At 40.9% G+C, this 68787-nt stretch overlaps 2 protein-coding genes across 2 annotated transcripts; both read right to left on the reverse strand.

Moving 5' to 3' along the window:
- Positions 1-36980: 36980 nt before the first annotated feature.
- Positions 36981-40151, reverse strand: LOC142164108 (uncharacterized). Its single transcript, XM_075221287.1, has 9 exons — positions 40019-40151; positions 39716-39934; positions 39155-39367; positions 38883-39018; positions 38714-38792; positions 38538-38640; positions 38252-38443; positions 37655-37955; positions 36981-37524 (listed from the first exon to the last, which is right to left on the reverse strand). The coding sequence occupies exons 1-9, from the start codon at positions 40149-40151 to the stop codon at positions 36981-36983; spliced, it is 1920 nt and encodes a 639-aa protein (XP_075077388.1).
- A 6-nt stretch (positions 40152-40157) lies between these two features.
- On the reverse strand, positions 40158-41252 carry LOC107769581 (uncharacterized). Its single transcript, XM_016588804.2, has 2 exons — positions 40878-41252; positions 40158-40832 (listed from the first exon to the last, which is right to left on the reverse strand). The coding sequence occupies exons 1-2, from the start codon at positions 41250-41252 to the stop codon at positions 40158-40160; spliced, it is 1050 nt and encodes a 349-aa protein (XP_016444290.2).
- Between the last annotated feature and the right edge of the window lie 27535 nt (positions 41253-68787).

Consider the following 68787-nt stretch of genomic DNA (forward strand, 5'->3'; position numbering starts at 1 on the left):
TTTAGCAAGTTAGTGATCACGCTCAACTATGCCTTCTAAAAGACAAAGCGGTTGTTGCAAATATAATTCGGTTTTAAGTCCGGAGTCGAATCCTCAGGGAACTAACCTATCTATTACAACTCTTTGGCAATACTATTATCAACTTAACCAATTCCTAGATGCAAGATTTTTATCAATCAATCTTGGGTTTTGTTTAACTACCTCAAATAATATTGGAAATAACAATAAGCTAGATTAAAGATAATTCAATGGTAAAAAGGTCTAGGGCAGTGATTTCCGCAATTGCTGGTTTAGGTCTTGACTCTTTCGCAATAATCTCGCCGTAGTGCTCTATGAGGATTAAGAGCTATGGGCTATCATAATTATCTCTCGATCAACTACAATAATTTACTAGAGCATTCTCTCGAACTACTCTAGCTGACAATATGTACAGTTCTAAATTATCCCACCGAAGCTTCATTATCTCTAAATCAACTTTTAAGTTCAAGTAATGAATCTCTTCAATTACCCAAATGTGGTGCTGTTCAACAGCTGTCTAACCTAATATTCTTTCTCAAGCAATATGAGGTAATTAGACACGATTAATCAAGGGCCCATTCAATTAATCATCGTACAAAACGTAGTTGAACAATCATTTAATAAATCCTGCTCGATTATAACAAGTTGAGTCAAAACTTCAACCAACAATTGGTTCCATCAACCCTAGATAATTGTTTAGCTACTCATAACAAAATAGAATAAAACTACAAAGTTGTTCATAATGAATAATTGCAAGAATTAAAAGGAGATAGAAAAACTCTAATGTTTGGTTGATCTTATCGCACTTGTTCATGCATCCAAAGTAATCTAAAAATAATGTTTTTTTTTGTCTTGGGCGAGCTTCTAAAGTTTATAAGGGTTTGGAACAAGTTTTTCCCGAATTACACTTTAGTCCCCAATTTTCTGGCACTTGAACAGTTCACCGCGGTCGCGGAAAGACCGCGGCTCGACCGCGGTGAACGCTGAACATTCTGCCTCGCATAATTGATCTGCCGCAGTTCAACCGCGGTTCCACCGCGGTCGCGGTGGATTTGACTCAGTCCATTTTTGCTTCTTTATGCTCGGGTACTTCTTAATTATGCGTTTTCTTCACATTATTGACTCCAAAACACTCCGTAGTGCTTCCTCACTTAGATTATTCCCTACGAAGCAAAAGAACACCATTTAGAGCATTTTGTTATCAATTCGCCTATAAAACAGCAATAAAGCATGGTAATATTAAGGTGTAAATATCATCTATATAGCCTAATATCAACACTTCACACTTAAATCATTGCCAGTCCTCTAGCAATCCACTACACTCTATCAAAGTTCCTTCCCTAAGCTTTTCCCTTTACAACTCACACCTTGAACAATTTACCAAAGTTGCACCTAGTAGTGAACAACCTTTGCCTCAAAAGTCGAATCTCTCATACCATGCAACATTCACACTTACTCAAACTACTCTATACAGAAGTCAAGACTTACCTTTCCTTTGTGAATCACATGGCCTCACATCACATAAGAGAGTAGTTCCACAATTAATATGATTAAAAACAATTAGGAACTCAGATGGACAAAATTCGCTCACTCTCCAAAAGAACATTCACATGCCACAAAGATGCACCATAGGCTTGCCCGTAGTGTAATACTATACTTATCAAGCCTATCCAATCTAAGATTAATTAGGACTTCATTTGGTTGTAATGTAGGCTAAGGGATGGGTAGGATATTTTGGATATAGTGACTAGCCTCCCTAAGCACTTTCAATACAAAACACAATAACATTCTATATCATTCTTATGTCAACCAGACATTCCCCACAATTTATTTATAACATCCCATTCCTTTAGGTGCATTTGCATCAAGCTACCACTTATCAACTACTATATTTATTTTTTTATTTATTTCGTGGCATTTCTTCTTTTATTCTTCAAAATTGCACCTTTCCACTATTTCATTGGCTCCACTGAAAACCAAACCAATACCCCATACTTTAACTTTTTCATATGTCAAGGCCATTCAAGTGCTCATGGGAGGTAAAAGGGTTCAAACAGAAGGCTATTCAAACAATTGGGTAAGGTTCACAATGTGATTGCCAAAGAAACAGGCTTATAGGCCCAACATGATTAACTATGATGTATTACATTTATGTGAGTTTACGTTATATATCTGGATTGACAAAGAAATGCCTATATCACTTCTAAGACTGAATGAAGCTACTATTTCGCTTTGCAAACACACAGGACAAGTTCTAGGCATCAAATGTAAAGCATGGAATACAGTATAGCTCACACACACATGACATATGATTCACTGTGGATTGATTTATCAAGACATTCTCTTTTGAGTGTTCAAATCAGTTACAAACATATAACTATAAGGCACTTTCGCAAGAGTCAACCATTGAGACTAGGCGTTACACTCTAGTGTCGATTGTGTTCAGGTGCATTAATTCCAAAGGATTCTCTTTCTATTTCAGCTCGTAGCCCATCAATGCTAGCTAAAACTAAAAAAAATAAAATAAACAAAAACTACCTACATCCGGTTCAAGCTAAACTCTTGGAAATGAACCGTGGCCCAAAGAAAAACCAAGGGGGAGTTACTACACTACCTAAAAATAAAATAAAAAATCTTTTTGATATTTTCCCTAGACTAACTTCCCTCAAGAAACTGTCTCAAATATCCATCATCAGGAAGAGTCCTTATATTCTCTCTCTTTTTTGTTTGACTCATGTCCCACAAGAGACATGTCGAAAGGTGTCCGTCATAGGGCCAAGTCGAATTTAATTACATGATCCTACCATACCAATCAATCAAAAATAAAGCAACATCATACAAAGTTACACAATCTATTTACAACAACATCATACAACAATAGCCATCCCCCACCCCACACTTAAAAATATGGCATGTTCCCATGTCAACAAATAAAAAGTAGAGTAAGGAAGGGGGACTTCCCTGAAGATCAATCCTGATCAAAGACGGTGCCAGGATCGAGGTGACATGCTCGTCCTAGCACTCGAAGCCATCCCATAATCTTCTTCTCCGGCTTTGCTTGTTGAGTGGTCAGAGTGTCAATTCTGGTGCCCAAGTCTGTGACAGAAGTGCATAGACCAGCCATGTCCTGCTCCAGGGCTGTCAGGCGGGTACTTCAGCGGGGCTGTGATGGGCCCGCCTCTTCAACTCTCGTCGGTGGTGGGACCATAGCTGCCTCATCATCATCATCAGATTCATCATCTGAGTCATCAACATTCACCACCGGCTTCATCCCAATTCTGATTTTTCTTGCCAGGAACGGGGTTTTCAGTGGCAATTTCCCATCAACTCTAAGGTCTTCAGGGACTCTATCAATACGGCACAGCCTGGTGACTAGAGAAGGGAAGTAAAATCCTTTGAGTAATTCAGGTGATCTAATGAACATTTCGTCATGGAGGAGCTGGGCCACACCAAAATACCTATGGGTCATAAAACAATAGATTACAACCGCTCGTGGTAGATTGACATCGGTCGTATTGCTGGATGGCAACAGCCGAGTGTTGATAATGGTGAGCCAATACTTAGCCTATTAATTGAGAGACTGGGATTTAAGTGTGATCTGGTGCTTAATCCATATGTATTCTATGTCTGGCATACAAATAGTCTCAAGAATAGTTGCCAACAAGGCACTTGTTCGGCTATAAGTACGATAAACATCAACTTCCCCCCTGATAAACTGGCAACCGGTACACCCTGCAGATGGCCTCGATGGACACATTTACCTGGGTATTGCGTATAGTAACAACGCCATTATCATGTTCCGGCCAGTTAGCATAGAACTTCCATACCATCTGAACATTGGCCTCCTCCAGTTCCTCAAAGAAGATGTCCAGCTGACACCTTCTTAACTCATTGAAGATATTCGAATATTCCACCTCTAAGGCTTCTCGGTCAATATGCACCTCATGTAACAATTTCTTAGCCACCTTTGCATTGTACCTGTCCTCTGCCAGTTTGGAGACAGACCTAGTGTTGTCAAACTGTGGCGCATTGGCTTGACTCCTAGCTCTCGAGGAGCTTCCCGGTCCACTAGCAGAGGACCCGATGTTGCATCTCTTCCTAGATGGAGTCATTGTACATGTCAAATGGAGAAACGCCTATTAGGGAGGGTGTGAGATGTGTGAACTATGGGTGGTTACTCAGACTTTACTACAACCATGTCACATTAGCCCTTATAACTCCATTGGGGCAAATTACAAACACCTTGTGGGCAAGACAACTTCCACACACATATAGCCCTATGGATACAACCATGCTACCCCCAAATAACAAGTGGTACTACACCATTACACCCTACAACAATTAGTTCAACACCCAAAACATACATCTCTCCACCACATTATACACATAATTCCATAACAAGCACCCACCAAGACAAAATTCAAAAGAAAAAGAACAAAGAGAAATCTACTAAAAATACTACACCATTACAATATTAAGCTACATAAAAACTAAAATAAAATACAAAAGATGAGGTAAGGGAGAAGAAACATACCTTGATGGAAGAGAGAAAGAGAGGAATGGGGATGGGGGAAGTGAGATGAGTGAAGAAGAAGAAGAAGAAGAGAGGAGGGAGTTGGGAGTTAGGGTTTAGAGAGAGAGAGAAGATGGGGGAATTGAGGGGGCTGGGCAGGTGAGGTTGTTTATATTAGGGGTTAGAAATATAAAATAAAAGAAGAAGAAAAAGAAAGAAAAAATAAAAAAAACTTACCTGGTACCCACAACGGTCGTGGTGGGTTGGACAACTTTGAGGCAGATTACTCGCCTCTAACCGCGGTCCTGCCTAGTTTTTTTTTGTTTTTTAATAATAATCATGATTACATACACGAATGAAACACAACAATCGTGGGTTTCCTCCCACACAATGCCTGATTTAACGTTGCGGCACGACGCAGGCTCGGAGCATCACTCCTCCTTCACGTACTGGGGCTTCAATCTCAACAGCTCCACTTGGGAACATTTGCACCACTCTGAAGGGTCCTGACCATCGGGACTTCAACTTACCCGGAAACAATCTCAATCTGGAGTTGTATAACAACACTAGCTCTCCAGATTTGAAGTTTCGGTCCACGATGTGCTTGTCATGCATCAGCTTCATCTGTTCTTTGTATAATCTAGCACTCTCGAATGCCTGGAACCTGAATTCCTCTAGCTCATGTAACCTAGTGACTCTATTAGTTCCTGCTGTCTCCATGTCCTAGTTCAACTGTCGCAATGCCCAAAGTGCTTGGTGCTCAAGCTTTACTGGCAGGTGACATGCCTTTCCAAACACCAACTTGTACGGTGACATAACAATTGGAGTTTTGAAGGCTATGCGGTACGCCCACAATGCATCATCCAACTTCCTTGATCAATAAGTCCTTGTTGCATTCACTGTTTTTGTAAGGATACTTTTAATCTCCCTGTTAGACACTTCAACTTGCCCGCTTGAATGTGAATGATATGGGGGTGGTCACTTTATGGCGAACTCCATACTTTTCCAGCAGCCGTGTGAGCTGCAGGTGTGAGCATGTGATTTTTGCCCTATATGAAATACTCCTATAAAAAATAAAAGAAAATAGATTTTTTCCAATTATTTGTCATTTATAGGATTTTTCTAGGATTTTGTTAATTGTTTGCATTTTTGTGCACGTTTAATTTTGTTAAAAATCATAAAAAATGCCAAAAATACCATGAATTTCATTTAGATTTTTTGTTTTTATATTTTTATGATCAATTGGTTAATTAATTGTTTTAATAAAAATGAAAATCACAAAATGGCTCATTTTTACATTTTTTACCTTTTAATTTTTAGATTAGTGATTTTTCTTATTTAATTTAGGATAAAATAATTTTTATGATTATTATAATTAGATAATGAGTTTAATTTTAGAATTTAAATTAGTTTAGGATTTTAATTCGGGGTTTTTAAGTAAAGAAAAGAAAAAAGAAAAAAACAAAGAAAAAGGAAATAAAAGGGTTAATTGAAGAAAGGGGTTTTAATCCGAATTTGGGCTAATTTTATACCAAATCGGCCCAAATTTTCCCCCAAATCGATCCAGACCCAAGCCCAATCCCTTCAAACCCGGTCCATTTTTCCTTCATCAAAACGACGTAGTTGCATTTCAAAACTACGCCGTTTCAACTCGTTTAGCCCATTAAATGACCAAACACACCCTCTGGGCTTCATAATTCATTTGATTAGGCCTTAAACCTAATCCCCTTTCTCTCAGAGACCTCCGTCCACCTCCACCGTTCCTCTGCCGCCCAAAAATTGTCTCGTGGCAGTGGACCATCCCCAAAGGCCCTCAAATTTCAACCACACAATCTCCGTTACCCCCTCATTCATATTCCGCCATTAATTTCTCCAAAAGGCCACTCATTTATCCAAATTTGAGATCTAAGAAATAAAACTTCAAACTTTTTACTCTTTGTTCGATTTTGCTTGACCTGGTCCTCAATTCAGGATAAAGCCCGTATGAATTCCCAGTTCTTCAACAAAAGGAATCATTTTAATGTTGAGAATGCCCCATCCCACAGATTGGCCAGATTTCGGGCAACGGGCAAAATAGCTGTGGATGATTCAAATCCTCGGAGCCTTTGCCTCATCTTGTCTTTAGCGTGTGGTAAGGATTCTTGCATGAAGCACTGGCCATAGACGAGAGTTCGACCAATGTTCATGTTATAATTCTCACCATTGGCTGAGATTTTTTGTTCGTCAGAGTTCAAATCAAGCTTCTGCTTGTTCTTTTCAGAGGTATTGAAGTTTTGGCGATTCCATCAGTATAATTCTCCTCCCATTCTTCATAACCTCTACTGTGATGCCTTTTTCTGTCTAAAAATTATTTTTCTAAGGCATGATTGATTAATCAGTGATTAATAGATCAATAACTAGGCTTAATTACTTTTATAATATATAGTTTCTTAAAATAATGTATCATTAGTCTTTGATTAATCAAATATTGGTTTAATTCTGCATAAAGTTGTTTTGTTTTAGGTTGGGTTTTATTTGGTTTCTGTTAGTACAAAAGCCCAAGTAAATATTGGGCTTAAGGTTTAAGTGGTCCAGGTTCAGTACCACCCAGTTTAACCTTAAAAGAGTAAAAATAAGAGGGGTAAATATAGGGGTACTGGGGTTTGAATTGGGTAGGATTTGAGGGAAGCTTGTAGGAAGCTTCTAGAAAAGCTAACAAGGAACATTTTAGCTACTCATAACAAAATAGAATAAAACTACAAAGTTGTTCATAATGAATAATTGCAAGAATTAAAAGGAGATAGAAAAACTCTAATGTTTGGTTGATCTTATCGCACTTGTTCTTGCCTCCAAAGTAGTCTAAAAATAAGTTTTTTTTTGTCTTGGGCGAGCTTCTAAAGTTTATAAGGGTTTGGAACAAGTTTTTCCCGAATTCCACTTTAGTCCCCAATTTTCTGGCACTTGAACAGTTCACCGCGGTCGCGAAAATACTGCGGCTCGACCGCGGTGAACGCTGAACATTCTGCCTCGCATAATTGATCTATCGCGGTTAACCGCGGTTCCACCGCGGTCGCAGTGGATTTCACTCAGTCCATTTTTGCTTCTTTATGCTCGGGTACTTCTTAATTATGCGTTTTCTTCACATTATTGACTCCAAAATACTCCGTAGTGCTTCCTCACTTAGATTATTCCCTGCGAAGCAAAAGAACACCATTTAGAGCGTTTTGTTATCAATTCGCCTATAAAACAACAATAAAGCATGGTAATATTAAGGTGTAAAAATCATCTATATAGCCTAATATCAACACCTCACTCTTAAATCATTGCCAGTCCTCTAGCAATCCACCACACTCTATCAAAGTTCTTTCCCTAAGCTTTTCCCTTAACAACTCACACCTTGAACAATTTACCAAAGTTGCACCTAGTGGTGCATGCTATTTGCTGATGACATTATTCTAATTGACGAGACACGAGGCGGCGTCAACGAGAGGCTAGATATTTGGAGACATGCTCTTGAGTCTAAAGGTTTCAAGTTGAGCAGGACGAAGACGGAATACCTCGAGGTCAAATTTGGAGTTGAGCCGACGGAAGCGGGAGTTGAAGTGAGGCTTGACTCTCAAGTCATTCCCAAGAGGGGTAGTTTCAAGTACCTTGGATCAGTTATTCAGGGCATCGGGGAGATTGACGAGGATGTCACACACCATATAGGGGTGGGGTGGATGAAGTGGAGGTTAGCGTCGGGAGTCTTGTGTGACAAGAAAGTGCCACCGTTACTAAAAGGTAAGTTTTGTAGAGCAGTGGTTCGGCCTGCCATGTTATATGGAACTGAATGTTGGCCGGTAAAGAACTCACACATCCAGAAGATAAAAGTAGCAGAGATGAGGATGTTGAGGTGAATGTGCGGGCATACAAGGATGGATAAGATTAGGAATGAAGATATTCGAGAGAAGGTGGGCATGGCCCCCATGGAGGACAAGATGCGGGAAGTAAGACTCAGATGGTTCGGGCACATTCAGAGGAGGAGCACTGATGCACCGGTGAGGAGGTGTGAGCGACTGGCTATAGTGGTCACGCGGAGAGGTAGAGGGCTGTGAGCACGTGATTTTTGTTTCGCGAGACAATCGCTCCAAAAGAAATAAAAAATAACAACAATTGATCCCGTTGTACAATTTTGAGATTTTTACATGGCACTTCATTAATTGTTTATGACTTTGGCCCATTTTTACTTTATTAAAACAAAATACAAAAAAATGTACGTGTCATGCATGATCTGAAACATGATTGTTAAATAGAAAAGCATGAACGGGCATCTTTGCCTTTGATTTTGTTCTGTTTGATTTTACCTGTTTTGAAATATTTTAGTGTGTGTGCAAATAATTGTATTGAGTGTGTATTTAATTTTTAATTTGATTTTTGGCTTAGTTTTGTTTTAAAATAAATAAGGAAAAGGAAATAAATAAATAAAAAAAAATAATAAAAAAAAAATAAAGAAAACCCCTTCCCTTCCGGACTTGGGCCAATTTTAACAAAATTGGCCCAAACAAACAGCCCAAGACCCAGGCCTGCCCGGTCCAGGCCACCTGATGCCCAGGACGTCCAAACGACGTCGTTTGAGTCGTGCCTGATCTGGGCCGTTGATCTCAGAGTGATCAACGGCCAAGATCAATTCCCCATAACCCATCAATAAACCCGACCCATCTTACCCGGACCGACCCCAACCCTTTACCCTTGAAACGACACCGTTCCACTTAAGCTATCAGATCCAGACCGTAGATCTAGATTGATCTAACGGTCGAGATCAATCCACCCACTAACTATATAAGCCCATAATCCTACCCTGCCCCCCTATCCGAACCCCAGCCTTCGTCTCCCCAAACAAACAGCCCTAAACCCTAGCCGCCCCTGTATCCCCCACCATGAAAACCGGCGGCATGAACGCCGGTGACCTTCCCCTTAACACCCTAGAATCCCCTTGCCTTCCTGAACATGGATCTATCAACCATGTAGTTCGAATCCCTCACCACCTTCTCGAATCTTCATTTAAAGATTCGAGTCAAAACTCGATCTACTCAGTTTAACCCCAGTTTCACACCAGACACCCCCCAGACCCCCCTCGTGACCAAACCATACTTGGTTTGGTCCGAATCTGATCAGGGAAGCTTGAATCCCAGATCTATGTTTGAAAGTTTTGTGTCCTTCATCACTGGCCCATGCCAGTCCGAGCCAAAGAGATTAAGGTCTAATGGACCTTAATCGAAGTGTTTCTCATCTGAGAAACACTTCGATTAAAGTCCGTTCAGCCTTAAGAGAGGTCTGTCCAAATCCGAGTTCAAATTTTTAACTTTGCAAGCTTTAAGGTGAGTTTGTTTTCTTTCCTTTATTTGTTTTAGTCCGTGTGATTTGTTTTAAATATCTGGTCATGTTTTGTTTCAATTTGTGTCTTTAAATTTTACCACCTTCTGATTGACCACTTTGCCTGAACCACTGTGTTTTGTTTAACCCCTCCTATTCTGATAAGACATGTGTATTGGTTGTATCCCAAATTTGTACTGACTTACTGATTCCTCAAAGTATAATCCTGCTTAATCAGTATAAGTCGAGTCATGTGTCCCATGCTTTTGAATGTCTGATTTGGCTACGTTTGTGTATGTTAATGCTAATATAGTCGAGTCGACATGTGTCGTCAATTAGTTTCAACTGTCTGAACAAAGTTAAATCGATTTGCTTCTATTGAACATTTGCCTGAATCAATTAAGAGCCAGTTTAGTTCACTTATAGCTGTTGGATTGTTTGTGCTTAGATTCTGAATTGGAAGGCATGTACACTCGTGCATAGCACGTGCATTGGTGCATCTCATGTGCTTTGTGCACAGCCTGTGGCCTGCATAAAGGTCCTTTGTTTAATTTTAAAAATGGTTTGACAGCATATGCTGTCAACATATTCTACTGCCCATACCCTGCTTTAAGTTTAAAAAGTATTAAACCCTTTAAAAGTAAGTCTGCCAGGGAATGTTGATGGGAGTTATATACTTAAATAACTAATTGGGATCTGAAAAGGAAAAGACACAGGGGAGAGGGAGAGATATACAGAGGATTGGAGAGATAGGCAGATTTGAGAGAAAGAAAGAGAGATAGAGACTGAACCTTGAAAGCTGAAAAAGAAAAACACACACACAGAGAGAGAACACTGAGAAAGAATTCTTTGATAGCTCAAATAGATTTCAGGACTGAACATTTGAGAGTTCAAATTCTGGAAACAGAAAATTGGAAAAGAATTTTTGTCTGATAACTCAGACAGACAAAAACTAGAAATTGCTTCCTTTCCTTTTGTTTTGATTTCACTAAATCTGGACCTGTTTTTGTGCAACACTAATTTCTCCCAACTGAGTCTGCTTGGTTGTTTGCTTTGTTCTATTCTGAGACTTGGTCTAGCTGGGATCTAGATTCTGCCCCAATTGTTTCGTTTGTTGCTGCTGCTGTTACTCTGATTCCTGTTGCTGCTGACCTTTCTGCTTCACTTCTTCTTTGCATTTCAATATTCAGTGTTCTCCAGGTACACATTCGAGTCCCCATATTGGTGTAACCTAAACAGTTTGAAAGCATGAAATGAAAAAGAGTTGAAGAAGTTCAAAGTTATTTGTCGTAATATTTGTGGTATATTAATGGGCCTGTGTAGTTGTTAGTTTACAATTCAACAGTACGAAAATGTATGTTAACTAACACTCATCTGAGTTTAGTCCTTCATGTTTTAGCTTGTAGTTGTTTTGTTAATACGGGGTATAGATACTCCAAACTTATACTATGCTGCTTTGTTTTATTTTATGTCCTTTTGCTGTGTCTCGTTAGGTAGTGCACAAGATCACATTCAAATCACCTTAGTAACAATGTCTAGTAGTTAATCCCTTTAATCTAGGCCAAATAAGTTCAGTTAAGTTCAACTCAAAAAATGTTCGGATTAGGTATTGCATTTCATCAATCTCATATGTAGTCTTTTTGTTCGACTGAAACATCCTCGCAAGGCATGACGTTTTTACTTTATAAGTAGTTAATCAGAAACTGACAAAAATCCGGATTAGGCCAAAGCCTATAATTGAATTAGCATGTACCTTTTCTTCTAGTTTTAGAGACAAATGCATTAGAAATGTAGCCATTTTAGGATATCCTTTTCTAAAATAGAGATGAGCCTCGCCAAACAAAGATGCAAAATTGCGGGGCCCTCAATAAATAACCATGGTAATTATTTAGAATTCAAGATAGGCCATTTAATAAATTTCATGGCCTTCTACAAAGACAATAACGCGTTTAGATTCTTTAGGCGCGACTTTAGTAAATTATATTCTTAAAAATCGGGTGCACATTGATGTGACCCAAGTCCAAGTCCCAACGGAGTCAAAATATGTTAACAACTACGGGTGCATTGATTGTGACGTGGTTCGATATGCATTTTCACGACGTTGCAATTCTGTAAAATAAATGATAATAATAAAAGCGGTTAAAACTTAATAAAAGCACATAAGTCACAACATGTATTTAAATCAGATATTTAGCCATTATAACAATTTAAGCGACCGTGCTAGAACCACGGGATTCGAGGGTGCCTAACACCTTCCCTCGGGTCAACAGAATTCCTTACTTAGAATTTCTGGTTCGCAGACTTCATTTGGAAAAGTCGAAAATCTCCTCGATTTGGAATTCAAGATAAACCGGTGACTTGGGACACCAAAAGCCAAACTTTTCCCAAGTGGCGACTCTGAATTAAATAAATAATCCCATTTCGAATATTGTCACTTAAATTGGAAAAACTCCCCTCGCGCATTAACCCTTCGGGGCTGGGCGCGCAAAAAGGAGGTGTGACAGCTCTGGCGACTCTGCTGGGGATTTAACCCAGAACCACTGGTTCAGGGTTCAAGAATTCGAGCTTAGAATAATTGTTATATTTTGCTTTATTATCTGATCTTTATTACATGTTTTTGCGTAACGTGCTAAATGTTGTCTTTTACCACTTTGATATTATCTGAACTGTATATAAACTGTGCCGAAACCCCTCTCTCCTTACCTCCGGGGAGAAGCTCGCTGGTCGAGACTCCCTATTCTGTTAGTGTCAATGCCCGAAATAAGAAAGAGGACGGATAAGTTACGAAGCCGGACGGCCTTTTGGTTCCCGGTAAGTTGCCCCTCCTCGACTCGAGTTGTCCGCTCGGGTACACAGTCTAGAACAAATACCAAGGTTTGAACCTAGTATAACTCGACTTCATGCCGGATCCCTAGTAGGAACGCTTATTTGCATCATGTTGCATTTGACTTAGGGGGCTCAACACAGGGGTTGGGTCCGTCTAGGACAAGCAACCTGAAATGAAAAGACCAACTTGCTGCATCCTATTTGTTTTGCGCATTTATTTGCTTCGGTTCCGCATGCTGACCGGTTTCTAAAAAAAAAAGAAAAATAGCAGCGTAGGGAGATAATTACTTATTTTGGAAAAATAAAACCAATATCCCAGTAGTGTCGAAACCTCGTCGGAATTTTTCTAAAAAAATATATAAAACCAAAAGTTGTCTTTTAGTTTGATTCATTAAAAAAAAATATAAAAATTGTTCTTTTCTTTTTAAGAAAAAAAAGGGGATATTTATTTTAAAAAAAAAAATGGAAAACTCATAATTCGAAAAAAAAGTGTTATTTCTTTTGTAATACCCTTTTATAAATTCGGACTAATAGTCCAAATATTGCAAAAAAAAAAAACAAAAAAAAAATATTTTTTAGTATTTATCTTTCTCCAAAAATAATACTTATTCTTGATTGCTAGGTTTATTTGATTTTCTCTATTCACGATATGACCGAACTACGCGGGTCTGATTCTCACCGGATGTGAGATACGTAGGCAAACCCCATCGGTTCCGGCCCCAATTTTTAAAATCCCAAAAAAATATATTTTCCTTAGAAAAAAAAAGAAATAAAAGATATAGAAGTTTTCTCCTTTCTGAAGTCTTTCATATGAAAAAATGAAATAAGCAGCAACAAAAATCAAAAAAATAATACTCTTTGCTTTCAAATCTTTTTTTGTAAAATGTCCAAAAAATATATATTTGAAAAATTGAATTTCAAAATATTAGGATTTTTCTTTAGAAGTGCTTTTATAAATAAATAAAACTCATAATTCCGCATCATTTTCTTAAAAAGTCCCTCTTTCAAAATTCAAGAGGCAACATCATATACATTCTTTCTTCCGTAGAAAAGGTAAAACAAAACAAAAAAAAATCAACCAAACATATTTTTCTTTTTTTTTAAATTTTCCAGAATTCCAGTCAAAAGCAAATAAACTTTTAGAAGTCTTTCTTTAAAAATAAAACAAGAATCAGAATAAACAAAATTTTCTTTCTTTTTTTTAAAAAGAAGTTCTTTCAAAAAATCCAAAAAAAAAAATCAAATCTTTTGAGCCCTATGCTAAATGAGCACTTGCTTCTTCATTTTTATATATTTGTTAGTTTCGAACTACGTAATGGTCTGATTCACGTAGGCATCGTGATACGTAGGCAATCCTCATCGGATCCGGTCGCATTTCTTTTACTGCAAAATAAAAAATAATGATAAAAGAAAAACAAAAAAAAATAAAAAAAATAAAAAAGAAAAGAAAGGGGAAAAACTAATAAAAATGACGGAATGACGCATGCTCTCGTAGCAAACATATAGTAATCCACTTAACTGTATAGGTGCATCATGCCCAACGTGAGATTAACTATCTGTTATTTGCTGCAAATTAACCGTGCGTTTGTCGATGAGTATATCCAGGGTTTTTGAAAGACGGTTGGTTTGGTGAAAGTCTGGCCTCGCACCCATACTTCACAAGGTCAAGGGGAAGTGTTCAGCTGCCTAGGGCCAGAAGCGGTACTCACACTTACTTCACCAGGTCAAAAGGAAGTGTGGGAATGTCTTCAGAAATTCCATTGCAAACAATCCCTGTTTCTGAGGAGAGTTCGATCTCAGCCGTCCTCACGCCTGAATCCGCAACTTCGGAGGAAAATAGAATCCTACGGCTCCGCATGCTGGAAATGCTGGACGACTGGAATAGTGGGAAAGAGCCGCCAAGTGTCATCCCCGGATTCCCTGAATTATTCTCCAGGTCAAGTGGGACTTCAAATGTTCCCATAAATTATCCTGCTACCCCATTCGGGTACCCAGCCACCTCAGCCTTCTCTGCTGGATCGCCTTCTGACCCTCATCCCCGAATGTCAGCCACCGATGCAAGCATAAACATCTTTACTGCATCGCCTTGCCCGATTATGGCACAGCCTGCCACGTACAAGCCAAGCTTTGACTCATCCTCTTTTACATTCCAAGCACCATCGTTCTCAATGGAACCAACTAGATTCGCTACCAGCACTAATCCTCTACCACCTCAGTGCGAGCTTGTGCCCAGGCAGGATCATAGCCCCAGGATTGCAGAACAAAATGAGATTGCCAAAAGAATGAGAAGCCTTGAACAAAGTTTGAAGAATATGCAAGGACTGAGCGGACAAAAGAGCGTCTCTTACGCCGACTTGTGCATGTTCCCTCATGTGCACCTGCCAACGGGTTTCAAGACCCCAAAATTCGAGAAATACGATGGGCACGGTGACCCCATTGCACATCTTAAAAAATACTGCAATCAATTGCGGGGAGCCATCGGAAAAGAAGAACTGCTAATGGCATATTTTGGAGAAAGTTTGGTGGGAGTCGCTTCGGAATGGTATATGGACCAGGACATATCTCGCTGGCATATATGGGATGATCTTGCCAGAGACTTCGTAGGGCAGTTTCAATATAATATTGACATCGCACCAGACAGAAATGCTTTGTCAAACTTAAAGAAGAAACCCGCGGAAAGTTTTAGAGAATACGCCATCAAATGGCGTGAGCAAGCGTCAAGGGTAAAACCTTCCATGGACGAGATAGAGATGGTCACTACTTTTCTCCAGGCTCAAGAGTCTGACTATTTCCAAAACATGATGTCGGCCATGGGAAAGCCTTTCGCAGAAGCGATTAAGATTGGAGAGATGGTGGAGAACGGTTTGAAAACGGGAAGAATTTTGAGTCAGGCAGCCATAAGGGCAACCTCCCAAGCCGTCTAAAGCGGGTCTGGAGGAATAGCAAGAGGGAAGAAGAAAGAGGAAACCTCCATGGTAGTGTCAGAGGTGGGAGAATATCATAATCCCGGGCTTTGTTCTCCGGAAAGAACCCCGCAACATCATTTCCCCCACCAAAATGCGACCTACGCTCCTCAGCCTTACATGGTTATGAGCACCCAGCCTTATATCCAACGGTCACAACCAGTCAATCGGGGGCAGGCCCCACATCCTAGGAATCAGCCTCCTCACCGAAACCACTACAATCCTCGACCTCCTCCAAATAATTTCCGTCCTCGGGAACCACCCAGGAGACCCAACTACACACCAATCGGTGAATCCTATTCCACCCTATTCCCTAAGCTTGTCCAAATGAATTTGTTGCAGCCCATACCACCGAACGGGCAGAACCCGGGGTCACCATCATATCAGCGGGGTGTTAGATGTGCGTACCATTCAGGGGTAGAAGGGCACGACACCAACGACTGTTGGACATTGAAACAAGCTGTAGAGAATCTGTTAGACCAGGGGAAGATTGTGTTGAGAGACGAGGATATCCCAAATGTGACCAATAATCCGTTGCCCGCCCACGACAACGGGCCGATAGTTGGGATGATTTGTGAAGACGAGGAAGTCGATCTGGCACTGAAAGCCATAATTGCTATTGCTGATACAGAAAAGGGACCCAGGGTAACTCCGGAACAAGAAAAGGGAATAAGTGATGTATTCAAGCAGGCCTCCATGGTATGGGGGACGGTCAAAACACCTCGGCCGAACGAGCCAGTGTTTGTCGGACGCATACCACAGGAGCCAAAATACAACAAAGAGGAAGATGATAAGGTGTCCCCGCTCGACGAAAGTGAGGAAATATGTGAGGCAACAAGGGAAAAGCTATGCGAAATGCACATGGTCCAGCCAGGAGGGGGCACTAGCACCGTTGAAGTATCGTACATGGGGCCAAGCATCAAGCTTCAAAACTAGAAGGCTACACCATTCTTGATCAAACGGAAGTCCTAATGAACCTGTCTTGCCACTTTCTCTGCATCACGAGTAACCCCCGAGGGTGACTCAGATGTTTTTCTTCAGTTTCATGTTTTTAATTTCCTGAATGTCGACCTTTTTCCTTATCTTGCCCAAAATGCCAAGAAATGAAATCATGCTTGATTACTCACTTTCTTCTTCTATGTTTTCTTTTGTGTTCTCTTCAATTCTGATAAATGCAGCTTTAAATAACATGACATGTTTGCGGACTTCATGCCCGGATCACGAGAACTCCGATCAGACTTCAAATAATGAGTCAAAATTTGAGATATAAAGAATTTGAAAGTAGGAACAACTAAAGAAAATTGGTTCATGGTTTGGAAAATGTCCGTCACTAAAGCAGAATTTGAGAGCAGTAAATGGGTTTAGACCCGTACAGAATGATAACCTTAATAACTGCGGTTTGTCACGGGCAATTATACCCAGAAAGAATGGTCCATACGTCATTGAAGAACGTTACCAAATGGAGCATTTGTATCTAGGCGACGTCGAAAGAAACGACGTCAGCCTTGCTTGGAAAGCAGGTGCGGTGATATGTCTAAATCACTCTGGCGGTATCTTTGCACAGTTTGAGATGACGAAGGCTTTCATTCTCGCTACCCAAACACTATCAACCCTTTGCAAAACCCATTTGAGCTGGTTACTCTTCTTTGATTACCCTCTTTGGAACCTGAAAATATTGTTGAAAATAAAGTGGAAAAAAAAAACAAAACAAAAACAAAACAAAAACAAAACAAAAAAAACAGAAACAAAACAAAAACAGAAACAAAAACAAAAAAAAACAAAAACAAAAACAAAAATCCAAAAAAAAACAAAAGTGTGCCTCAACTACGTTTGACTTGATTCCGAAAGGATACGTAGGCAACCTCTCCGTGGGGTTCAGTCACACCAACAATAAAATCCAGGAATTCCCCCCGAAAATAAAACTGGGGCAGAAGTTATAACGATTCAACAATGATCCCACCCAAGAGTTCCAAAGTTGTAGTTCAATCCAAATTCTTTTCACCCCAAACCTTTTCAAGTCCTTCTGATCAATCAGCAAAGCATTTCAAAATAGGAAGATGGAATTATTTGGGTCCGATACAACAAAATGAGGAGAATAAAAAATGAGAGAGTCTTGTCGGTGAAAACCTATTGGGCACCGTGAGGCGACGAGAGAAGAGAAATTGAAATGAGAGAGCTTGTTTAGTAAAAACTCGCAAGGAGTACTAGCAGGAGACAGTAAGAAGAGAAATGAGAGAGGTCGACTAGCGAAAACCCGCAAAGGGCGTTGTCGGCCAAAAAGATGATTCCACCTCAGAAAGTCCTGGCAAGGTTCCCGGGTTTTTGAAAAAAAAATATAGATCTGTTTTGATTCATGAGGAAATGCAAGTTCTCGGAGGTCGGGCATCCAGTCCAAAAGGCATGTCATGTCAGTTTGAAACTGGCATACACTCCAGATAAGTCCTTCTTTTCTCCCCGAAAGGGGCGTTTCTCTTTAAACTCATATGTTCTCCTTTACATAGTTTTCTTTGAGTTCTTTTTGATCTAACTCTTAATTCCGTAGTAATCGCAAAGAAAGGTGGCAGGACCGGTTTTACAGGGCTCCGTTTGGCGAGAGTCGAATAAAATGTACAACCTCGGTGGCGCGTCAGTCCCATCCCACTGGCCATGATAGTTGATTTGCTTCCAAAACCGACAAATCCCTACAAGCTATCCCTTGTACAATTCCCCAAAGAAATCCACCCCAGCACATCCCCAGCAAGTTTGCTACAAAAAAAAAAAATCCCCACAGAGTCTCCCTGATAAAATCCCCACCAAAATCCCCAAGCAGAAAGGGACAGAAAAGCCAAAGCCTTATAAGGCAAATCATCACAAAATCTGGAAACGCAAGTCTGAGTAGTCCAAGAGTTTTCGCATGTGAAATCCAATCAATAGCAGAGTTTCTCAACAAGAATTGGGCCAAGACAAAGCAATTGGAACAGTCAAGGCCCCCAAATCAACCGCTGTTTTCAAACTAATAATCTTTCTTTGTTTAGTAAGATTGAGACATGTGCGACACAAAGCAGCTGGGCAAGAAGCAGGTGTAGCCCAAAAGAGATAAAGCACGCAAGCATTAAAACAACCCCGCAGCAGAAAACGACCAAAGGTAAGTTTCCCATAATATTTTCATGCATTTTGATGGATCTCCCTGGCATAACCCAAGGAACTTTTCCTACCCAAAACCCCCGGTACAACCCGATGAATCTTCCCGGTACAACCCGATGAATCTTCCCGGCATAACCCGATGAATCTTCCCGGCATAACCCGATGAATCTTCCCGGCATAACCCGATGAATCTTCCCGGCATAACCCGATGAATCTTCCCGGCATAACCCGATGAATCTTCCCGGCATAACCCGATGAATCTTCCCGGCATAACCCGATGAATCTTCCCGGCATAACCCGATGAATCTTCCCGGCATAACCCGATGAATCTTTCCGGTACAACCCGATGAATCTTCCCGGCATAACCCGATGAATCTTCCCGGCATAACCCGATGAATCTTCCCGGTACAACCCGATGAATCTTCCCGGCATAACCCGATGAATCTTCCCGGCATAACCCGATGAATCTTTCCGGTACAACCCGATGAATCCTCCCGGCATAACCCGATGAATCCTCCCGGCATAACCCGATGAAGCTTCTTCGGCCAATCAGCATTAGGGTTTTAAACCCTAAACTGAATTTTCCTTTCAGCCAGCATTAGAGTTTTAAACTCTAAACTGAGCTTTTCCATGCAATCAGCATTAGGGTTTTAAACCCTAAACTGAATTTTCCTTTCAGCCAGCATTAGAGTTTTAAACTCTAAACTGAGCTTTTCCATGCAATCAGCATTAGGGTTTTAAACCCTAAACTGAATTTTCCTTTCAGCCAGCATTAGAGTTTTAAACTCTAAACTGAGCTTTTCCATGCAATCAGCATTAGGGTTTTAAACCCTAAACTGAATTTTCCTTTTAGTCAGCATTAGGGTTTTAAACCCTAAACTGAACTTTTTTCTTTCAGCCAGCATTAGAGTTTTAAACTCTAAACTGAGCTTTTCCATGAAATCAGCATTAGGGTTTTAAACCCTAAACTGAATTTTCCTTCTAGTCAGCATTAGGGTTTTAAACCCTAAACTGAACTTTTTCCTTTCAGCCAGCATTAGAGTTTTAAACTCTAAACTGAGCTTTTCCATGCAATCAGCATTAGGGTTTTAAACCTTAAACTACATTTTCCTTTTAGTCATCATTAGGGTTTTAAACCCTAAACTGAATTTTCCTTTTAGTCAGCATTAGGGTTTTAAACCCTAAACTGAATTTTCCTTTTAGTCAGCGTTAGGGTTTTAAACCCTAAACTGAATTTTCCTTTTAGTCAGCATTAGGGTTTTAAACCCTAAACTGAACTTTTTCTTCCAGCCAGCACTAGGGTTTTGAACCCTAAACTGGATTCTTCCTTTGTTCGGCATTAAGGTTTTAAAACCCCAAACCGAACCTCTCCCCAGCTAGCCGGTGTTAGGGCTCCAACCCTGAACTGAGCATGCGTATCCTCTTTCATCAATTTTATGAATTTCCTGGTGAATAATTAACGAAATTTTCCTAGTGAAACTGGGGCAGAAAATTTCGTTCGTTTGTTTGTTTTTTCCCGCAGGTCTAACCTCGAGCCACACGGATCGAAATGACCTACGAGATGAGTCTCAACTCAGAATCAAAGAAGAAAAAGACAAAAAGAAGACATTCCGAGATATCAGAGTGAATGGAGGGCGGATTGACTCCAACGTTTAATTAAGGGCCTGAACCTTGCCAATCGCGTCTCACTCAGTATCCCAGAGGTTACACAAGTCGCCGCAACTCGCAAGCATCAAGATTCAGATCAGAGTCTACAAGCAGAATCAGCTAAGACCCAAGATCAAGTCGTAAAAGAATCATAGATAGGAATCTTGTAACTAGCAGTTGACATACATATAAGTAGTTAGTTCAGTTTCTAATTTTCGTTTGGTTGTAATAAGGCGGTCAGTGACGTAGCAGTGACAACAGCAGCAGCAGTAGCAGCAAGCATTGCAATCCCATGGTAGTCCCAGCTACCAAAACTTCCCGAACTACATTGACCTGATTCCTGTTTAGCCCAGGATATGTAGGAAATCTTTGAAGCAAGATTCGGTCAGATCTTTCAAAAAAAAAAAACGCTTCATACGGAGTAGTCCATAGGCAAAAATCGCTCACGCACGCTCATTTTATCTTTGCACGAAAACTCTTCGTGTTTCCGAACAAAGAGGGGCAGCTGTGAGCACGTGATTTTTGTTTCGCGAGACAATCGCTCCAAAAGAAATAAAAAATAACAACAATTGATCCCGCTGTACAATTTTGAGATTTTTACATGGCACTTCATTAATTGTTTATGACTTTGGCCCATTTTTACTTTATTAAAACAAAATACAAAAAAATGTACGTGTCATGCATGATCTGAAACATGATTGTTAAATAGAAAAGCATGAACGAGCATCTTTGCCTTTGATTTTGTTCTGTTTGATTTTACCTGTTTTGAAATATTTTAGTGTGTGTGCAAATAATTGTATTGAGTGTGTATTTAATTTTTAATTTGATTTTTGGCTTAGTTTTGTTTTAAAATAAATAAGGAAAAGGAAATAAATAAAAAAAAATAATAATAAAAAAAAAGAAAAGACCCCTTCCCTTCCGGACTTGGGCCAATTTTGTTAAAATTGGCCCAAACAAACAGCCCAAGACCCAGGCCTGCCCGGTCCAGGCCACCTGATGCCCAGGACGTCCAAACGACGTCGTTTGAGTCGTGCCTGATCTGGGCTGTTGATCTCAGAGTGATCAACGGCCAAGATCAATTCCGCATAACCCATCAATAAACCCGACCCATCTTACCTGGACCGACCCCAACCCTTTACCCGTGAAACGACACCGTTCCACTTAAGCTATCAGATCCAGACCGTAAATCTAGATTGATCTAACGGTTGAGATCAATCCACCCACTAACTATATAAGCCCATAATCCTACCCTGCCCCCCCTATCCGAACCCCAGCCTTCGTCTCCCCAAACAAACAGCCCTAAACCCTAGCCGCCCCTGTATCCCCCACCATAAAAACCGGCGGCATGAACACCGGTGACCTTCCCCTTAACACCCTAGAATCCCCTTGCCTTCCTGAACATGGATCTATCAACCATGTAGTTCGAATCCCTCCCCACCTTCTCGAATCTTCATTTGAAGATTCGAGTCAAAACCCGATCTACTCAGTTTAACCCCAGTTTCACACCAGACACCCCCCAGACCCCCCTCGTGACCAAACCATACTTGGTTTGGTCCGAATCTGATCAGGGAAGCCTGAATCCCAGATCTAAGTTTGAAAGTTTTGTGTCCTTCATCACTGGCCCATGCCAGTCCGAGCCAAAGAGATTAAGGTCTAATGGACCTTAATCGAAGTGTTTCTCATCTGAGAAACACTTCGATTAAAGTCCGTTCAGCCTTAAGAGAGGTCTGTCCAAATCCGAGTTCAAATTTTTAACTTTGCAAGCTTTAAGGTGAGTTTGTTTTCTTTCCTTTATTTGTTTTAGTCCGTGTGATTTGTTTTAAATATCTGGTCATGTTTTGTTTCAATTTGTGTCTTTAAATTTTACCACCTTCTGATTGACCACTTTGCCTGAACCACTGTGTTTTGTTTAACCCCTCCTATTCTGATAAGACGTGTATTGGTTGTATCCCAAATTTGTACTGACTTACTGATTCCTCAAAGTATAATCCTGCTTAATCAGTATAAGTCGAGTCATGTGTCCCATGCTTTTGAATGTCTGATTTGGCTACGTTTGTGTATGTTAATGCTAATATAGTCGAGTCGACATGTGTCGTCAATTAGTTTCAACTGTCTGAACAAAGTTAAATCGATTTGCTTCTATTGAACATTTGCCTGAATCAATTAAGAGCCAGTTTAGTTCACTTATAGCTGTTGGATTGTTTGTGCTTAGATTCTGAATTGGAAGGCATGTGCACTCGTGCACAGCATGTGCATTGGTGCATCTCATGTGCTTTGTGCACAGCCTGTGGCCTGCATAAAGGTCTTTTGTTTAATTTTAAAAATGGTTTAACAGCATATGCTGTCAACATATTCTACTGCCCATACCCTGCTTTAAGTTTAAAAAGTATTAAACCCTTTAAAAGTAAGTCTGCCTGGGAATGTTGATGGGAGTTTTATACTTAATTAGCTAAAGTGGAACTGAAAAGGAAAAGACACATGGGAGAGGGAGAGATATACAGAGGATTGGAGAGATAGGCAGATTTGAGAGAAAGAAAGAGAGATAGAGACTGAACCTTGAAAGCTGAAAAAGAAAAACACACACACAGAGAGAGAACACTGAGAAAGAATTCTTTGATAGCTCAAATAGATTTCAGGACTGAACATTTGTGAGTTCAAATTCTGGAAACAGAAAATTGGAAAAGAATTTTTGTCTGATAACTCAGACAGACAAAAACTAGAAATTGCTTCCTTTCCTTTTGTTTTGATTTCACTAAATCTGGACCTGTTTTTGTGCAACACTAATTTCTCCCAACTGAGTCTGCTTGGTTGTTTGCTTTGTTCTATTCTGAGACTTGGTCTAGCTGGGATCTAGATTCTGCCCCAATTGTTTCGTTTGTTGCTGCTGCTGTTACTCTGATTCCTGTTGCTGCTGACCTTTCTGCTTCACTTCTTCTTTGCATTTCAATATTCAGTGTTCTCCAGGTACACATTCGAGTCCCCATATTGGTGTAACCTAAACAGTTTGAAAGCATGAAATGAAAAAGAGTTGAAGAAGTTCAAAGTTATTTGTCGTAATATTTGTGGTATATTAATGGGCTTGTGTAGTTGTTAGTTTACAATTCAACAGTACGAAAATGTATGTTAACTAACACTCATCTAAGTTTAGTCCTTCATGTTTTAGCTTGTAGTTGTTTTGTTAATACGGGGTATAGATACTCCAAACTTATACTATGCTGCTTTGTTTTATTTTATGTCCTTTTGCTGTGTCTCGTTAGGTAGTGCACAAGATCACATTCAAATCACCTTAGTAACAATGTCTAGTAGTTAATCCCTTTAATCTAGGCCAAATAAGTTCAGTTAAGTTCAACTCAAAAAATGTTCGGATTAGGTATTGCATTTCATCAATCTCATATGTAGTCTTTTTGTTCGACTGAAACATCCTCGCAAGGCATGACGTTTTTACTTTATAAGTAGTTAATCAGAAACTGACAAAAATCCGGATTAGGCCAAAGCCTATAATTGAATTAGCATGTACCTTTTCTTCTAGTTTTAGAGACAAATGCATTAGAAATGTAGCCATTTTAGGATATCCTTTTCTAAAATAGAGATGAGCCTCGCCAAACAAAGATGCAAAATTGCGGGGCCCTCAATAAATAACCATGGTAATTATTTAGAATTCAAGATAGGCCATTTAATAAATTTCATGGCCTTCTACAAAGACAATAACGCGTTTAGATTCTTTAGGCGTGACTTTAGTAAATTATATTCTTAAAAATTGGGTGCACATTGATGTGACCCACGTCCAAGTCCCAACGAAGTCAAAATATGTTAACAACTACGGGTGCATTGATTGTGACGTGGTTCGATATGCATTTTCACGACGTTGCAATTCTGTAAAATAAATGATAATAATAAAAGCGGTTAAAACTTAATAAAAGCACATAAGTCACAACATGTATTTAAATCAGATATTTAGCCATTATAACAATTTAAGCGACCGTGCTAGAACCACGGGATTCGAGGGTGCCTAACACCTTCCCTCGGGTCAACAGAATTCCTTACTTAGAATTTCTAGTTCGCAGACTTCATTTGGAAAAGTCGAAAATCTCCTCGATTTGGGATTCAAGATAAACCGGTGACTTGGGACACCAAAAGCCAAACTTTTCCCAAGTGGCGACTCTGAATTAAATAAATAATCCCATTTCGAATATTGTCACTTAAATTGGAAAAACTCCCCTCGCGCATTAACCCTTCGGGGCTGGGCGCGCAAAAAGGAGGTGTGACAAGGGCGACCTAAGAAGTATTGGGGAGAAGTGATCAGACATGACATGGCGCGACTTAGGATTACTGAGGACATGGCCCTTGACAGGGAATTATGGAGGTCGAGCATTAAGGTTGTAGGTTAGGGGAAACTTGTGAATATTTCTACAACACAATAGAGTGAGACTAGCCAGTTAGGAGTTAGACTAAGAATGTCATTGGTCGTCTATTGATGCAGGGCTTTACCTGCTAGTTGTACTATACCAACCATCTATTTCGTATTTCGTATTATGTATTTCATATCTCTTATGATGCTGGTATTTTATTATGCATTTTTATGGTACTAATATATCGGCTCCTGTTGCTTTTTTGAGCCGAGGGTCTCCTGGAAACAGCCTCTCTACCCTTCGGGGTAGGGGTAAGGTCTGCGTACATATTACCCTCCCCAGACCCCACTTGTGGGATTATACTGGGTCGTTGTTGTTGTTGTTGTTGTTGTTGCACCTAGTATTGAGCAACCTTTGCCTCAAAAGTCGAATCTCTCGTACCATGCAACATTCACACTTACTCAAACTACTCTATACAGAAGTCAAGACTTACCTTTCCTTTGTGAATCACATGCCCTCACATCACATAAGAGAGTAGTTCCACAATTAATATGATTAAAAACAATTAGGAACTCAGATGGACAAAATTCACTCACTCTCCAAAAGAACATTCACATGCCACAAAGATGCACCATAGGCTTGCCCGTAGTGTAATACTCTACTAATCAAGCCTATCCAGTCTAAGATTAATTAGGACTTCATTTGGTTGTAATGTAGGCTAAGGGATGTGAAGGATATTTTGGATATAGTGACTAGCCTCCCTAAGCACTTTCAATATAAAACACAATAACATTCCATATCATTCTTATGTCAACCAGACATTCCCCACAATTTATTTATAACATCCCATTCCTTTAGGTGCATTTGCATCAAGCTACCACTTATCAACTACTATATTTTTTTTTTGTGGCATTTCTTCATTTATTCTTCAAAATTGCACCTTTACACTATTTCATTGGCTCCACTGAAAACCAAACCAACACCCCATACTTTAACTTTTGCATATGTCAAGGCCATTCAAGTGCTCATGGGAGGTAAAAGGGTTCAAACAGAAGGCTATTCAAACAATTGGGTAAGGTTCGCAATGTGATTGCCAAAGAAACAGGCTTATAGGCCCAACATGATTAACTACGATGTATTACATTTATGTGGGTTTACGTTATATATTTGGCTTAACAAAGAAATTCCTATATCACTTCTAAGACTGAATGAAGCTGCTATTTCGCTTTGCAAACACACAGGGCAAGTTCTAGGCATCAAATGTAAAGCATGGAATAAAGTATAGCTCACACACACATGACATATGACTCACTCCGGATTGATTTATCAAGACATTCCTTTTGAGTGTTCAAATCAGTTACAAACATATAACTATAAGGCACTTTAGGAAGAGTCAACCATTGAGACTAGGCGTTAAACTCTAGTGTCGATTGTGTTCAGGTGCATTAACGCCAAGGGATTCTCTTTCTATTTCAGCTCGTAGCCCATCAATGCTAGCTAAAACTAAAAAAAAATAAAATAAACAAAAACTACCTACATCCGGTTCAAGCTAAAATCTTGGAAAAGAACCGTGGCCCAAAGAAAAACAAAGGGGGAGTTACTACATTACCTAAAAATAAAATGAAAAATCTTTTTGATATTTTCTCTAGACTAACTTCCCTCAAATATCCATCATCAGGAAGAGTCCTTATATTCTCTCTCTTTTTTTGTTTGACTCATGTCCCTCAAGAGACATGTCGAAAGGTGTCCGTCGTAGGGCCAAGTCGAATTTAATTACATGATCCTACCATACCAATCAATCAAAAATAAAGCAACATCATACAAAGTTACACTATCTATTTACAACAACATCTTACAACAATAGCCATCCCCTAACCCACACTTAAAAATATGGCATGTTCCCATGTCAGCAAATAAAGAGCAGAGTAAGGAAGAGGGACTTCCCTGAAGATCAATCCTGATCAGAGACGGTGCCAGGATCGAGGTGACATGCTCGTCCTAGCGCTCGAAGCCATCCCATAATCTTCTTCTCCGGCTTTGCCTGTTAAGTGGTCAGAGTGTCAATTCTGGTGCCCAAGTCTGTGACAGAAGTGTGGAGACCAGCCATGTCCTGCTCTAGGGCTGTCAGGCGGGTACTTCAGCGGGGCTGTGATGGGCCCGCCTCTTCAACTCTCGTAGGTAGTGGGACCATAGCTGCCTCATCATCATCATCATCATCAAATTCATCATCTAAGTCATCAACATTCACCACCGGCTCTATCCCAATTCTGATTTTTCTTGCCAGGAATGGGGTTTTCAAGGGCAATTTCCCATCAACTCTAAGGTTTTCAGGGACTCTATCAATACGGCACAGCCTGGTGACTAGAGAAGGGAAGTAAAAGCCTTTGAATAATTCAGGTGATCTAATGAACATTTCGTCATGGAGGAGCTGGGCCACACCAAAATACCTATGGGTCATGAAACAGTAGATTGCAGCCGCTCGTGGTAGATTAATATCGGTCGTATTGCTGGATGGCAATAGCCGAGTGTTGATAATGGTGAGCCAATACTTAGCCAATTAATTGAGAGACTGGGATTTAAGTGTGATCCGGTGCTTAATCCATATGTATTCTCTGTCTAGCATACAAATAGTCTCAAGAATAGTTGCCAACAAGGCACTTGTTCGGCTATAAGTACGATAAACATAAACTTCCCCCCTGAAAACTGGCAACCGGTACACCTTACAGATGGCCTCGATGGACACATTTACCTAGGTATTGCGTATAGTAACAACGCCATTCTCATGTTCCGGCCAGTTAGCAGAGAACTTCCTTACCATCTGAACATTGGCCTCCTCCAGTTCCTCAAAGAAGATGTCCAGCTGACACCTTCTTAACTCATTGAAGATATTCGAACATTCAACCTCTAAGGCTTCTCAGTCAATATGCACCTCATGTAACAATTTCTTAGCCGCCTTTGCATTGTACTTGTCTTCTGCCAGTTTGGAGACAGACCTAGTGTTGTGAAACTGTGGCGCATTGGCTTGACTCCTAGCTCTCGAGGAGCTTTCCAGTCCACTAGCAGAGGACCCGGTGTTGCGTCTCTTCCTAGATGAAGTCATTGTACATGTCAAACAGAGAAACACCTATTAGGGAGGGTGTGAGATGTGTGAACTATGAGTGGTTACTCAGACTTGACTACAACCATGTCACATTAGCCCTTATAACTCCATTGGGGCAGATTCACAAACACCTTGTAGGCAAGACAACTTCCACACACATATAGCCCATATGGATACAACCGTGCTACCCCCAAATAACAAGTGGTACTACATCATTACACCCCACAACAATTAGTTCAACACCCACAACATACATCTCTCCACCACATTATACACATAATTCCTTAACAAGCACCCACAAAGACAAAATTCAAAAGAAAAAGAACAAAGAGAAATCTACTAGAAATACTACACCATTACAATATTAAGCTATATAAAAACTAATATAAAATACAAAAGATGAGGTAAGGGATAAGAAACATACCTTGATGGAAGAGAGAAAGAGAGGAATGGGGATGGGGAAGTGAGATGAGTGAAGAAGAAGAAGAGAGGAGGGATTTGGGAGTTAGGGTTTAGAGAGAGAGAGAAGATGTGGGAATTGAGGGGGTTGGGCAGGTGAGGTTGTTGATATTAGGGGTTAGAAATATAAAATAAAAGAAGAAGAAAAAGAAAGAAAAAATAAAAAAACTTACCTGGTACCCACAACGGTCGTGGTGGGTTGGACAACTTTGAGGTAGATTACTCGCCTCTCACCACGGTCCTGCCTAGTTTTTTTTTGTTTTTTTAATAATAATCATTATTACATACACGAATGAAACACAACAATCGTGGGTTGCCTCCCACACAACGCCTAATTTAACGTTTCGGCACGACGCAGACTCGGAGCATCACTCCTCCTTCACGTACTGGGGCTCTTCCAACATTATTGACTCTCTGTCCCCTTTCTCATCTACCATTCCAAGGTAGTGTTTCAACCTCTGACCATTCACTGTGAACTTATTCGTCTCATCCTCTGATTCAATCTCAACAGCTCCACTTGGGAACATTTGCACCACTCTGAAGGGTCCTGACCATCGGGACTTCAACTTACCCAGAAACAATATCAATCTGGAGTTGTATAACAACACTAGCTCTCCGGATTTGAAGTTTCGGTCCACGATGTACTTGTCATGCATCAGCTTCATCCGTTCTTTGTATAATCTAGCACTTCCGAATGCCTGGAACCTGAATTCCTCTAGCTCATGTAACCTAGTGACTCTATTAGTTCCTGCTGTCTCCATGTCCAAGTTCAACTGCCGCAATGCCCAAAGTGCTTTGTCCTCAAGCTTTACTGGCAAGTGACATGCCTTTCCAAACACCAACTTGTACGGTGACATACCAATTGGAGTTTTGAAGGCTGTGCGGTACGCCCACAATGCATCATCTAACTTCCTTGCTCAATCAGTCCTTGTTGCATTCACTGTTTTTGTAAGGATACTTTTAATCTCCCTGTTGGACACTTGTCCGCTTGAATGTGAATGATATGGTGGTGGTCACCTTATGGCAAACTCCATACTTTTCCAGCAGCCGTGTGAGCTGCAGGTGTGAGCATGTGATTTTTGCCCTACATGAAATACTCCTATAAAAAATAAAAGAAAATAGATTTTTCCAATTATTTGCCATTTATAGGATTTTTGTAGGATTTTGTTAATTGTTTGCATTTTTGTGCACGTTTAATTTTGTTAAAAATCATAAAAAATGTCAAAAATACCATGCATTGCATTTAGATTTTTTGTTTTTATATATTTAGGATCAATTGGTTAATTAATTGTTTTAATAAAAATAAAAATCACAAAATGGCTCATTTTTACATTTTTACCTTTTAATTTTTAGATTAGTGATTTTTCATTTTAAATTTAGGATCAAATAATTTTTATGATTATTATAATTAGATAATGAGTTTAATTTTAGAATTTAAATTAGTTTAGGATTTTAATTCGGGTTTTTGAAGTAAAGAAAAGAAAAATGAAAAAAACAAAGAAAAAGGAAATAAAAGGGTTAATTGAAGAAAGGGGTTTTTAATCTGAATTTGGGCTAATTTTATACCAAATCGGCCCAAATTCCCCCCCAAATCGATCCAGACCCAAGCCCAATCCCTTCAAACCCGGTCCATTTTCCCTTCATCAAAACGACGTAGTTGCATTTCAAAACTACGTTGTTTCAACTCGTTTACCCCATTAAATGACCAAACACACCCTCTGGGCTTCATAATTCATTTGATTAGGCCTTAAACCTAATCCCCTTTCTCTCAGAGACCTCCGTCCACCTCCACCGTTCCTCTGCCGCCCAAAAATTGTCTCGTGGCGGTGGACCATCCCCAAAGGCCCTCAAATTTCAACCACACAATCTCCGTTACCCCCTCATTCATATTCCTCCATTAATTTCTCCAGAAGGCCACTCATTTATCCAAATTTGAGATCTAAGAAATAAAACTTCAAACTTTTTACTCTTTGTTCGATTTTGCTTGACCTGGTCCTCAATTCAGGATAAAGCCCGTATGAATTCCCAGTTCTTCAACAAAAGGAATCATTTTAATGTTGAGAATGCCCCATCCCACAGATTGGCCAGATTTCGGGCAAAATAGCTGTGGATGATTCAAATCCTCGAAGCATTTGCCTCATCTTGTCTTTAGCGTGTGGTAAGGATTGTTGCATGAAGCACTAGCCATGGACGAGGGTTCGGCCAGTGTTCATGTTATAATTCTCACCATTGGCTGAGATTTTTTGTTTGTCAGAGTTCGAATCAAGCTCCTGCTTGTTCTTTTCAGAGGTATTGAAGTTTTGGCGATTCTATCGGTATAATTCTCCTCCCATTCTTCATAACATCTACTGTGATCCCTTTTTCTGTCTAAAAATTATTTTTCTAAGGCATGATTGATTAATCAGTGATTAATAGATCAATAACTAGGCTTAATTACTTTTATAATATATAGTTTCTTAAAACAATGTATCATTAGTCTTTGATTAATCAAATATTGGTTTAATTCTGCATAAAGTTGTTTTGTTTTAGGTTGGGTTTTATTTGGTTTCTGTTAGTACAATAGCCCAAGTAAATATTGGGCTTAAGGTTTAAGTGGTCTTGGTTCAGTACCACCCAGTTTTAACCTTAAAAGAGTAAAAATATGAGGGGTAAATACAGGGGTAGTGGGGTTTGAATTGGGTAGGATTTGAGGGAAGCTTGTAGGAAGCTTCTAGCAAAAGCTAACAAGGAACATTTTAGAGATAAAAGAGAGTGAAAATCCTGGGGCAGGGGGTAAGTTAATAAAATTAGAAGTTAAGGGAGTACTTTTAATTTACAAATCTGATTTTTGTTGCCCTAAATTCCTTCTATAAAAGACCCTCTTGCCAATGATTAGGGCAAAGAAAAAAAAGGGAGAAAAGGCACAAATGGCTGAAAAACCAGATTTTCAAAAAGATTTTTTAAGAAATTTTTAGTTTCTTTCTATTTTTTGGGGTCTTGGCTAAGGGTTTTAGGGATTAGAACAAGTTTTCCGGGTTGATTCACTGTTGGTCCTGTTTGAGTTGAGCTAGAAGCTGCAGTACTCTAGGCTTTTATGCTGCTGACCTGCTGTAGATTCATTTAGTAGCTGATTTCTTTGATCTTATTCGGCAAAGTTCAGTTTTGTTTTTCAAGCTTAGGTACACATTTATCACTTGTACTCCATTTTGGATTTGTATTGAAATATAAACTGTCTGCTACATTTTGTTAAGCCTGCTACTTGTTGGTTTTTGAACATAACTTGAATATTTGGTTTTGACATAGCAATTACATGAAGTTTGGTTATAGATGGAATGTGTTTTTGCAGTGATTCATAGTTAGAATGTTTTACATTTCACCTATTTCCACTAGAATTCAACATGTGTATCGAACATATAATCATATGTTGCTTAGTTTGAGTATTAATTACTGAAGCTCAAGTCTTTTCTTTGGTTCCTGATAAACTAAGGTCTAATGCTAGATTCGAGAGTCAATAACTATGGATCTGTCCACAAGTTGGTTTGAGCTACAGTTTTAATGGTTTGGCTCACATGTTGTTTCTTAATTCTAATCATAGACATTCTCCTATAATAATTGGTTTAAGTATGAGCTTCAAATTTGAACAGGTTTCGCCTGAATGATGGCTAAGCTATTGTCTGGTGTTGAAGCATACATGGCTGTTTATTTCAGTGTATAGTTTAGCAGGTTAGTGATCACGCTCAACTATGCCTTCTAAAAGACAAAGCGGTTGTTGCAAATATAACCCGGTTTTAAGTCCGGAGTCGAATCCTCAGGGAACTAACCTATCTATTACAACTCTTTGGCAATACTATTATCAACTTAACCAATTTCTAGATGCAAGATTTTTATCAATCAATCTTGGGTTTTGTTTAACTACTTCAAATAATATTGGAAATAACAATAAGCTAGATTAAAGATAATTCAATGGTAAAAAGGTCTAGGGCAGTGATTTCCGCAATTGATGATTTAGGTCTTGACTCTTTCGCTATAATCTCGCCCGTAGTACTCTATGAGGATTAAGAGCTATGGGCTATCATAATTATCTCTCGATCAACTACAATAATTTACTAGAGCATTCTCTCGAACTACTCTAGCTGACAATATGTATAGTTCTAAATTATCCCACCGAAGCTTCGTTATCTCTAAATCCACTTTTAAGTTCAAGTAATGAATCTCTTAAATTAACCAAATGTGGTGTTGTTCAACAGCTGTCTAACCTAATATACTTTCTCAAGCAATATGAGATAATTAGACACGATTAATCAAGGGCCCATTCAATTAATCACCATACAAAACGTAGTTGAACAATCATTTAATAAATCCTGCTCGATTATAACAAGTTGAGTCAAAACTTCAACCAACAATTGGTTCCATCAACCCTAGATAATTGTTTAGCTACTCATAACAAAATAGAATAAAACTACAAAGTTGTTCATAATGAATAATTGCAAGAATTAAAAGGAGATAGAAAAACTCTAACGTTTGGTTGATCTTATCACACTTGTTCTTGCCTCCAAAGTAGTCTAAAAATAAGGTTTTTTTGTCTTGGGCGAGCTTCTAAAGTTTATAAGGGTTTGGAACAAGTTTTTCCCGAATTACATTTTAGTCCCCATTTTTCTGGCACTTGAACAGTTCACCGCGGTTGCGAAAAGACCGCGGCTCGACCGCGGTGAACGTTGAACATTCTGCCTCGCATAATTGATCTGCCGCGGTTCAACCGCAGTTCCACCACGGTCGCGGTGGATTTCACTCAGTCCATTTTTGCTTCTTTATGCTCGGGTACTTCTTAATTATGCGTTTTCTTCACATTATTAACTCCAAAACACTCTGTAGTGCTTCCTCACTTAGATTATTCCCTGCGAAGCAAAAGAATACCATTTAGAGCATTTTGTTATCAATTCGCCTATAAAACAACAATAAAGCATGGTAATATTAAGGTGTAAATATCATCTATATAGCCTAATATCAACACCTCACACTTAAATCATTGCAAGTCCTCTAGCAATCCACCACACTCTATCAAAGTTCCTTCCCTAAGCTTTTCCCTTAACAACTCACACCTTGAACAATTTACCAAAGTTGCACCTAGTAGTGAACAACCTTTGCCTCAAAAGTCGAATCTCTCGTACCATGCAACATTCACACTTACTCAAACTACTCTATACAGAAGTCAAGACTTACCTTTCCTTTGTGAATCACATGCCCTCACATCACATAAGAGAGTAGTTCCACAATTAATATGATTAAAAACAATTAGGAACTCAGATGGACAAAATTCGCTCACTCTCCAAAAGAACATTCACATGCCACAAAGATGCACCATAGGCTTGCCCGTAGTGTAATACTATACTTATCAAGCCTATCCAATCTAAGATTAATTAGGACTTCATTTGGTTGTAATGTAGGCTAAGGGATGGGTAGGATATTTTGGATATAGTGACTAGCCTCCCTAATCGCTTTCAATACAAAACACATTAACATTCCATATCATTCTTATGTCAACCAGACATTCCCCACAATTTATTTATAACATCCCATTCCTTTAGGTGCATTTGCATCAAGCTACCACTTATCAACTACTATATTTATTTATTTATTTATTTCGTGGCATTTCTTCTTTTATTCTTCAAAATTGCACCTTTCCTCTATTTCATTGGCTCCAGTGAAAACCAAACCAACACCCCATACTTTAACTTTTGCATATGTCAAGGCCATTCAAGTGCTCATGGGAGGTAAAAGGGTTCAAACAGAAGGCTATTCAAACAATTGGGTAAGGTTCGCAATGTGATTGCCAAAGAAACAGGCTTATAGGCCCAACATGATTAACTACGATGTATTACATTTATGTGGGTTTATGTTATATATTTGGCTTAACAAAGAAATGCCTATATCACTTCTAAGACTGAATGAAGCTGCTATTTCGCTTTGCAAACACACAGGGCAAGTTCTAGGCATCAAATGTAAAGCATGGAATAAAGTATACCTCACACACATATGACTCACTCCGGATTGATTTATCAAGACATTTTCTTTTGAGTGTTCAAATCAGTTACAAACATATAACTATAAGGCACTTTAGCAAGAGTCAACCATTAAGACTAGGCGTTACACTCTAGTGTCGATTGTGTTCAGGTGCATTAACGCCAAGGGATTCTCTTTCTATTTCAGCTCGTAGCCCATCAATGCTAGCTAAAACTAAAAAAAAAAATAAACAAAAACTACCTACATCCGGTTCAAGCTAAACTCTTGGAAAAGAACCGTGGCCCAAAGAAAAACCAAAGGGGAGTTACTACACTACCTAAAAATAAAATAAAAAATCTTTTTGATATTTTCTCTAGACTAACTTCCCTCAAGAAACTGTCTCAAATATCCATCATCAGGAAGAGTCCTTATATTCTCTTTTTTTTTGTTTGACTCATGTCCCTCAAGAGACATGTCGAAAGGTGTCCGTCATAGGGCCAAGTCGAATTTAATTACATGATCCTACCATACACATCAATCAAAAATAAAGCAACATCATACAAAGTTACACAATCTATTTACAACAACATCATACAACAATAGCCATCCCCCACCCCACACTTAAAATATGGCATGTTCCCATGTCAACAACTAAAGAGCAGAGTAAGGAAGAGGGACTTCCGTGAAGATCAATCCTGATCAGAGACAGTGCCAGGATCGAGGTGACATGATCGTCCTAGCGCTCGAAGCCATCCTATAATCTTCTTCTCCGGCTTGGCCTGTTGAGTGGTCAGAGTGTCAATTCTGGTGCCCAAGTCTGTGACAGAAGTGCGGAGACCAGCCATGTCCTGCTTCAGGGCTATCAGGCGGGTACTTCAACGGGGCTGTGATGGGCCCGCCTCTTCAACTCTCATAGGTGGTGGGACCATAGTTGCCTCAGCATCATCATCATCATCATCAGATTCATCATCTGAGTCATCAACATTCACCACCGGCTCTATCCCAATTCTGATTTTTCTTGCCAGGAACGGGGTTTTCAGTGGCAATTTCCCATCAACTCTAAGGTCTTCAGGGACTCTATCAATACGGCACAGCCTGGTGACTAGAGAAGGGAAGTAAAAGCCTTTGAGTAATTCAGGTGATCTAATGAACATTTCGTCATGTAGGAGCTGGGCCACACCAAAATACCTATGGGTCATGAAACAGTAGATTGCAGCCGCTCGTGGTAGATTGACATCGGTCGTATTGCTGGATGGCAACAGCCGATTGTTGATAATGGTGAGCCAATACTTAGCATATTAATTGAGAGACCCCATTTAAGTGTGATACGGTGCTTAATCCATATGTATTCTATGTCTGACATACAAATAGTCTCAAGAATAGTTGCCAACAAGGCACTTGTTCGGCTATAACTACGATAAACATCAACTTCCCCCTGAAAACTGGCAACCGATACACCCTGCAGATGGCCTCGATGGACGCATTTACCTAGGTATTGCGTATAGTAACAACGCCATTCTCATGTTCCGGCCAGTTAGCATAGAACTTCCTTACCATCTGAACATTGGCCTCCTCCAGTTCCTCAAAGAAGATGTCCAGCTGACACCTTCTTAACTCTTTGAAGATATTCGAATATTCCACCTCTAAGGCTTCTCGGTCAATATGCACCTCATGTAACAATTTCTTAGCCGCCTTTGCATTGTACCTGTCCTCTGCCAGTTTGGAGACAGACCTAGTGTTGTCAAACTGTGGCGCATTGGCTTGACTCCTAGCTCTCGAGGAGCTTCCCGGTCCACTAGCAGAGGACCCGGTGTTGTGTCTCTTCCTAGATGGAGTCATTGTACATGTCAAACGGAGAAATGCCTATTAGTGAGGGTGTGAGATGTGTGAACTATGGGTGGTTACTCAAACTTCACTACAACCATGTCACATTAGCCCTTATAACTCCATTGGGGCAAATTCACAAACACCTTGTGGGCAAGACAACTTTCACACATATATAGCCCTATGGATACAACCATGCTACCCCCAAATAACAAGTGGTACTACACCATTACACCTTACAACAATTAGTTCAACACCCACAACATATATCTCTCCACCACATTATACACATAATTCCTTAACAAGCACCCACCAAGACAAAATTCAAAAGAAAAAGAACAAAGAGAAATCTACTAGAAATACTACACCATTACAATATTAAGCTACATAAAAACTAAAATAAAATACAAAAGATGAGGTAAGGGAGAAGAAACATACCTTGATGGAAGAGAGAAAGAGAGGAATGGGGATGGGGGAAGTGAGATGAGTGAAGAAGAAGAAGAAGAAGAGAGGAGGGATTTGGGAGTTAGGGTTTAGAGAGAGAGAGAAGATGGGGGAATTGAGGGGCTTGGGCAGGTGAGGTTATTGATATTAGGGGTTAGAAATATAAAATAAAAGAAGAAGAAAAAGAAAGAAAAAATAAAAAAAACTTACTTGGTACCCATAGCGGTCGTGGTGGGTTGGACAACTTTGAGGCAGATTACTCGCCTCTCGCCGCGGTCCTGCCTAGTTTTTTTTGTTTTTTTAATAATAATCATGATTACATACACGAATGAAACACAACAATCATCGGTTGCCTCCCACACAATGCCTGATTTAACGTTGCGGCATGACGCAGGCTCGGAGCATCACTCCTCCTTCACGTACTGGGGCTCTTCCAACATTATTGACTCTCTGTCCCCTTTCTCATCTGCCATTCCAAGGTAGTGTTTCAACCTCTGACCATTCACTGTGAACTTATTCGTCCCATCCTCTGATTCAATCTCAACAGCTCCACTTGGGAACATTTGCACCACTCTGAAGGGTCCTGACCATCGGGACTTCAACTTACCTGGAAACAATCTCAATCTGGAGTTGTATAACAACACTAGCTCTCCGGATTTGAAGTTTCGGTCCACGATGTGCTTGTCATGCATCAGCTTCATCCGTTCTTTGTATAATCTAGCACTCTCGAATGCCTGGAACCTGAATTCCTCTAGCTCATGTAACCTAGTGACTCTATTAGTTCCTGTTGTCTCCATGTCCAAGTTCAACTGCCTCAATGCCCAAAGTGCTTTGTGCTCAAGCTTTACTGGCAGGTGACATGCCTTTCCAAACACCAACTTGTACGGTGACATACCAATTGGTGTTTTGAAGGCTGTGTGGTACGCCCACAATGCATCATCCAACTTCCTTGCTCAATCAGTCCTTGTTGCATTTACTGTTTTTATAAGGACACTTTTAATTTCCCTGTTGGACACTTCAACTTGCCCTCTTGAATGTGAATGATATGGGGGTGGTCACCTTATGGCGAACTCCATACTTTTCCAGCAGCCGTGCGAACGCTCTATTACAGAAATGGGTACCGCCATCACTGAGTATAGCTCTTGGGGTGGCAAATCGTGTGAAAATGTTCTTTTTCAGAAAGCCTGTTACCCCTTTAGCATCATTGGTCGGGAGAGCCACTGCTTCGACCCACTTGGAGACGTAGTCAACTGCTACCAATATGTACTTGTTACCATACGAGCTGACAAATGGCCCCATGAAATTGATCCCCCACTTGTCAAAAACCTCCACCTCTTGAATTGTGGTCATTAGCATCTCATGTCTGCGAGATATGTTGCCTGTAATTTGGCATTCATCTCAACTTTTGACCCATACATGGGCATCCTTGAATAGAGTTGGCCAATACAAGCCCGACTCCAACACCTTAGCTACTGTCCGAATTTCTCCAAAGTGCCCACCATATGGTGAGCATGGCAAGCCTGCAAAACAGAATTTTTATTTTTCTCAGGGATACACCGCCGGATCATGTTATCTATACAGATTTTAAATAATAGAGGTTCATCCCAATAATAAGACCGACAATCACGAAAGAACGTTTTCTTTTGAATAGAGGAGAGTTCATGAGGCACAATACCACTTGCTAAATAATTAGCAATGTCAGCATACCATGGTGCTTCCTCCATTGTCATTACTAGTAACTGTTCATCCGAGAATGTCTCTGTTATATCCTCAACCTCTACCTTCTTTTCAGCTGCATCCAACCTTGAGAGGTGGTCAGCCACTTGGTTTTCTGTCCCTTTTCTATCACGTATCTCTAGATTGAATTCTTGTAACAAGAGAACCCAGCGAATCAAGCATGGCTTTAACTCCTTCTTTACTATCAGGTACCTATTTGCTTCATGGTCAATGTAAATAATAACTTTTGAGCCAATCAAGTATGACGTGAATTATTCGAATGCAAAAACGACAGCCAACATCTCCTTTTCCATCACGGTGTAATTGAGTTGTGCACCACTCAGCGTTCTGCTTGCATAGTAAATCAGGTGCATCAGTTTATCTTTTTGTTGCCCCAAGACTGCTCCTATAGCATAATTACTGCATCACACATGAGCTCAAACGGTTGTTCCCAGTTGGGTGCAGTCACCAATATCCTCTTCAACTCCTCAAATGCCAACCTGCAATCATTAGAAAACACAAAGGGGTGATCCTTTTCAAGGAGTTTACACAACGGGTTAGCAATTTTAGAGAAATCTTTTATGAATTGCCTGTAGAACCCGGCGTGCCCAAGGAAACTTCTCACCTCCTCGACTGAAGTAGGCGGTGGCAACTTTTCAATCACATCAACCTTAGCATGGTCAACCTCAATTACCTTACTGGACACTCGATGTCCCAGGACTATCCCTTCTTGTACCATAAAATGGCACTTCTCCAAGTTCAACACTAAATTTGTCTCCACACATCTTTTGAGCACTCTTTTTAAGTTGTAAAGACAATCCTCGAATGAATCCCCAACCACGGAGAAATCATCCATAAAAACCTCCATAATGTCCTCTACCATGTTTGTGAAATTGGCTAACATGCACCGTTAAAATGTCGCCGGTGCATTGCAAAGCCCAAAAGGCATTCTCTGAAGGGCGAAGATTCCATACGGACAAGTGAAGGATGTTTACTCTCTGTCTTTGGGAGCTATTGAGATCTGATTGTACCCCGAATATCCATTCAGAAATAAAAGTGTCATCGCCCGGCCAACCTGTCCAACATTTGGTCAATGAATGGCAGGGGGAAGTGGTCCTTCCATGTGGCTGTGTTCAATTTTCGGTAATCCATGCAAATACGCCATCCCGTGACTGTACGAGTCGAGATCAACTCGTTGTTCTCATTTTTTACAACCGTCATTCCCCCTTTTTCGGCACACATTGGACAGGGCTGACCCAATTGCTATCAGAGATGGGGAAGATGATTCCCGCATCTAACCATTTGATCACTTCCTTCTTCACCACCTCTTTCATATTCGGGTTCAGCCTTCGTTGATGTTCTCTGGAAGGTTTGTGCCCTTCTTCCAAGAGAATCTTGTGCATACAGAAGGCCGGGCTTATACCTTTTATGTCTGCCATGGTCCAACCAATGGCAGTCTTACATTCCTGTAGTACGTGTAGGAGCTGCTCTACCTGCACATCTAGCAAACTGGATGATATAATGACAGGCAAAGTGGAATCAGGGCCTAAGAAAATGTACCTGAGGTGAGCTGGGAGCGGTTTCAGCTCTAGTTTGGGTGGTTCCTCTACTGATGGCTTTGTTGGAGGTGTAGCCCTTTTTTCTAACTCAAGGGACTCAAACTAAGATTCCCTTTTCCAGAATCCTTGGCCTTCAAGTTCCATGACCCACTCAGCTAACCCTTTACCATCCATCTCCTCTAAATTTGTCAGGCATGCCTCCAATGGATCTTTAATAGTCAGGGTCACATCATCTTCGTGTAGGATCACATCCACTGCTTCCACTAGGGAGCAATTAGGATATTCACTGGGTCTCCTCATCGATTGCTAAACGTTGAATATGACTTCTTCATCGTTTAGCCTCATTTTTAATTCCCTAGTCTCATAATCAAATAGTGCTCTCCTAGTGGCTAAGAATGTCCTCCTAAAAATGATAGGTATATCCTCATATACCTGACAATCCAGAATAACAAAGTCTGCAGGGAACAAAAACTTCCCCACTTGTACCAAAGCATCATCAAGAATCCCAGTTGGACTTTTAACCATGCGGTCAGCTAGTTGCAACAACATCGAAGTCGGTCTAGCTTTGCTAATGCCCAGTTTGGTGTATATAGCCAGAGGCATCAAATTTATGCTGGCTCCTAAGTCATATAATGCCTTTGCCAAGGCATAATTCCCAGTAGTGCATGGGATAATAGAGCTACCTGGGTCAGACATCTTTTGAGCCATAGGTCTTGTCACTACTGCGCTACAGGTCTGCGTTAGAGTCACTGTGGATAGGTCCTGAAAATCAAACTTCCGTGACATTAGGTCCTTCATCATCTTCGCATAGCCTGGCATCTCCCTCAAGGCATCCATCAAAGGAATATTCAACTGAATTTTATGCAGCATCTCCATTAATTTCCTGTATTGATCGTCCTTCTTTTGTTTTACCAGTCTCTGAGGGAATGGCCCAGGTATGACCCTTTGTGCACTGCTTGCTGGTTTCTCTCTATTGGGGTTCTGTGGCACAAGAGGTGCCCCCTATTCTGCAGCTTGTTCACTCACCTTAGCCTTACCCTTACCCTTTTCATACTGACCCTGTTCAACCACTACTTCAGTAAGTTCTTCTGGTTCATCTACCTCTAGTGGAACTGGAGTGGCTGGCGTAGTCTCTTTGCTGGCTTGTGCAACTTCCTGCTCTTTGTCTAAATCTCTCCCATTCCGGAGACTCACTGCCATCAGCTTATTTGGGTTTTGTTCCTTAGGGTTAATGTTTTTGTCTGCTGGCAATGTTCCCTGGGGGTGGTTGTTTAAAGCAATAGACAGCTTCCCCAACTGAGTTTCAATGTTCTTTATAGCTGAATCATGCACTGCCAACTTTTCCTGCATCTTACCATTTGTCCCAATGAGTTGTTGAAGCATACCCCTGATCTCTACCATATTGTTATCTTGCTGCTAAGGAGGTGCCTGATATGTCAACTGTTGCTGGTGGTTCTGCTGTGGATAACCTTGCTGTCTCTGGTATGGCACCACTGCCAACTCTGGTGTGGTTGTTGTGATTGTTGGATCCTCTTATTGTCACGGTTCAATGCCCTGAATGTTTTCTCGGGGTCTGAGAGTCCTTCTAGTAGTTCTCCAATCCTCGAAGAATTTCTAGGCCTACACCTATATTCCACAAGAGTTCAAACACGAGAATTTCAATGAAAAGATTGTTTAACACCTTCGAAAATTGATTTAAATTAATAATTCTAAAACTACTTCTAAGTTATAATAAACAACACCATTAGTTCCCCGGCAACAGTGCCAAAATTTGATCACGCCCAACTATGCCTTCTAAAAGACAAAGCGGTTGTTGTAAATATAATCCGGTTTTAATTCCGGAGTCGAACCTATCTATTACAACTCTTTGGCAATGTTATTATCAACTCAACCAATTTCTAGATGCAAGATTTTTATCAATCAATTTTGGGTTTTGTTTAACCACTTCAAATAATATTGAAAATAATAATAAGCTAGATTAAAGATAATTCAATGGTAAAAAGGTCTAGGGCAGTGATTTCCGCAATTGCTGGTTTAGGTCTTGACTCTTTCGCTATAATCTCGCCGTAGTACTCTATGAGGATTAAGAGCTATGGGCTATTATAATTATCTCTCGATCAACTACAATAATTTATTAGAGCATTCTCTCGAACTACTCTAGCTGACAATATGTACAGTTCTAAATTATCCCACCAAAACTTCGTTATCTCTAAACCCACTTTTAAGTTCAAGTAATGAATCTCTTCAATTACCCAAATGTGGTGTTGTTCAACAGCTGTCTAACCTAATATTCTTTCTCAAGCAATATGAGGTAATTAGACACTATTAATCAAGGGCCCATTCAATTAATCACCATACAAAACGTAGTTGAACAATCATATAATAAATCCGGCTCTATTATAACAAGTTGAGTCAAAACTTCAACCAACAATTAGTTTCATCAAACCTAGATAATTGTTTAGCTACTCATAACAAAATAGAATAAAACTACAAAGTTGTTCATAATGAATAATTGCAAGAATTAAAAGGAGATAGAAAAACTTTAATGTTTGGTTGATCTTCGCACACTTGTTCTTACCTCCAAAGTAGTCTAAAAATAAGCTTTTTTTTTTGTCTTGGGCGAGCTGCTAAAGTTTATAAGGGTTTGGAACAAGTTTTTCCCGAATTACACTTTGGTCCCCAATTTTCTGGCACTTGAACAGTTCACGCGGTCGCGGCAATACCGCGGCTCGACCGCGGTGAACGCTGAACATTCTGCCAGGCATAGATGATCTGCCGCGGTTCAATCGCGGTTCCACCGCGGTCGCGGTGGATTTCACTCAGTCCGTTTTTGCTTCTTTATGCTCGGGTACTTCTTGATTGGGCGTTTTTTTTCATATTATTGACTCCAAAATACTCCGTAGTGCTTCCGCACTTAGATTATTCCCTGCGAAGCAAAAGAACGCCATTTAGAGCATTTTGTTATCATTTTGCCTATAAAACAATAATAAAGTATGGTAATATTAAGGTGTAAATATCATCTATATAGCCTAATATCGGTTAGCTTCATTAATAAATTGCTTTTGAGAGCACTTGATTGTTGTAAAAATTAAAATGGCAACTGATTTTTGTTCTAAACCGTGATTAATGGGATTTGAAATTAAGGTTTAATAATTTTGTAAGAATTTTCCTTTTTGAACAATTGCTAGTCGTTGCTCAGTTATTAGAGTATTCTTTCAGAGTCTATGGAATTTTGGACTCGGCCCTCAGCAACTGCAATGGGCTTTGTTACAGCGATGCAGGAAAGCCCTTTTAGCTGGGTTGTTTGATTTCAATTTTGGACCCAGATAAACATGCCTATAGTTTTAAGATAGTTTGTGTTTGTTCTTTGGCTAGCACGAGAAGAAGGTGATTTGTTCCTTACAAAATATCAAGCAATCTTATAATTTCCTCTATGAATCAAAGTTACACGCATATAAGTTTCCCCACTCCAAATGGCACAGTTTACCTCGCATTTGTATATAAGAGCATTTATTGAATATTTAGAAAGTTAATTAATGACCTTGCAACAATCACGAATATAGAATAGCAATTAATGAATATTCCGTAGCTTGCTTTAGGTACGAGTTTAAATTATTACAATTACGGGTACGACTCTCGTGACGTGGCTGTAATACCTAGTTTTAAATTAGATAAAAATAGGAGCACCTTTAGTTCGCCCTTTAAAAACATATATATAAATCTTTTCTTAAAATAATTTGAGGTGTGCCCTGCCCAAATAAAACTTATAATACATGGCCCTCACAAAATTAGATCAAGAGCTAATCCTTTTAGAAAATAATTTGAGGTGTGCAGTACGCAAATAAAATCCTATAATCTATGGCCGTCACATAAATACAAAATTAGTATAGAAAAGACCTTGAACCTTCGTAGTTTGCTTTAGGCGTGTTAATTAAATAATTGTCATAGCTACGGGTACGGTTCCCGTGACATAGTTGTGATGCTTAATTACTAAAATTCGAGGGTACATTTATGTGACCCGGCCACAGTTTAATTTTTAATAATTTAAACATGTTGTAGATCGTGGGTACGGTTCCTGTGACATGATTCGCAATATGTAACAATAAATAATTAAAAGTGGTTATAAAGTTAAAAATGCACAATAAGTTTAAAACATGTAACAAATCAGATAATAGGCCAATTATTAATAGTTTAAGAGATCGTGCTAGAACCACGGAACCCGGGAATGTCTAACACCTTCTCCTGGGTTAACAGAATTCCCTATCTAGAATTTCTGGTTCGCAAACTTATAAAGTAAAGTCGAAATTTCCTCGATTTGGGATTTTAAAATAAACCGGTGTCTTGGAACACCAAATAAACTATTCCATGTGGCGACTCTGATAAATTAATTAATCCCATTTCGATAATGTCACTTTAATTGGAAAAATTCTCATATACCCTCGAGTGTAAAAAGGAGGCGTGACAGACGGTGAGGTGGACTGTGAGGTGGACAATTAAATGATGTGACACGATTTATAATGGTTATTTGTTCCACGTAGACGGAGATTGCAGAACACACGCTTGGTGAATTAATAAGCCTGCACAACACGTGTCTAATTGGTATAATAAATGCCTAAGAAATGAGTTCAAACGGAAAGAGGCCTAGTTTAAGTGTCTAAGTGAAAAATGGTGCCAACTTTAGGTGTCTCCGTATATATTCCACCTAATCTTAAAGCAGTTGCTGCAAAAGCAACGCTACTAGCTTGCCTCATTCTGTGCGATACTGACATATATATTTCGTGATAAGGATTGAGATGAAATCCAAAAGCTACAGAAATAATAGGTAAGACAAGTTTGATTTCAGAACTCTTAAACATTGCCAATTTTTATCAAAACTGTGCCGCTTGTTTCTATTTTGCGGTAGAAATATCATTTCATTTTGAAACTACTGGATTCTAAACATGGACTTGGGAACTATGTTTATGCAATGATAAAGAGCGTTCAACTGATGTCTGTAGCCACCAAAAGAATCATCAAAATATTTTAAGACCAAAGTTAAAGTGTAGCATATGTTGTATAAGGCACTTTTATAAGGAATCTATCCAATGCAATGGCTGTTCCACGAGGCCAGTACCAAGAAATGTTTATGGCAGGCATATTTAGTAACAGTTTGCCCATTATAGTAGTAGTCTGTATAAAGAACAGTAGGCATATTTATTAATTTAATGGTTTCAGCTTTGAAATCCTTTATTACAGATTTCACATACAAATCTATTTGGTTGCGAGTAGAGTTTTTGGTGACAAAGCTATCACTTTTAATTTTTTGATTTGAGTGCAGGACGCCTTTGAAATTCCAGACACGCAACACACTAGGGATACTATCCTTCATACATCTAATAATTTGTATCGATATCGTCGTAGTAGGCTCCATGATCATTTCAAGAAATTTGCTACAAAGGAGGAATGATTGTAGAACATACTAGAAGATGTCACTAAAGTTGAATGGAAATTCTTAGTGGAGTGTTTACCATGAAAATGATAACAACAATATTCTAAAAATACGTGATCTATTCTCGATCTAGTTGTATAGAGCAGTTGATGCTAAGAATATGAAGTTTAATGACGAAATTCAAGCTAAGAAAGGGGCGATAACCAAACCTAAAGGCTTACTGTTCGGGCGTGTTTTACCGAGGGGATATAGTCTAAAACGGGGAGCTGAACGAACCGAGAAACCTGCTGCCCGGGTGTCGGATTGGTCGATGAGGGGCCTCGGGGTCGACGTCTGGGTTGAGCTCGAGCTATCGGGGAAAGTCGGGAATGGGATAACAATTAGATTATGATCAAACAAAGCTCTATATGGCCAATACCAAGCGATAGAACGAAGAACAAGTAAGAAAGCGATAAATATTAAAGTGGCCTCGGGCCAGTGAGAACAAGCAAGTTAGAAAGAAGAGAGAGAGAGAGAGAGATATTATTGATTTTGTGGAGAAATAGTTGGAGCAACATCAGACCTTTACAAGGTAGTGCGAGTTCCCTTTATATAGGAGGGGAACTCGGCTACTAGTACATGGGCATTAATTATAAAGTATGGAGATGGGACGGCTTGACGTGATGCCTCAGCATAAGCTCTAGATAGGCCGGCCCTATCAGACTTAGCCGTGTGCCTTGGGAGATTCCCCCTCTGTTCTGGCTTCGATTCTCGTCTTCTCTGAGTGGGGCCTCGACGAGCCCTGAGGGAAGGGACTCGGTCATGGCTCCCCGTCTTCGGGGTCTCGAGGCATTCTTCCGAAATGACTTGATAGCGAGAAATTAAGTCCTCTGATTTTGCCGCGTACATATAGTCTCCGCGTTTCCCATAACGAAATGATGGGAAATGATTCTGACACTTGAATCCTCGAGCTTCTTACGAAGACGTCATACCAATGATACGACCCGTGACGTGAGCTTTTGTAGCAACCGGGGTGTCCAATAGACTTGTGCATTTGGACTTCATTCAATGCACTGCTGATTCTCATTCTCCAAGGTGAATGTACCACTAACAATTCGATTTTTCAAGAATGCAGTAACTGCGTCCGCTGGCCAATCTTCCAAAGCCTCGATGACCGTGTCATTATCCCCTATAAACGGGGGTGCCTTGGTGTTGTTTTTCCTATCCCAGTACCCTCGTTGGCTCATTTGCCCATTCCTTCTTATCATCTTCTTCTATCCTTGAATACCATACTTGGGGCTCATGGCCGCAATACCGTTTGGCGAGCTCCCATAGATTGTGTTGTGGACTCTTGCTGGGGCTTCCTTTTGTCGAGCGTGATCATGATGTCATGTCGCTGCAGTGGTCATTGATATGCTTGCCATTACTGTTGTTGTTGGCCCAAGATGATGATAGACGGGGAGTCAGTTTTCCCCTTATGTAGACAGTCGTTCAGACTATGCACCACTGCTCACTCTCCTACCTAGGTCTGGTGTGACACTTCATCCCATGGGTTTTTCCTTTCCCAAGGGATAAAGTGGCACTACCGGCCATCGAGGCTGGGGCCCACCGAATCTTCAACCTTTGGCTTTGGTGGGCTATATCTCTTTTCTCTGCCTCCTCTGCATCCCCTCCTTTTCCTCTTCTTCATCTTCTCCGGCGGGAATCCCCTGGGGAATTGAGCTGGGAACCTAGAGGAGGTGGCGGTCAAAGCAATCACCCTTGAGGATGCGTGCTCGAGGGGGCGGTGCTCGAGGATGCTAATACCGGAGATGGATTTTCGAGGATGGACCGGGCTCATGGGTTTCATCACATGTACATCCTTCCGTTCCTCCGTTTTAGGTGTAGAGAACCTCTGTAGGCTTTTGTAATTGTATGTAAAGACCCCTCGAAGGCCGTTGTACGTGGGTTTTTATGAATATGAAAATACTTCCTTAACTTCTATTTCCGATTCCTGCCTTATTTTTGTATGCTCTCGTGCCTTTTGAGGCTTTTGAATGTTTTCCTTTGTTGTTGACCGCTGATACCTAACTCGGATGTGAGCGTTCTTCCCGATCCTCTGCTAATTTACATGGCTCCTTTCTGAGCCCATTGTCATACCTCGAATTGAGCCTAAATTGATCTGATAGGCCCAGGCTGTCAGGCCCTCTGAGTTGTATGGAGATAGTACGCTGAGTTTCGTAGCTTTCGATAATGATATCTTGAATGAAGGTCAGCTTTGGGTACCTGGGGGTCCCTCTTGAACTTGATGCAGATAGATTTTTGAAGCGTATGGGATAGGCTTCTGTTGAGGAGTTGCCAGTACTCAGGCGCTGCTTTGAGCCTTCCTAGAGCCTTCATGATCAGAGCTTCGCGTGCTTATTTCTCCTTTTAGAAAAGGAAACCATGAGATTGGGCATTGCCTCGAGTCGAGTGATGGCTTTGAAAGCTTCCCGACATCCGACTTCTTTTTTGGCGGGGATCCTCGAGGTCAAATGCTGCCTCGAAACTAGAGATAATATGGCCGACTCTTTGAGTCCTGGCATCACGTCGAAGGATGCCTCTGGGATTGGGAATCACCCCATCGATCTGTATCGAGGCCGTTGGCCTCCCGGGGCTCACTCCGGAAGGGTGAATCGTCGCTGCTTCTCGCATATATGTGGGGCAGCTTTGGCTTCTTCGAAAGACCTCACTATTTTAGATAGCTGCCCTTCCGCCTTGGCATAGGGTTCTTCATTTATTCAGGTGCAAAAAGTGTTGGCGCACGTTCTTGCTTTGGTCTGTCAACCAAACCATAGTCATGGCAACTACTTTGGGGCCGACCCGACAGGGAGTGGCAAGTGTTGCTCCCGGCGCTCAGAATCCGCGGGAGTTCGCTCTGAAGACCGTGGCTTTGATAAAAGAGGAACATGTGGAGACAGTGAGGAGATACTGCGGATGGAGCGAGGGGATGACGCTGCATGTGCTTTCCCTGGATGAGAGTATTACGGACTCTGTTGATGGATTATTGAGCTTATACCTATATCCTTTCGCATTTGGCCCCCTTGATTGGGTCGTGCTTGATTTTTGCTTCAAGTATCGGGTTACTTTGGCGCAGATACATCCATCGTTTTGGCAAGTGGTGCTGATGATGAGGTCCTTTGCGGAGAGGGATGGACTTGAATTCACGCTCAGTTACCTTGTCAGGTTGTATCAGCCCTTTCACCACGAAGGCCTGCTAACCCTGCGATGTCGTTCTTCCACGCCCTTTGTTGTCAATGACAAAGAAGATGGGGATCGAGAGTGGATCAGTTGGTTCGTCCGGGTCCGTTTGACCGACATTATCCCTGTGGAGCTTATGCCATTTCCTGAGGGGTGGAATTATGCACGTGAGTGGAGTGTTTGGTGTTTTTTTCAGATTTTGCTTATAGCGAAAATCAGTTGAGTAATTGTGCTTCTCCTCTTTTGCAGCAACTTCATGGATGCCGAGCGAAGTTCTCGACCTGCCCGGCTGGGTCCGGAGGTTGGTGACCCATTCGACCTGCGATGAGCATAGGTGGCGAGCTGTATCCCACGTTAGATGGGAAGCGTGATACCAAGGTATGCGCGCACGCTGCCTTTACCTTGGCCTTCGTATATTTGGGATGACATTTTCCCCTTTCTTTTGTACCAGCTTTGTCGTTGTAGGTACCGAGCGGTTCCTTGGGATGATGCGATGCTCTTCCAAAGGGGGGAAGGAGTTGTCAGCCTCCGAGCTGAGGGACAATGGCGATAAATAGGATTTGCACCCGCAGTGTGGTGGAGCTTTTCATGGGGCTCAACGGGCCCGCGTTTTCGAGGAGAGGGCATCGTCTAAGCCTGCTATTCTTAGAGTGTTTGATTCCAGGACAACGGTTCCTCCAAGTGGGAATGCTTTTCCTGAGATCGGTTCACCTGGGGCTGAAGAGGCAAGATCAACAGGAGTGTGCTCTGACTTCGAGGAAGTCTGCCGTCTTCACTTCATGGTGAGTTTAGGCGCAGCTCTACTGTATTCTGCGCCCTCCTTTCTTCATCAAGTTTTCCTTTTGCAGGCCTATGATAGGATCAGGTCTGAGTTGCTCCGTCAAGGAGCCAAGCTTCGGAAAGTTTTGGACGAGGCTGAGTACCTTGGGTTCCTTAGCAAGGAGAAGGAGGTTGAGTTACTGCATTGGCGAAATGAGGCCTACCGGAACTCGAATTACAAAAGCTATTTGATGGAGCAGGTAACTTTTCGTAGTACGCGCTTCGCTCTTTTTGGCCCTTAAGGTTAACCCCTTTCTCCTATATTAGCTGCAGAAAAAGATGGAGGCCTTGGAGTACCTCAAGGGCGATATCAACCGCGTCAGGAATGCTTGTGGCGAACTAAGGGCTCAGGTGCAAGCTCAAGCTTTAGAGGAGAGAGGCGCCTTGGCCAAGGTTCCTGCTTTCGAGGTCCAACTCTGCTTGGCTCGAGACAATGCTATGGTTCAAGCGGACATGATCGGGAAACTCGAGTCTGATCTCTCAAAGATCAGGGCTGAGATAATCAATGCCCGGTCTGAAGCTGCATTAAACCGAACCAAGGTTGATCAGGAGATGGCGATTCATATGAAGGGCACTGCTGACGCCCAAGATAAGCTGAAGTGGGCCCTCGACCGGGAGAAGAGGATCGAGGAATACGTTCGTTACAGATCCCAAAGAGAGGTACTCTAGGAGATTTACGCAAGATGATTCGTTCTCTCGGAGGAATTGGCTCGAGCTAGGGCGGACGAGCGTGATGCTCGGTCACTTCTTGCTGACGTCACGGAGAGCGAATCCGGCAGGCTGTAGCCCTTTGGGGCGGAGTGTAGATTTCACTATTTTTCCACTTTGCATTTGATACTTGTAGAGCATGTTTGTAGATGGAGAGTGCGCCTTTTTTGCGTATGTAAGATAAGAGGAAACTTAAAGTTTTATTTTTTCTATGTCTCTTTCTATATTACTTTTCACTAGGCGGGCTGGTTTCGGTGTTTGGCAGGATCCTCGTAGGTCCGGAACTGATCAGGCAGGCCGGAGTTTTTTAAGTGCAATCTCTAACATGAGCAGGTGTTGGGGCCTCCGTGCTTTGCCCAGCTGTTTAGGCTTAGTCTACGAGTCAGGCCTTGACTCGAGTTTGCCTGACCTTCAATATTCTGTGCCTGTGTGGGCGGATAGTGATTATTCTCATTTCTTGCCTTGGGTATTTGCTGTTTCAACTATTTTGGGTCCAGTCTTCGAGTCGCATTGCGATTCGAGCTTTAATTGACCCTTAAGTTCTTTCATGCCTGCATGGGGGACGACGATGACTTTTATTTCTCGCCCTCGGGCGTTTGCTATTTCCACTATTTTGGGTCCAGTCTCCGAGTCACGTTGTGACTCGAGCTTCAATTGACCCTCAAGTTTTCTTGATTTTCAAGCCAGCGACAGTGGCTCTTACGCTGTTTTGGTCGTTGAGACCTTTTAATATGTGGCCTGGAGGCTTGTATAGTTAACTATTTTGGATCCAGTCTCCGAATCGGGTTACAACTTGAGCTCATTTTATTCCTCAAGTTGTCAATTTTCAAGCTGGCGACAATGGCTCTTACGCTATTTGGTCGTTGAGACCTTTTAGTGTGTGGCCCTGAGGCTCGTTTTGGCAGGCGACCATTTCTTTTACGCTTTTGCCCGTGGGAATTTTGTAGGCTTTGTTTTCCTCTCGTTAAGGTCTTTTTGAGATAATTTTGCCTGACCCGTCGTCGGTTCTAGAAGAACCTCGATTTCAAGTTGTTATCGGCGATGTTTGAGCACCTCGAAAGGTTCTTAGTTCGTAGGATGAGTAGATCGAAGCCTTGTGATTTGGAGTTGACATAGTCCATACTCATTTGCCTGTTGAGGGAAGCTTGTTTTAACCGGTTCTTTCCGAAGTATATTCGAAGTAATGACCTGCAATTTTGTTTAGCGACGGTCGGGGGTCCCTGAGTCGCGTTAATTTGGCTGTATCAGCCGTTTTGACCATAGTCATATGTGTTTGGCTGGAGCCATTTTTGCCCCCGAGTGATAGTTTAGGCATCTACACCGAGGGTATGCCCTTTCGGGATTCTTACAAATGCAACGTATAGCCTAAACTTCGGTATTTTGAGTTTCATGCCTGTTGAGGTCTTACAGTTTGGCATGCATGTTGAGGTCTTATAGTTTGTCATGCCTGTTGAGGTCTTACAGTTTTATCATGCCTGTTGAGGTCTTACAGTTTGTGTTGCTTTGTAGAATAGATCTAGTTACATCGAGTCTGCCCGCTCGAGGTCTTACAGTTTCGGGTTTTCCAGTGTATGGCGATTGGTGGCAGTCTTCGAGTCATCGAGTTTGCTTAGGCTCGAAGGCCACTATTCGCGAGCTCGGAGTTTCCTTACTGGGGATTTATAAGCCCGGAGTTCCTACCCTGGGGTCGTGCGGGTGCCAAGTTGTTGATGTTGAGTCTCCGAGTATCTCGGGATGCATTCGGTGGAGGGGTCCCTACCTGGAGTATACTGAGATTTCTTTGTTTGGCATATGAGATACTGAAAAGATATTCTTTTATTGCTTGGCATAAACACATATCGTTTTATTGTTGTGAGCTCGGCCCGCGCGGGAGCGGCTCATCGGACCATTTGGTCCGGTACATGATTCCCTGTTGAATCTCAGTCTGCCATTCCCCGGTCCTTCCGAGGGGATGGCACCCTTAAAAGAAGATCATCGCTCGTCGTTTGACTGTAGAAGAAGGCCTGTGATCTTGTCGTATCCTCCTCTGGGGGTACGTTTCATCGCTAATAACCTTGTTGGCGAGACCCTCGTCGGGGCGGAAGTCCGACCGAGGGGAAAGAGCGCGGCGGGTCCTGTTAAGGCCTTGGGATCTCCGGGTGGAGTTATAACTTCTGAATGTCTTGGCCGATTGTCTACATACAGTTTAGTGAAAAAACAATAAAGGAGTGAAGTAGTTCTTTCTTACCGCGGGATGCGTAGGCGATGTTTCGAGATTTGGTATGTTCCTACCGTTTTGGGGTGTGGGCCCTAGTACAGCCCTCTGCTGTGTTTAGTTAGGCTTGACCGAAGATGTGGTTTGCTTACCCTTTGATCCTTTCAAGGGTGGAGGTATCGATGCTGGCGATATGTCATATGGTAATGAATTTCCCCTCGTCGCATATTGCTCCTTGTTGACGATTTAATTCCGCCCATTGCATGGGATTTCATTATTTTGGTGAAGTGGGGCCGACGCTGTCCCCGGGCGGTGTGCCCGTGGCCATCTAAATAAGATGTCCGTGCCTTGTACCTTCTTTGACGGCATAGAACTCGGCATTCTAGTCCGAGCATAGACAGGCTGTATCGAGGGAATGGTCTTCCTGCTTGTTGTGGTGATCGTCGTTTAGAATCCATCAAAGATTCGAGATGCTGGCGCGATTTGGTTTGTTAGTCCTAGCCGCCCTATTGACTTTGGTCCAACATCGTTGGTATGCTGATCGAACCACCTGAATTCATGAGCATATGTTTTACTTGAAATAGGTCAAACGAGGGAGAAGGTTACCGGTGTGTCAGTGTGAGGCCGAGGCAAGGTCTCGGTGTGCTTTTCTCTAGATGTAAGGGTGTCCTTATAGAATATATCCCTGGACCCGTTTTTCCCTAGCGATGAACATTTTTACTTTCCATTTTATGAGTCCTTGGAGGGTGTCGCCGCTCCTCCACTATCGCGGTAATGCATCGCAGCTCGTTTGCTTCATTCTTCCTAGTTACCTTCCTCCCTTGGGGCTGAATCCGAGCCTGATCGCTCGATAGTACTCGGTGGCGATTTTTATTGAGTATCACGGCTGTTGTCCTCCAGAGCTAGTGGCCATTTTTGAAGTCGTGGCCGCGCGCGCCCTGCGGTTATCGCGCTAGGTTGTGGTTCCTTTGAGGGGGACTTGATCGAATAGGTCTGAGTCATTCGGTGTCCCTGGTTTCACTTATGGTGAACACGATGTCTGGTATAGTGATGCTGAAATTGTATTCTAATGGGCAAGGTGCCCCTGCCGATCGTGCGTCCTCGTCGAATCTGGTTTTGTTAAAGATTCCTCAAAGGTGTTTCCCTCGGGCCGTTTCCCGATCGTCTCGAGGTAGATTGCATCTTGGGGTGTTCCTCCTATCCGCGGAGCATGGATGGTACCTCCATCGGTTTGGCATTAGTTTCTTTGCCGGGAGCCTGCTTGGGTATACCGAGTCCGAGGAGGCTCCCGGATGGTCATCCACGGCCCTGATGCAAGGCTGGTGCCGGGTACGGGCATCCGACCAGATCTCGGTTGGGTATTTAATCAATCTTCGTTTGAAATGCCCCACAGTCGTTGGGCTTGGTTCGTTCAGGCTTTGGGCGAAGGCCTGTATTGCCTAGTCACCCAAAACCGGGGGCTATCTCGTCCGTTCTATCAGGGAATGAGGCGCGACTTCCCGTGGCATCTCATTCTCTCTTTGTTCGGCCTCGGATGTGTCGGGCTTTCTCATTGCTGCTTTGATGGCATCGACGTGTGCCTCTACGGAAGAATCTGCTGGTATGGTAAGCGAGTTTGTGAGGTCAGGTGCTAGGCTACAACACCACATCATGGTTCTTTTTTAGAGTGTTTCCCCCAACCTCTTCGCCGAGACGGGCTCGAACTCATCATTTTAAAGGTCGTTACCTTTTCTCGTGCATGTGTAAGCAGTGGTGCGCTCGTCAGGATCCGAGGTCTTGTTGTACTTAGGGAGTTCTGGCATTCCGGACTTCTGTGAAATGGGTTCCGGGAAAGCTTCCTCAGGGAACGGTTGTTGCATGAACGTCCACGAACCTGACTCGATCCTTTTGGAGAGATCCCCAAGAATCTTTGCTATGGCAGGGTCGGTTACCGATCCGTCGTTGCTTGATATCTCGGGTACTCATTTAGCGTGGAGAGTTGTTTCCGGTGCTACTGTACTGGGAGTCTCCGGGTGGCTTTGAACTGATCGATAGTCAACTGTTGTGACTGCAACATTTCAAAGATATCGTGAAGACTAACTTCCTGTGCTTCCCGAGTCGGGGTTTTTTGGGCTTCCTGTCGGTCGATACGCTATATGCTCCCATCAGTGTGTCAGGCTTCGTCGACCTGCTACGCGTCTTGCGAACCCGTATTTGCTGGAATCGGCTCGGTCGCGTTATTGGGATTCTGTGGTGGTGCTACAGCGGCCGGGACAACCACATTGTTTTCCCTGTGATTTTCGAGGTTGTTGTTCTCGACTCTGTTTACTGAGACAGAATCTTTTAACCTGAAATCAAGGAATCTTGGATAAGAAAAAGTGTGAAAGATAACGTGCGTTTATGCAATGAAACCAGCAAGAAAATAATCACTATTATTTTTAGCCTCACGGTGGGCGCCAAACTGTTTACCATGAAAATGGTAACAACAATTAAATTGTAAATAGGATTCTAAAAATACATGATCTATTCTCGAGCTAGTTATTTAGAGCAGTTGATGCTAAGAATATGAAGTTTAATGATGAAATGCAAGCTAAGAACGGGGCGATAACCAAACCTAAAGTCTTACTGTACTGGCGTGTTTTACCGAAGGGATACAGGCTAAAACGGGGAGCTGAACGAACCGAGAAACCTGCTGCCTGGGTGTAGGATTGGTCGATGAGGGCCCTCGAGGTCGACGTCTGGGTCGAGCTCGAGCTATCGGGGATAGTCGAGAATGGGATAATAATTAGATTATGATGAAAGAAAGCTCTATATGGCCAATACCAAGCGATATAACGAAGAACAAGTAAGAAAGCGATAAATATTAAAGTGGTCTCAAGCCAGTGAGAACGAGCAAGTTAGAAAGAAGAGAGAGAGAGAGAGATATAATTGATCTTGTGGAGAAATAGTTGGAGCAACATCAGCCCTTAATAAAATAGTGTGAGTTCCCTTTATATAGGAGGGGAACTCGGATACTAGTACATGGGCATTAATTATAAAGTATGGAGATGGGACGGCTTGACGCGACACCTCAGCATAGGCTCTAGATAGGCTGGCCCTGTCAGACTTAGCCGTGTGCCTTGGGAGCTTCCCTCTCTATTCTAGCTTCGATTCTCGTCTTCTCTAAGTCGGGCCTCGACAGGCCCCAAGGGAGGGGACTCGATCGTGGCTCCCCATCCTCGGGGTCTCAAGGCATTCTTCCAAAATGAATTGATAGCGAGAAATTAAGTCCTCTAATTTCACCGCGTACATAGAGTGTTTCGACTTTGATTGTCAAGATCCAAAATCAACCGTCGTGATGACGCCTATCATGGAATTAGGCCAGCCTCAACAAAACAAACCCAACACAACAACAATAAGTTGGAAAATAGAAACGGAAGTATTTAACATTGAAGAAACTTTTTCGAAAACATAATAAATCCCAAAGTGTGATACAATCCAACCCAAAACTGGGGTGTCTCTGAGTACATGAGCATCTATTCGGAATACAATCCACTACAGTGTCTAAGGATAACAACTGAAATACATCAAATGATAAAGAAGGAGAGTCAAGGTCTGCGGACGCTATGCAGCTACCTTTACAGTCTCCAAACTCTAGGGCCTCAATCAGCAACCGCCGCCGTGAATAGAGTCACCTTGGTCTGCACACAAGGTGCAGGAGGTAACATGAGTATACCAACTCAGTAAGTAACAAGTCCAAACTTTGGACTGGAAGGTAATGACGAACTCAACCACAACAGATATAACATAAATAAATGTGTAGAAACGTAGGCATACATCTTAGCTATCTCTACATGCCAATGCACATACTGTATGAAATACATCATGTGCTCCCACTCTCAAGTGCTCAACTACTTGGTACTGTATATGACCATTCGGCCCAGGGAAATCCATCCTGAAATATAAAAAACACTGACTGTAAGTTAGCCAGTACCGAGGAAAAAAGGGCAATCCAACCCTGTGGAGAAATCCATCTCCAGGTATCAAGTACTTCAGACAAATCCATGTCCAGGGAAATCCATCCCTCAATAATAACATCCACGCTCACTGGGGGTGTGTTACAGACTTCGGAGGGGCTCCTACAGCCCAAGCGCTATCATACTCGTCAATATAACTGCTGGAGCATGCAGCCCAATCCCGTAACTATCACTCATAACCAGGCTCTCAGCCTCACTCAGTCATCAATCTTTCCAGTCTCACCCACGGGCTCACAAAGTCATGAAAACAAACCCGGAACAATGATATGATGAAACAATAACTAACTGAGACTGAGATATGATATAAAATTCATGAACATTACTGAGTACAAAATATTGATTACAATAATGAGATGAAAGCAAGAAACGACCACTAAGGATCCCAACAATACCAACATAAAGTAAACATGATATCTAACATGATTTACATCTCAATTACTTTATCACATGATGAACATGAATATCAACAAGATAGAGTCACTGAACGGTGCCATAGAATCATCCTAGTAATAATTTTCACGGTGCACGCCCTCGCGCCCGTCACTTGGCATGTGCATCACCTCAATACCAAATCACATAATACATAATTTGGGGTTTCGAACCCTCAGAACCAAGTTTGGAAGCGTTACTTACCTCAAACCAAGAAAAATCCTACTCCGCAATGCCTTTGCCTCTCAAATCGGCCTCCAAATGTGCCGAATCTAGCCACAAGCAATACAATACGATCAATGTAGGCTAAAGGAATCAATTCCACAAGAAAAATACCAAATTATAGCCAAAAATCCGAAATCGGCTCAAACTCGGCCCCCAAGCCCACGTCTCGAAATTTGACAAAAGTTATAAAACCCGAAATCCCATTCATTCACGAGTCTAACCATACCAAATTTACTCAAATCCGACAATAAAATCCCATTCAAAACCTCAAAATTCCATCTCAAGAACACTTCCTCTTTTTCCCCAATTCTTCACTCCAAATCACAAATTAAATGATAAAATTAAAGATATAATAATGGGATTTAACAAAAACCAAGTGAGAAACACTTACCCTAATCAACTCCACAAAAATCCCTTCAAGAATCGCCCAAATCCGTGATCTCTAGCTCAAAATATGAAAAATGAGCTCAAACCCTCGATTTTGAATATAACACTGTCTGCCCTGATTTTCTTCTTCGCGAAAGCGACCGTCCTGTCGCGTCCGCATAGACTAACTCAGACTGCCTCTCCGCTTTACTCTTCGCGAATGTGACAACTACTTTGCAAACGCGATGCTTTACTAGCTTAAACCTTCGCGAACGCGGCCCTCACCTCACGAACATGTAGACCAAGGACCTGGGGTCCCCAATTGCCTCACTCCTCTTCACGAACGCGACACCACTCATGCGTTCGCCATGAACATACTGCCCTACCCTTCGCATTCGCTGCCTCTCCTTCGCGAAAGCTTAGAATTTTTTTTCACCGTCTTAGAAACACTCTTTGCGAACGCGAGGCCCCTCTCACGAATGCGTAAGAGGAAACCAGAAACAAAATATAGCAGCAGATCAACTATCTCGCTAAGGCCAAAAATTATCCGTTAACCACCCGAGGCCCTCGGGACCTAAACAAAACATACAAACACGTCCCATAACATCGTACGAACTTAGTCGAACCTTCGAATCACTCAAAACAGTATCAAAACACCAAATTACACATGGATTCAAGCCTAAAGAACTTCTAAACTTCCGAATTCCACAAACAATGAAGAAACCTACCAAACCATGCCCGAATTACCTTAAATTTTGCACACAAGTCAGAAATGACATCATGAACCTACTCCAACTTTTGAAAATCCAATCCGACCCCAATATCAAAATTTCACTGCCTTCCAAAATCGCAAAAATTCTAACTTTCGTCAATTCAAGTCTAATTCTACCACATACCTTCAAATCACATTCCGGATGCGCTCCTGAGTCCAAAATCACCTAACGAAGCTAACAGAACCCTTAAAATTCAAATCCAAGGTCATTTACACATAAGTCAATATTCGGTCAACTTTTCCAACTTAAGCTTTCAATTAAGAGACTATGTGTCTCAATTCACTCCGAAACCACTCTGGACCCGAACCAACTTACCCGGTATATCATAATATAGCTATAGAACACAAAAGAAATAAGAAATGGGAGAACGGGGCTATAACTCTCGAAACGTCCGGCCGGGTCGTTACATTGATCCTTTCAAGGTAATTAAATAAAATATGCACAAAAGCTATTTTTTAGCTAAAAGAACTCTAGAAAATGTCTACGTCAACCAGGGAAGTTACAAAAAACTAAGAAAGCAACCTATGAAATGGAACTTAAATTCTCATGACCAGAGACTCAAAATCTTGTTTATTTCTTATTTTACTTTTTATGCTTAAATTATAGGATATATCATTGATTCATATTAAATGCATAGAATGAGTGCTAGAAACAAAATATACAAGGCAAAACAAGGAATCAATCACATTTGCGACAAAAAAGTCCTTCAGGGCAATCTCTTTTGAAGAGGTGAGATATGTCTTATTTTATGAAGTTAGTAATTTTTTCTTCAATGACGTAATTTGATTTATTTTGTTAGAGAGATGTAATCACCAGAAAAGAGTCAAACTTTCATAAATTTTGGGAAAAACTCGCATGAAAAATAGTCATTGGGTTAACGATGTCGCTGCTGAATAGAATGTAAATACAAAACTCTAATATTTAATACTATGATACAAGTTTACTGAAACAAATATTGAAAGCTAAAGTTTTATAGTCTGCTTGTAGGATAAAGTGAATGAGTTGGTTGTCACGCCCCGAACCTGGGCCTGGACGTAACACGACACCCTGTGCCTGACTACTGTGACCGAGCGAACCAACTAGCTGGCTAGATCAACATGTGACATAATAACATACTGAATGCGGAAGATAAACTAACACATGATGATATACTAAAAGTCTAGATGATATAAATCAAAGTGTAGAAATACTAATACAATTCTGAAACATATTTGCAGCCAAAATAATATGAAATGGTTGCGACTCTGTCTAATTATTACTCTTATCTATGAAGCCTCTAATAAAGTACTGAAAACATTGACTGTCTGAAAATACTGAAGACTGTAAGGAAATCATAATGCCCCAAAAGAACTAGGGATCACGCTGGTACGAGAATCCTAGCGCTCTGAATCATCAACCTGTAAATCATTACCTGCATCGTGAGATAAAGGCCCCAGGTAAAAAGGGACATCGGTACATTTGAATTGCAGTGGTATGTAAAGCAACTAAAAGAAAGAATTATAAATGTTGAAACTAATACTGAGCTGATAACTGAGAATTGATAGTTGATAACTGAAAAATAACTGTTGAAACTGAAACTGAAATGACAACTGATAGCTGATAGCTGATAACTGATAACTGAGATAATAACTAATAACTAATAACTTATAACTGAAATGATAGCTGATAACTAAATTGAATAAAGGAAGTAAGGATATGAATACTCCCTCTTATGAATGATGAACAACATGTTTATCTGAATATTAAATTGCGGCCTCATGCCCAATATATATGTGCACAAACTACGGCCTAAGGCCCAAGTATACGTATACATAACTGCGGCCTCAGGCCCAAAGAGGCAAAAAACATAAACTGCGGCCTCAGGCCAAAATACAAGGGTTCAACATTCAGGGATTTAAAATTAAGAATTAAGAATCATACTGCAATACACGATACTGAAATACCGAATCATAATGAGTTACACAATACTCGAATGCTAAATAGAACTAGACTGAGACATGTATTCATGAACTGATTATGAAAACTAAAACTTCAACTGTTTATGACATGTTGAGTAATCTAGACTGAGACTCATGGGCATCAAACCCAAGTCTATATTGATTATGCACTGATTTTACATCGTTTAGAATGAAAGTCATGAATAAGTTATGAAGCTAGAGAATAGAAGTTCTACGACTATTCATGGAACTAAGGCATAATTATTTTCTGAGGAAACTAGTAATAGTCATAATGAATGAGACGTAGGGAGAATCATAGACATTCCCAAATGTAAAGAGAGTTAGCCTCATATACCTCAGTATTGCCCCTTAGTGATACTACAATGATCCACAACACTAAGAACCTTCAATCTACAATAGCAACATCTAATGGAACCAATATTAGTTAAAAATTCCATAACTTAAGCCATTTAGGCATATTATCAAACACCTTGTAGGCATTAATCTCTATATCCCATCACCATATATTTAGTTCATCCAACTACAACCATTCATAAAAAATTTAGCCCACCATCATGATTAACCAATTTGTAACTTCCAACATCACATATGTGACCATCCATCCACACCCAACCAACAAAGTTCCATTAAATAATCATCTGTTCTATCTCTACCATAGTTATGTAATTAAATTGGGAATTTAATGGATTCCAATCACCATACCAAGAGTTCTATTACTTATTCATACTCATATTCCCTTAATAAATCCATAAATGTAAGTCTAAGGGTGTAGGATTACCTTTTTGGAAGAAATCTTACAAAAACTTCCTTTGAGTTCTTGAAGAAATTTCTTGAAGATCTATATATGTTATGTGTAGATTTCATCAATACTAGTGTAGAAATGATGTAATTCTACACCAAGATAATAGGTATTGCTTACCTTGAAGAGGGTAGGAGTTGGTGCTCTTGAGTGGGTGAAGAAGAACCCCAAGGGTCGTCCAAACAGAATAGGGAAAATGAATCAGGAAATTGTGTTTATAAGCTCAGATTTCGGACGCGGACGTGGATGCTTTGCATCCGCGCAATCCTCCGCTAGCCTGTGGTAATTTGGTCATAACTTCTTGTAGGAAAGTCCCATGACGAACGGTTTGAAAAGTTAGAAACTAGACTCAAAGAAATTTTATTTTATAGGTTGTGCATCCTATAACACCTTATAATCTATAGATATGCTCGTCGAAAGTATGGTCTTGTGCTTATTCATTTGGAATTTTCGTCTTTCATGTAGTTTTCCAACTTGTCTTAAACTTATGTCTCTCCTTGGACCCTAAATCACTTATGATATGCCTCGTACACTTATTGTCATAACAATTTGGTTACCATCATGTTAATACTCATTTAATTCATCCATAACATGTTCAAATTTACGGGGTATTACATTAGTTGTAGAGCAAGTTCAAAAAATAGAAGAGGATATTGCTATGGACCCTATTGTTAATGCGTCATTTATGAAAATTGTTGGAGAGAAGTCAGGCTATTACCACGGCCAAAGATCGGGACTTAAGCTAACAAATAAGCGATCCATGCACGGGCTTCAAGAGCAACTGCAAGCACACAAAAAAGGAGGTGGAAGAAGAACCCCATAAACGAGAGAGTATAGAATCTAAACTTAAAGAAGTAAAGTAACTTGAGGAGGAGCAAAAAAATCTAGCAGTCATCAAAGCTCATGTACTAGTCATGGAGGCTCGTGTAGGACGTGAGAAGAAAATGTTAAAAGAGGGCATTGTGGTATGCTTATGTTCAATTATCGTAGAGGCTCCTACAAGTCCTATGGATGAAATCATGGTAAGTAAACTTCACCTAATTCATGTAAAAGTAAATTTCTTTTCGCTCTTTTATTACTTGTTCAATTATCGACTTATGCTTATGTTCATCTTTTGTACTGCAATGAAATATTTTATTTGTCTCTCCTCTTCTTCCTTTTTGACTGTCTAAAAGTACTATGGATTACGTCATGATAAGTAATATTCATAAAATAATACTAGTCAATAAGCTTTTGATACATTTTAGCCTCTCTTCTTTCATTCTCCTCCATATTTTTCTATCGGAACGTAAAATTTTCAGTTTTATATAAAGTATAGAAAATATTTTTTATTTTCAAAACTTTACAACTTTATTTATGTACAAACACCTTTATGTGATAGGATCTTGTGACTAATAGTAATTACTCAACAAGGGAAACAACAACCTAAAGAAAAAAAAATGAATTACATGTATTGGCGAGACAAAGATGCTTAAATTGGGAGAGGTACTCACAGTGAAGCATTATATGTTCAGCTGAATATGTTAAGATCAATAAGATCGAATTTAAATTCTATGAACAGTATAAAGTGTTTGTACAATTTGGATAATAGTGTCCCTTCATTTCTGTATTTTAAATAGTGTACCTTTCTGTTGTTAGCAATGTACATGTTAGTACATGATTAGTTGGTTGCACCTCTATTCTTGCAGTCATTTTAGTTTACTGAGGTTAAGGAGTTTTTGAAATATTTTCTAATCAATTTTTATTCAGTTTGGTTGGAGTGAATACTTAATGTAATATCTTAGACCTTATGTTATAATGTTCTTTTAGCTGAATATTTCTATCCCTACCACTATCTAATGTAAATAGGCATTTGTGGTTCACTCTATTTTAAATCAAAGTGTATATATATATATTCCTACTGTAGTGTTCCTTTCTTTCTCTCTTTCTGATTTCTTGTTTTCATCTGTAATCCCAAAACTGCATCAGCTTCTTCTATATTTCGCTCCAAGCAAATGTGAAGCACAATTTTGTGTGAGGCTCTCGGCCTACACTATTATCGACAATAAATTGATTGTTGGCACCAATCGACTGAGAGTCAGTACTACCATCCAGGTTAACCCCGTCCCCAGGTATACCTTTCATTCTGGAAGATGCTCGATCAATATGGCCTGCTCGAGTTCTTCGACCATGGACTTCATCGCATCCGATTCCTAGGGGGCAACGAAGGCTCGGGGTATGAGGAAATCTTCTTCTTCTTCCTCGAACGCCTGTTCATCGAACACCTGTCCCTCGGGCTCAACCGAGGATATGGGTTGTGATTGTTATTTGGCCACCTGTTCGTCCTTTGACTTTTCCGATATGGATGGTGTCGATACCGGTGCCAAGTCGTATACTGCAAACATCTCCTTAGCTACATGCTGCTCTCCATATACTGTTTTCACGCCATCCTTCGTTGGGAACTTCATCATTTGATGAAGGGTCGATGATACTGCCCTCATGCTATGGATCCACAGCCTTCCAAGCAAAGCATTATACCTCATGTCACCTTCGATGACATGAAATTTGGTGTCTTGTATGGTTCCGGCCACGTTGACTGGGAGGATGATTTCTCCATTCGTTGTTTTACTTGCCATGTAGAAGCCATTCAAAACTCAAGATGATGGTATGATTTGACCGAGCAACCGAAGCTGCTCCATGACCCTTGACCTGATTATATTTGCTGAACTATCTGGATCCACGAGAACACATTTAACTTGAACTTTATTTAAAAGGATAGAAATTACCAATGCATCGTTGTGAGGCTGAGATAAGGCCTCGATGTCTTCCTCCCTGAATGTGAGGGTGTCCTTGGGCATGCAATCCCGATTCCGTTTTTCCCTTGTGATGGATACTTTGGTACGTTTGAATATAGGTTCCTGTGGGACGTCGACTCCACCGATGATTATGTGAATGACATGTTGGGGTTCTTCAAGTTAATTCTTCTTGTTTGCATATCTTTCTCAAAAATGGTTCTTGGCCCGGTCGCTAAGAAATTCACGAAGATTCCCCTCGTTGAACAATCGGGCTACCTCCTCTCTAAGCTGCCTGCAGTCCTCGGTCCAATGCCCATGAGTACCATGATACTTGCACATCAAGTTGGGGTTCCTCTGAGAAGGATCGAACTGTATAGGCTTGGGCCATATAGTATCTCTAATTTTGCCAATGGCTAAGATGATACCCGAGGCATCGACGCTGAAGTTGTACTCCGATAATCGAGGTGCCTCTACCGATCCCAAGTGCCTATCAAACCTGTTTTTGCTCATGAGTCCTCTGGAAATTTGACCTCGATCTGCTCTTCGATCATTCTGAGGTATGTTACGCCTTGAAATGTTCCTTCGATCCTTGACGTATGGCTGATATCTTTCCTTATTCGACATCAACCCCCTATTTGCATTTCCTCACTCCTATGCTAGTAACCTGCTTGGATAATTTGAGCCCAAGGGGGCTCCCAACTGGTCATCCTTAACCCTAATTTTTGATTGGTACATGTTATGCACATCCGCCCAAGTCACGGCGGGATACTTGATCAAGTTCTGATTCAACTGCTTTGAAGCTATCGAACTTCGTTCATTTAGCCCCTGAGTGAATGCTTGTACGACCCAGTCGTTGGAGACCGGTGGTAACTCCATTTGTTCTGACTGGAAGCGAGAGACGAATGCCCTCAGCATCTCGTTCTCCCTTTGCTTTATTTTGAATACATCGGACTTCCTTTTTGTGACTTTTATGGCACCGGCATGTGCCTTTACAAATGAGTCTGCCAAAATGGCAAACAAATCAATACAGTTCGAGGGTAAGTTATGGTACCAAATTATGGCACCCTTGGACAGAGTTACCCCAAATATTTTTAGCAAAACAGACTCAATCTCATCATCTTCAAAATCATTTCCTTTTATGCCACAAGTATATGTGGTCATGTGCTCGTTGGGGTCAGCGGTCCCGTTGCATTTTGGGATGTATGGCATCCGAAACTCCTTCGGGATGGGCTTCGGAGCCGCACTCTGGGGGAATGGTTTTTGCACGAACTTCTTCGAGTCCAGTCCTTTTAAAATCGGAGGTGCTCACGGTATTTTGTTGACCCTCGAGTTGTATGTTTCCACCTTTTTGTCATTGTCCTCAATCATTTTTTTCTCCTGACTCGATCCTCTTCGTGAGTTCCTTGAGCATTCTCATTACGGTGGGGTTAGTTCCTGAGCCATTGTTGCTTGATCTCTCCGGGGTTTGCTCAACACGATGAGCAATTTCTGGCCCAGCCATGCTCGGAGTTTTTTGGTGACTCTGCAACTGGGCGATAGCAACTTGTTGTGCTTGCAACATCTCAAAAATCACTTGTAGACTAACTTATCTTTCTCCTTGAGCCTGTGTCCTTTGAGCGTCAGGTTGATCCCCTCCGCGTACATTTTCTTCGACATAAGTGTCCAATTGATGTTCACGGCAATGTGTGAACCAACATCGATGGGGTTTGGCACTGGTGCTACCCCAGGGTTTAGCGGTGGCACACCGGTCCCTGCAGCTGTTGCACTGTTTTCTCCATGGGATCTGAGACCGTCGTTTCCATGCACGGGTGCGTTTGTTGAGCTAGACATATTTTAGCCTGAAATTAAAGAATTTTCGAAAAGAAAAAGTGTGAAGAATAACGTGTGTTATCAGAAAACTAGAACTAAAATAATCACTATTATCTTTAGCCTCACGGTGGGCGCCAAACTGTTTACCTCGAAAAAATGTGAGTAATAATTAAAGGTGATTTGTGGTTTTAAAGATATATGATTTATTCTAAAACTAGTGAATATACAAGTAATATTAGGTTTAAGTAATAAGAATTGATGAACCAAACTAGTGTTGTTAGAGAAACGGGGACCTCGAGCTCGATTATCTCGGGGGCCTCAAGGTGGGTTAAGAGCAAATAAAGTATGAACAATGAAATAAAAACAATAAAGCTGAAGAACAATTGTGGAGCACAGTAAACGAGAAAAGCAGAGTAGAATGTTCTATTGTAGTGAATGAGATGATCGTTACAAATGATTGGGGTCCCCTTTATATAGGAGGGGAAAACCCTAATATAGTACATTCCCAATTATGGTAAAGAATTCTATTAGGCATAGCTGTATAACAACCTAGTACGGACTCGTACTATTTCGTATAAATCTTATCCCATAATTTATGCCCTGATCCACGTGCCCTTGAGAAATTCCCTCTATTTCTTGAGTATCATTGAAATTGTTCAGTCCTCGAAGCAGATCATGACGAGTCTCCGATTTGCTCCCTCGAGGTATGCATTTTCCAGTAAGATCTGGTCTTTACTTCGTGCTGCCCGAACTCGAGCTTCGGGGTACTGTTAAGTCCTCAAAATAGAGCTCTCCGATTTTGACCGTATACATTAGTTTAAACTTTGTTTGAAACATAGATATGTAGATTACATCCGCAACGATATTGATTTTTTACAACATAAAATGATAGATTCATCTCCATAAAGTAATTATGACTTATTAAGATGTGATAAAGACTCTTACAGCTTGTTTGGATGGTTGTTACATATCATTTCATAATGTATCGTATCATATTGTATTGTATTGTACTGTATCGTTTGATGAATACAATGTTCAGATGGATTGTGTCGTTTTGCCGTCATTTCATGGTATCATGCACCAGCAATATGATGAATAAACTTGCAATATTATAAAGAAAAATTATGAGATGGTATATAAAAAGGTAGGGTAAATGATAAAATAAAATTATTTAATAATAATGAAGGGTGAGATTGAGACAAAAATACAAGGAAACGACGCGACCACATCAAATCGGTCGTTACATAAAGTGGCACATTTCATCGTTATGTAACGACGGATTTAACGATACAATACAATAAAATTTATGTAACAATCAAAACAAACATTGTATTTAAAGTAACAATACGATATGATACGATACAACTGGTAACAACCATCCAAACAAGCTGTTAAAAGATGGACGACATCGGTAGGACCGCTACCACCTAGATCGAAAAGGACATAGACGGATGAATCATCTTACCAAAACCTTCAACTAAAACCATATTCGTAGTTGATCTTTTTTTTTTTTTTAATGTATATTTTTCTATTATATAGAAAGGAGAAGGTTTCTCATGTTTGTTATTTGTCAATAAATTTCTAACTGAAGGCATTTTAGTATCATCTCTTAACTTTTGTATTTGAAACACATATACCTAAATTTGCTGACACTATCATTACGAGTCAATTGTTCTTGCTTCCAAGTTCCAACACATACTATGTGCAGAGATTAGAGAGTTCCTTTTCTTATCACTTCATCTGCAGTTAATCGAAATTCTCTTCATTCTATATCCTTCTACCTTTCTCTTTCATTGATTTTCTCCTCTTCAATTTTGGTGTCATTCACAGTGTTCTTTAGCACCAACTTCTAAGGCATGACAACACGAAAGATTGGAGAAATAATGGTGTTTTCTCCTACCGGTTGGCTACAAATGATATCACATGAACAATCAAGAGATGCTACTGCTTGTAAGAAATTAATTGTTTCTCAGAAGCTTATTTCATAAATTTACTTGCTTGTTTAACTTCCGATCTTTTGTGATTTTCATCCATTTCTTGAATCCATCCAGGGCTTACAAAAATTAATCTGTTTTCTTTGCTCTTTTCTCAATGTCACGAGCAGCCAATTCGTCATATATGGAAATTAACAAGCTTTACAATGAGATGAATTCTTCCTCTACATCCATTCAAATAGATGTAATCTTTGACTAAGAGGTATGGCATTGTATACTGTCAAAATCGGGCTTGCCCCTATTTTTATGATTGATCGAGACCAGGGTGTGACAAGCCAGGGTTCTACCCCATGTCACACCGAGCCGTGACGTGAAGTTAGATGGCCAAGCTCATGACCCAGGGACCGATCGAGATCGAGACTAGCTAAGATCGAGACCGATCGGGATAGAGATCGAGACCAATCGGGATAGAGATCGAGCAAGATCGAGGGAAGCCTACCGAACAAAATAGTGGAAAGCTAAAATATCCGCGATCGGGCGTGGATCACGGCGTAAATCTCGGCACATATCAAGAAGAGGCTGATTAAAGATTTCGTACCGTATTTAGGATTGTATTAAGGGTAGGAATCCCCTACTATATAAAGGGGGTCTGATCATTTGTAAGGAACATCATATTCACGTTCACATAAAGCAATATACTATCTTATTCTTAAGTTCTTAATACTCTGCTGCTCAGTTCATAGTTTCCAGTATAATATTCGTTGGTTCGAGGGCGGCCTAGCTCGAGGGCCAAAGATATACGTTTATTTTGGTTTGCTTTTATTTCTATTTGCAGTCAATTTCAATATCAATTTGCATATTTTCTCAGTCTGTGCCAAGTAAGATCATGTGTCCTTAGAACCACGTATAAATTCAATTATTATCCGTTTTTAGAGTAAACAGTTTGGTGCCCACCGTGGGGAAAGATAATTGTGATTTCCTGGTACTAACTTTCGTAACACACACTATTTTATAGTTGTTCTTGTGAGTATCTTTGATTCCAGGATCAACATGTCAAACTCTCAAGCAGCACCCACACACACACAGACAAAGGCCTTGGACTCCATGGCGAGAACGACAACATAGCTGCCCCAGGGAATTGAGTGCCTCCAGTTGACCTCGATGGAGTCCCGGCCATAGACCCAATCGATGTCAGTTCCCATGTTGCCATTAATGCGAATTTGGCAGTCGATCCTAAAAGTAGAATTCGTAGAGACGTTCGACCAGCCGATCAGAAAGCAAAAGGCAGTGAATAAGGCGGGATCAGCCTTCGAGTGATATTCTAAATTACGCAGACTCAACAAGGTGCAATAGCACAACTCCAAAACCAGAACTATGTACCAAGAAGGATCGAGCCCGAGCCATCGCAGGAAGTTGTTCGTAGGGCCGAATTGGTGACAAAGAGATCGAATGGAGGTGGATCTGGGACCGATCCCGCAATCATGAAGATGCTCGAGGAATTAACAAAACGAGTTGAATCGGGGGAGA

This window comes from Nicotiana tabacum, chromosome 1, assembly GCF_000715075.1.
Source record: "Nicotiana tabacum cultivar K326 chromosome 1, ASM71507v2, whole genome shotgun sequence".
NCBI classification, from domain to species: domain Eukaryota; kingdom Viridiplantae; phylum Streptophyta; class Magnoliopsida; order Solanales; family Solanaceae; genus Nicotiana; species Nicotiana tabacum.

Excerpts from the sequence above, each read along its gene's own strand:
- LOC107769581 (XM_016588804.2), bottom strand. The coding sequence starts at position 41,252 with ATGGTAGAGATCAGGGGTATGCTTCAACAACTCATTGGGACAAATGGT. Across the intron at positions 40,833-40,877 it reads AGGGTAAGGGTAAGGCTAAG|AACCCCAATAGAGAGAAACC; the intron begins GTGAGTGAACAA and ends CTTGTGCCACAG.
- LOC142164108 (XM_075221287.1), bottom strand. The coding sequence starts at position 40,151 with ATGAGGAGACCCAGTGAATATCCTAATTGCTCCCTAGTGGAAGCAGTG. Across the intron at positions 38,793-38,882 it reads GGGCACGCCGGGTTCTACAG|GTTGGCATTTGAGGAGTTGA; the intron begins GCAATTCATAAA and ends TAATGATTGCAG. Across the intron at positions 38,444-38,537 it reads CATACTTGATTGGCTCAAAA|AATTCAATCTAGAGATACGT; the intron begins GTTATTATTTAC and ends TCTTGTTACAAG.